Here is a 51,393-nt window from a genome sequence, read left to right as displayed (position 1 = left end):
GAAAATACCATGAACAGGTTACCACACCAACTGAATTCAGTATACAGTTGTGATTGTTACTTTAATGGTAAATTTGTATGCGGGAGTAACGAACATGCGCTATGCACGAAAAACACTGAAAGATAACGCGTAAAAATTTTTGTCGGCAACGTTCGCCGAGATCTCGGCAAAAAATTTGGATTGCCGAAATCTCGGTAAAATAATAATTTAAGTGTGTAATGCTGATGCCTATCACGCTTATCAAATATTTTTTCGAATAATGCTTTCATTTGCGAAAAAATTGAAGTTAGATGCCTTTCCCCATACAAAATAAAACGAGAAAGCTTTTGCTGATCAATTTTAGACAAGAGCAAAGCAGGTAATCCATTGCTACTTGAGCATCATATTTACTTTGCTATGCATTTACTAACATCGCCTGAGGAACGGTACGTACACGAGGTTATCATTTCCTTAGAAAAATTGCCATAAAGAAAAGATATTATGGTACAAGATAAAGATTGTCGTTGTCAGCAACATTACGGGGCGATAACTGTCAAACGGTTTGTGCTTTCACACTAAACTTGCTCCGTTCAAAAATGAGTGCCGAGAACTCATTTTATTTTGCTTCTGAACTTCATGAAACATTCTGAAAAATTCCAAAAAAAATTTCAAAGATTTTCTCATTTGAATTGCTGAAGCACTTCATCACTTGGGGAAAAAACTTGCATTTGTGAACTTTGGGCTTTTTGCCAGAAAAAAAAAAAAAAAAAAAACTTTACATCCTACCAATGGCCAACTGTTTGCTGCCGAGCGGAAGATGACTGATGACTTCCGTTTCCATCGATCCGCACACAGCCATTGGCCATTGGTAACTCACAGAATGAGTGCAACTTATACATAATATTCACCTATTCAGCCAGTTCTCCATGGACCAATGCACGAGTTCACTAATTTGACATTTGAGCGGTGCCAAATTCACTCATTGCCATGGTCACGTTAATTACCGCTCAAACGTCAAATAGTGAACTCGTGCGTCGGTCCATCGGTTGCCTCATTCTGTAAAGGTCAAATACATGCACTGCTTGGATCTTGTTAAGCGTTTCTGAAAAAGTGTAGCAAAACACGGTACAACTCCGCTATCGCCTCTAAGGTCAAAATATGTAGAGTCCAAATGTTTACACTGTCACTGCTTCGCGCCGTTTCCAAAAATACAAATCGTCACATAAAATGGCAATATAAAGAGTAAATTTGTTTCCTTCAATAAATAAAGTGTTAATCATGTAACTAAAACTAATAATAAATGGATATTTTAAATAACGATTGAGATTAAGATTGAAATTTGTGTTGTGTACAGGAACGTAAGCGAAGTTTCATAGTAATTGCTGTCGAGTCACAAAATGTTTGACCTTAAGGTGAAGATGCATCGAAGCCAAACCTCAAATTTTCAAGAGCACAAATCAGGAGAACTAAACAGCCATTCAAGCTGAAAACTTAAGCTTAATCGATTGGTCACTATCAGCGTGTAACCAATCGATTAAGGTTGAGATGCATCGAAGCCAAACTTCAAATTTTGAAGAGCACGAATCTAGAGAACCAGACAGCGGTTTAAGCTGAAAACTCAATCGATTGGTCACCACCAGAGTGTGACCAATCGATTAGGTTTTCAGCTAAATCCGCTGACTATCTAGATTCGAGCTCATGAAAATTTGAGGTTTGGCTTCGATGCATCGTCACCAAAGACAAAGACCGAGGGACGAAATGCAGTACTAGAAGTGGTACCCAATCTGAGCCCGAGTGTGACGGACCTGTCTTCACGTTAAGTTTTCAGCGCAAACCGCTACCTGGTTCTCTAGATTTGTGCTCTTGAAAATTTGGCTTCGATGCATCTTCACCTTAACACATGCCCTTTGAACTTGACAGTTATGTATCCACCAGATGCAAGGATGGTTTGGCAAGGCAAACAATGGGAACACTAGCGACAATCTCTATCTTGTACTATAATAGGCCTATTCATAAGACATTTCAAATCAGCTGATCGGGAAGTTTTTTGACAGTTTTTCTACGAAGATGCACCGGTCCTCCACTGATGTAAACAAATGCATACGCGGACCTGTTACATGAATATCTTTTCCATAAAGAGCTTCCGAATCAGCTAATTTGAAATGTCTCGTGGAAAAGCCTTTTGAAGAGAAGTTCCATTAGATGATTGGAACTTTTCAAATGTTACGCGCGAGAACAGCCCTGTCGCACGTCCGCCAACATCGCGGCAATAAAAATGTTTTTCTCTGCTCACTTTCGTTCGGGTTGACGTTGTGCGAAGAAGTGTTTCGTGTGATTCGGGAGTTTTTCTCTGTAGTGAACTTTTCTAGCCAGCAAAAGCAGATTGATTTGACTACCTATAAGTGGACGTTGGAAGAAGGCCCCCCCAATATTGTGAAATTCCTAGCGTGGGCGCCTAGGAAGAGAACATTCCCGCCGGAAGGTAATTTCGTTTTGGCTGTCCGCGTCGAATCCCGTTTGTGATGAATGTTTACGCTGGAAATGCTCTGAAGATGGAAAATGTGCTTTTGATTTTTGGCGAAGAAAATAATGATCTGGTAGAGGGATTTTGCCCCACTCTGGAAGCCAACACGTCCTGACGGGAATAAGGATCAACCGGAAGGATATTCCACAGGATTCCGTCTTTGGTAGACTGACGGGAGGAAAATATGCAGGTGCATATTGAGGATAGCGCGATACATCGATAAATTTATTGTTGCAGTCGCGAAAAGGCAGCCATTAACTGAGAAGAGGAAGAAAAAAAAATCACCAAACGAATTCAAGGTGTCAGCGAGACGTAATTCCTTTAATTTTCGTTGATTTATAGTGCTTGTAGCAAATAATATAATTTGATTTATTGGATTTCAATCTGGACGGAAAAGGCAAAAGGAGCAACAATGGAATATTCTAGCAATGACGTAAAGCAGCTGTTCAGGTGAGTCAATACTTCTATACACATTTCCTATAGGTATTGCGCACATTTAAATTTCTATAACTAAGTACGTGTTAGTTTCAAGGTCATTGTTTTTTGACAAATGGAACGATTAGACTTAGCAGTTATTGAAATATTATTGGCTGTATTGAACAATATTGGTAAATTATAAATGTTGATATCACTGAATTGTCTGACGTCATCGCACGTGAGTAACAACAGTATGATAGTCAAAGCATTGGCAGCGAGATATGACGAAATAAGCGATACGACACGATGAGAGGTAGATTTTGGTTGTGGTTTATTAAGTTTCAGTGTTGTGTTCATTAATAGCAAGAAATTAGTAAGCTAATAATCACTAAAAAAGGCCTACGTGCAAAAGTTTCAGATTTCTTCGTTTTCTTTGAGTTTCCTTTTATTTACTTTACTTACTGATAAGGCAGTGCAAAACATAAACAGTGTTGATTTCGCTTTTAAGTGGAGGTGTGGTTTCTCTCGTTGGTTACATGGCTAGTAGCGAGTCACTTTTTTAGTGTATTCGTCACTTTTTCATATCTGGTAACTGAGAGTTCACTTGCTCTTGTAATGTTTCGATTACTAATGCGAGTATACCAGCACACTGACGCTCGGGAGCGTTGGGTTTTGTTCTTGTTCCAGTTCAGAAGAAATGTTCGACACTTTCCATCACTGGTGGAAGCATGCAAATGTTGTAGCTATTTCAAATTCCAACGACAGGGTGTCGACTACCTGGAAAATCCTGGAAAGTCAGGGAATGTCAGGGAATTCGATTTTTGACCTGGAAAGTCAGGGAAAGTCAGGGAATTTCACTAAAGGTCAGGGAAAAATATGCAATACTACAACATCAAACAAGTTGATTGAAAAGATGCTTTTATGCATATGAGAGTGAACTGTACTTTACTACCTATACTTATTCTCAGAATCCAAAATTTTCTGAAATGAAAAGCATCAACAGTGCGCTCTGAGCAATTTCTTCAAAGTTGGCGTAGCTTGCTTTCAAATATTTAGTTCTAATGTTTGCTAGATCAAATAATTGTCTTCTCTTCAAAATCTTGAGGAAAAAATAGAATCCACTTTATCAAATCATGTCAATCTTTACCAAGTTTGCCCAAAATATCCCAGTTGAACTGATAAAACGAAATATAGAGAACAACCAATGAAGATTCTCGTATTTAGGTGAAGATGAAAACCGTATCTCAAAATTTCAAGAGCACAAATCTGCAAAACATAATTCCTGAACATTTTATCATGTCGTTTCTGGAAACAATAAAGATAATACCACAAAGTGCTCTAATATTGATATTTGTATATTTGTCTACCTATTTCAATTTTGATATTTCAATTCATCAGGATTTTATGAAAATATCGTGAATTCCAAGCGTTACTTCAGGATTTTATTCAGGAGCTTACTTACAGATATGTCTAGTTTGTTTTTTGTTCTGAAAGTATACAGGAAATTCTCCAAAAATTATGAAGATCATTATCTAAGATATTTTTGTGAATCCATAAAATCCATGGAAGCAGAACTTTCAGGAATTTAATTTGAAGGAATCTGCTCGATAATCCTTTGATAGTTTGTGAGATTACTTGGAAGGTTAGTCGGACATCTTCCCGTAGATGGGCTAGATCGAGCTCGAAACCGGTCGAATGAAAAGGTAAATTTAAATCCTTTTTTAATTGTTTGTAAGAACAATATGTGTTATGTCCGTTCTCGTGTCGCGTTTTGTGAGTTACCACAAACCCCCGAAAAAAATACTTGGAAGATACTCATTGAAAACTCATTCTAAGTTTAGTTAAATCGAAAATTGATGGAGGCACGACATATTAAAACGAACATCTGAAAACTTATTATTAGATTGCTTGAATTAAAAAGATCACATCGGAACTCTAAAAATTAACAAACATAAATTACCTGTAAAGAATCATGGTGAAGAATTTAAGAAAAAATGAATACATTTTGGAAAAAGTGTCTATGTGATCCCTAAACATCTTTTTGAAGTATTTCTGTAATATTCCTATGGATTCTAAATTAATTTCTAGGAAAAAAAAAAATCATGACTGAAATAAATTCTTCAATATTTTTTAGAGATTCCTGTAGGTGAATTCCGGTGAACAATTTCTTCAAAGAGAAGAAACTTTCTTCCATTATTCACCAGCAAGAAAATTTTCTTTTCTTCAAATAAAATACGCGCCGGAATTCGCCTACTGGTAGTGTAATTATAAAATTCTTTAACTAGTTAAAAATCTTTGGACTAGTTTATGGAGAAACAACGTAATAGTTCTTAAAACATAATTCTTTGTGATATTAAAGTCATTGGATAGAACATTGGAGGGCAGGATCAAACATGTCGCGCGTCGGTCGAGTAAAGTGAAAAAGTGGCGTGATCGGTTAGTTCTGTTTGATCTTCTGACCTTGACGCTTGCTCCTGCGGGGGCCGGCGATGAGGGCAGGATCAAACATGTCGCGCTTCGGTCGAGTAAAGTGAAAAAGTGTTGTGATCGGTTAGTTCTGTTTGATCTTTCGACCTTGACGCTTGCTCCTGCGGGGGCGAGTGACGAGGGCAGGATCAAACATGTCTCGCGTCGGTCGAGTAAAGTGAAAAAGTGCCGCGTTCGATTAGTTGTTTTTGATCTTTCGACGTTGACGCTTGCTCCTGGGCAGTGCGTCAAGAAAGCCCGAGCAGTCGTCAGTTGTTTTCCCTCTCGGGTCGCGCGCCTATATTCTCTGAGTGCTTTTATATAGCAGAGCAAACGAGTAAAGCTGAAAGTGGATTGTTGCTGCTCAAGGATAATGGATCAATTGGTGAGCTCGTTTCATGCTAACGGTGAGACGTAAATATTATTTTTCAACAAACTATGAAAGTTTCGTGACTGTGAGTGTCGACATAAACTCTGATTCATAAATTATTTATGTCTTATTTTTTTTTCAAGGCGCTTTTTCCTTTTACCTTTATTTTTGTAATTAAAAAAAAAACTTTGAATGGTTCGACACCACAAGTGTAGACTTGCGAAAGGTTCACTTTATTCAACAAACTTTGGAAGGTTCGTCACGTCAAGTGTCGGCATAATTTTTCTCTACATACAAATGAAAATATTATATTTACATATAAGCATATTTATATCGCACCAATAATTATTTATCATGGTCTAATCGCTTATCAAAGTGAATCCTGTGACCCAACGATCCTCCTTATTAACAAACATCCCTCCCAGTAACCTTTGTGGAGATGCAGAGGCAAACACGGTCTCCAAATAGCAAAGGTTACACACTAACATTCCTTTCCCCAATCCCACCTGACTGCAAGGACGTGGCCGGCGCCGTTATTGACCATGTATAAATAGAGGCACTGAATTATGCACACTGAAGAAGATTATGGCCAATCCCAGCCATTCTTCTAGTTGATTCTTTGTGCATTTTCACTGACTTCGATCAATCACGGAATAGCAACCATTGATATGTGTAGTCAGTCTAAGCTAAGCTAAGCTAAGCTTAAAGTCATTGGATAGAACATTTGAGGAGGTTCTGGGAGAAATATTAGAGGAGTTCCTGGAGAAAGAAATATTGGAGGAATACATTTAAGAATTTAAATTGAATTTTCTGTGAATTTTTTGTTGAATTCCTTGATGAATTTTCAAAGAAAGTTCTTTGACAATGGCTGTAATTTTACCCGAAAAAGAAGGAGGTAAGTCCCTCCAATAAAAAAAGCATAGTCATGATCTTAATAGAGTGACGTCTTATGTATGAAAAATGGAATAGTCAGCTTGCGGAAGGTGTCCAAAATTGTCCTTTATGCCAGAAACTTGTGAAATTATATCTGAGGTAGTTCAATATCCGAATGCATTGTTTTCTACAATTTTAAAAGTAACTTTTGCGCTTGAAGATTTCAATATCATCAGTAGATTGCTCAGAATTTTCTTAGCTTCTACTCAGCTTTTACCGCTTTAATAATACGAATCATCATGTTTGAAAAGTACATACCCAAGGGCTCAGTTTTATCATATAAACTTGAAGGAAATTATTGTCAAAACTATTGCTCAGTTCATTCATTAGATCTAATACATGAACTCTACCGAACAAACAAATCAACATGGTCTGGAATTTTTCTGGGAAACGATTGGAAGGTCAGGGAAAGTCAGGGAATTTTCTTTTCAAAACTGGGTCGACACCCTGAACGAAGACGTTACCCTTCTTACAAACTATCGTCCCATTAGTTTGCTGAACTGCCTGAGTAAGATCTTGAAAAGGCTAATCCTATATCGTTCGAATCGCCACCTGGAAGCAAATCCTGTAGTTCCCAACGAACAATTCGGATTCAAGAACGGTCAGAATCACGAGACTTGTTAAACAAGGATTTGCGGTTAAAAAGTCAACCGTTATGATATTGCTAGATGTAGAAAAGGCTTACGACTCCGTTTGGCAGGAAGCGATAATTTTCAAACTCCAAAAAGCAAACTGTCCGTTACAGTAGGGGACCGAAATCCGTACAGGCTCAAAATCCGTACTCTTTATACAAATAATGGGCGTTTTGTATGAAGTGGACAGATTAAGATTCATTTCTTAGGTGTACGGATTTCGATCCCGCATGGTATACCTAGTGAAGCTGATAAAGTCGTTCCTTTTTGGAGGTCTTTTGCTGATTTTTTTCTTACCAAAACGAGCACTTTACAATAAAAAATCAATATAATCGACCGTTCAATTTTGGAACGTTTCGATTTGGGCAACATGAAGTTTTTGGGAATAAGCTGGCCCACAGGAACATTGAGATGAACAGGATTGGTGACTGACACATAATCCTTTTTTTTTTTGTACATGTATTTTCATGTCGCTAAAATCGAATGGGCACTGTACTCCAAATTTAACTAGTTTCGCGAGATTTTCTAAATTTTATGTCATAGGCCAAGTTTTGCGGTTTTTGATTGTCTCTAATTATCACGTTTTTTTCCAGACGATTTAATTATCCGAAGTGAAAAAAAACGATACTACGGACAAGCATGGGAAACATTCACTCGAATGTTGTATTTCTCTCGCTCACATCCACAAGCGGTCAAGAGCGAGATTGCCGTTTCTCCGACCAAGCTGAGTGTTTCAATTTCCAAAGCGCTTTCTTCTTGTTCGCCGAGCGACAAGTTAGACAAAAACGGCAACAGAATGATTCACTACCGACTCCTTCTGCCGAAGGCATCCGATTGCTGTAGCGAATGATTCTTTACATTCCGATTCCGCACGAGTGGCATTCGTGTTTGAGAGCTGAAGAGCGTTCACTGACTGGTAATACACAAGGCGAAATGTTTCAGTGAACGCAAAATCTGTACATTTCGCAGGAAGCTTTCAGTGATCGAATGGCGAACGCGTTCTTTCGTGTCTCCAATTTAAGGGAGGATAGGTGCTCTCTCCGCTCCGTATATCTTTTCATTTTCGCTTTATCTCAATCGTTTACGATTCGTCGGGATTGCGCTCACCCTAGTAGCGTTCGGCAGTCATTGAACATTCGGTGGCAGCAGGTACTTTACAGATATTTTATCGGTTGCGTTCGGGTGAGTGAGTGAATTTTCCCATGCTTGACTACGGATAATTGAGTCCGACCTGCACCTTTTCTTTTTTCGTCATCACTAAAAGTGGCCTGTGAGTAGTACGACATTGCAAATGATAACGTAAATCTACTACACACTCTATCTGTTCGGTAAAAATAACTGGGTTTTTGAACTACCGAAAAAGTCAGTAAACTAAAAAAAAAATGTCAGAAATCGAAAAACAGAGATTTTTCCCTGAAATTTTGAAGAGAGCTTTTATTTTATATCATATATCGATAAAAAATAAAACATGGTGAAATTTGCTTTTCAATTACGCGTGGCGACAGTTTTCATTTTACAGACTTTTTCGGTAGTTCCAAAACCCAGTAAAATTTTACCGACCCCAGTAATTTAATCTAAGTGTCTAGTAATATATTTTCACCGCTAGAAAACAATACAAAACTAGTTTTTAAAATGAGTCGTATTTTTCCTACTTGTCCACCAAAGGTGACTCCCGGATCTTTTTCATACCATTTGGATTGCTCTAAAATTGGAAACCAGAAAAGACTTCAAGAAAAAATGAAAAAGCAAAGGGATGATCAGAATTAAAATTTGTAAAAATCAAAAATCTAAATTCATGAATTCGTGAACAAAAATGAATCATTGACCAAAACGTGTTTAGAACGATTCTAGATAATAAAAATTATATTTAGACAAAATAAAAACTTGGGTATTAGAGGGTTAAGAGGAAAATAATCATCATCGTTTTACAAATTCTCAAAACCAGTTGTTTTGCTCAAAATCAAAGTAATGTTCATGAAAATCTATCATTGCATTGCACTTCCTATCTGTAATGCAGTAATAGATTTTCATGATGATTCTTTCAATTTGAACGAAAAAACTGGTTTTTAGTTTTCGATGGTTGCTGATGATTGAATGATGGATTCTTGAGCCTTAAACAAAAAGTGTTCGAGCATACAAGACAACAAGACCCCATGTGCAAGGTGAAACATTTCAGAATCCATAGATGGCTGGCACTATGGCCGACGTGTGCTCCTACTCACGTTTTCAAAGGCACTAAACTAGAGAAAAAACGTTTCTGATCTTCTTATTTTAAGCTTTCTGCTAGTGCAAAAAGCCAAAATAAAAAGTACACTGTTGTTGGATGCTTTATTCTTCTTCTTTCTGGCGTTACGTTCCCACTGGGACAGAGCCTGCTTCTCAGCTTAGTGTTCTAATGAGCACTTCCACAGTTATTAACTGACAGCTCACTTTATTTATTTATTTATTTATTTATTTATAATAAATAAATAAATAAATAATGTTCTAATGAGCACTTCCACAGTTATTAACTGAGAGCTTACTATGCCAATGACCATTTTTGCATGTGTATATCGTGGCCCTGGGAAGTCGAGAAAATTTCCAACCCGAAAAGATCCTCGACCGGTGGGATTCGAACCCACGACCCTCAGCTTGGTCTTGCTGAATAGCTGCGCGTTTACCGCTACGGCTATCTGGGCCCCTGGATGCTTTATTCGCGGGATTCAAAGCTGCCTTGCGTGCCTTCAAAGTTTTAGTGCAATCTTAGAAGTTGATTCAACGCTGTTTCACCTTAAAAGTTTTTCCCAAATCTTCCAGATGAAAAGATATTTTAGTTTTACAATTTTTACAGTTAGTCTAAACTCATATTCCTATAGGATTATACTATATATAATACTATTTAAAATACTATTGTTTTTGTTGTCATTCTCACACTTTCCAGGTCCGTGTACGCCCTAGTAAAGCAACAGGACGAGCGCAAAGCAGCCCTTTCCGTCTCTGCTCTGTTGACCAACGACTTTCTCGAGGAGCACCGGCAGCTCGTAAGTCGCTGCGTTTCATTGTTGTTCGAGGACTATGAAACGGTGGGCAAGAAGGCGCGTGAAATTCTGTGGCGTAAGGGATACTACGACTTGATTGCCATCTTCAAGAAACATTACCAACAGCTGCAACAGCAGTGGAAGAATAATGGAGATGGGGCAGTACAATTGGCAGAAAGAGAGCAACAGCTGAAACAAGGAGCTGAAAGATTACTGCTGGATGGAATCAATCATCTGAAAGTAATTATTCTACGATTGGCGCAGATTTTCAATCTGGATAATATGAAGTATTTAGTAAGCTACGGACTACTGGAGAACTATGACGATGATCTGCTGGTGCGCGAATCGGGATGTTACGAAAACTTGAAGCTGGACGAAGAGAGGAGCGAGGAAGACAAGAAAGTAATCTACACTAAACAGGAAGTGTCGTTTGCTTTGGAATCGATTCATTCCCTGCTAACTGCGCTGGGCGATCTTCATCGGTACTACTGCGAGTTTGGACTTAAAGGATTGACCGCTGGAGAGAACTTAAAGGAACTTACAGCGAAGTACTACATGGAAGCGTTCAAATTGAACACGAAAATCGGCATCACTCAGAATCAACTGGGAACCTTGTTCAATGGCAAAAATTACAATTTGGACTCGGTTTACCACTATCTGTATTCGCTGTGCTGTCCGGTTCCGTTTGAAAGCAGCGAACTTAACGTAAACAGAATCTTCCAGAAGAACATCCGATATTTGGAATGCAACGGAGGAGACGCTGTTGATGAGGAAGATTTTGCAATCCGTGAGTTTGTGGCTAAGTTCTTGCTAGTGGTTGACGTGTTCTTCTACGACAAAAGTGTCACCGACTTCACTAGCCTGTGTCACTCGGTGTTGATCGATTTCAAAAATGTACTAGGAGCACGCCGCCTAGTTGACGATGAGTACTTTATAACCGATGATTTCATCTTTAAGATCGTTTCGATCCTGTTTTTCTGTATGTACAAAACGCAGGTTAACAATTCTGATAAAATCTACAGTCTGAACGCCTTCATGGTGGCATTGTGCTCCGAGCTCATGGAATACTGCACAATGGCCGTGGAGAAGTACATGGTTGAAAATGTCCGAGAGGATAAGAAGTTTCGTGAACTGTACATGTCAATGTACCAAAAGTACGACGAACAGGTTCGCAAATCTCGTCAATCATTGAAGGACAATGTGAACGCTTTCATAAAGGACCAGAAGTCCTCATCCGGCGTTGAAGAATGCAACGGAAGCGACGAACACTCAAACAAGGAAAACGAGGAAATCGATGCTAAAAGCGAAACAAGCTCGAAGCGTGTTGCTTCTCGAAAGAAAAATGCTCGCCGTCGGCGTAGAGCACTATCAAATGAATCAGAATCTGAACTTTCTGACCCAGAAGATGACAGCGATTTTCAGCTAGACTCGGATTCCGAAGATGACGCCAGTTCAATTTCAAGTTTTGACTCCTACGAAGACTTCTCCGATGAGGACGATGATGCAGAACATAATGAAAAAACGGAACTGCACGAGGTGTGTCCTAATCATTTGAACAACGAAAAACGTGACAAATACGAGCTGGAAAGCAACAACAATCAAGATGATCAACAAGCTCAGCTCAAATTCAAGAAACGCTACCACAAGTTGAACCCGAATATCATAATTGATTTCGCAGAACAAGAACGCACGATGCGTTCGCTAATGCTGCTTTTTGATTGGCTTCACATCAATATTGATATCCTGATCGGTTGTTATCAATCCAATCCGGAATTCATACATAACATTATGAAACTACTGAATCATTTTAATATCGACATTTTCTCCAATCGGTACTATTTCCCGCGTCAGTTGATCACGGTCAAGGGCATCCGGGAAGATTTCCGCTCGCTGTTCGAAATTCGTAGAACAATCCCGCTGGACGAGGACATACACATGAAACGCTTCCCATTGTTCGAAGACACCCAGGAAAGTCTCGATTGGGAGGCAAACTATCGCCTGGAAGTGACTCCTTCGGAGTTGAGCTTCCTGCGTCTTATGAAGATGGTCGACTTTGGTTTCGCACTCTGCAAGTCTAAGAAGTTCGAGTATTCATTCTGCCCGAAGTCGCGTGATTTTAGTCTTAAAAGCAAGAAGGCTCAGAAGCAACAACTCCGCAAAAAGGACGAACCGAACAAACGCATTGGAAAGGACAACAATCGTCGTGTGCGTCGTCGCGAGCAACAGCAGGAGAAGAGGCGTATGCGCAAGCAAAAGGAAGATCAGGACCAGAGGGGCGAGGTCAAGCCTCGTCGGAACCGTGAGCGCAATCGACAACATTCCGAGCGTCGTACTGCTTGCTCCGGGTCGGGTTTGGAAGGGCAACGGTCTAGCCAAGAAGCAGACGGAAAAGTGGCTCCCATTATCATCACCAAAAAGGGTTACTTGAAGAACAAAACCAATGGATGTAGTGCAATCTTACAGAAGAATCGCAGTGATGACCACCGCAGTAAGGGAGAGTCCTCCACACACTCCGACAACACGGGAGATGAGGGCCAACAGGAGAAAAATATCAACGAGCTGATGGGACAGCTGTGGTTGAGAAATGAGGTGAAAACTCTCGAGTCGAAGGTATGGAATTAGAAACGTGAATCTATGTGGGGGGCTTAATAATTAAGCTATGCTATTTTTCATTGCAGGTCAAGAAAGTGGTGAACATAACGTTGACGCCGTATCTGATGCTGGATTCGAAATGTTTGACCGAGTACACGTCGATTGTCAAAAATCTCGTGAAAACAAAAAAGTTTGTCATATTGGTTCCCACAGCAGGTACGTGATACTTCATTCAACTAGATTCGGGTAGTCTTGTGGGAATGCCGAAGTTTCGTACTAACATACAAAATGTTCATTCTCTCTGGAATCTCAAGAACTATAAATGGAAACCATAAGATTTTTAAAAGAATTCCAAAGATCTCCAGTTAGATTCCAAATTTTTAATCCAAATTTGCAAGTCTCATTCTGATTCCCAAATATTCTGATTGGAGTATCAAATAATCCCAAAAGCAGTGTTTGAAATTTGGTTTAGAATAAGCCGATCGAATCATATTCGGAGAGTGTAGCAGTTCGCAAACCATAACAGTTCGTGGCACATCGCTTTCGGAGAGCCCTATGATTGTAAACATGGTAAACATTCACTCTCTCGTTTGGTACGTGGCACGAGAGCGTTCAAGAGCAGCAACTCCCACAAATTACAACAGTATCGAGCCTGAGACGAGACTCGCGAAGACGGTCTTCTTTTTCTGTGATTGCTGAATTTTTTTCTTATTCCACTTTGTGTTTATACCAATTATGCGCATGCTGTTCAAATCCTCACATGAACCTCTCAGCAAAATATGATTGAGTTTGCAACACATCGAATCATAAATAGCCGTTTGAGTGAAATTTCATGCCAGCAAACGTAGCAGACATTTGAAATAATTAATCTTCTGCTTAGATTTATCATCAACTTTGGAAAAAACTGCTCCGCCAACTGAGGGTTTTAATAACAGTTTACTTTGAACACAATACTTTTCACTTTTTCAGCCATAAAAACGGTGGGCTGCATTTGACGTTTCGTGAGAGGGGAATCTGGGCTGCATATGACGTTGATATTTTTCCTCTTCGCGAGTCTCTCTCAGTATCGAGCCATTCGGGTGATTTATGTTTTGCATAAAATTGGTAATAACTTTCATATTTTCTAGTAATGCAACCTTAGATTCGCCTCTGTTTCTTAATTAGAATAAGAGTGGGTCAGCGAATGTTATTGCTGTGTGCGTTTAAAATGCAAATATCAAATGCGGGAACACCAAACGTGGTAAGATTTTTCACAAGGAAGGCGAAGTCAAATTTTGATTGTCTATGCTAGGTTGGCAGTGATATGGATCATGGTTGCTACTTTCTGTTTAAGTCAATTTATTATGTTAAATGCCTGCATTGAACTGATGAAGCTTTGTTTGAAGTAATTTAAGTGTGCACTTTGAATGTGGTTTCCTGCGAGGCAAACAAACAAGCAACGGTTAGCACTCGAGGAAAAGATTGTGTTCAATTTGAACGACCTAAATGTTCGAGTTCGCAATCCCTAGGTTACAAGTATTGACACACAGTGATCGGCGCCAAACAGTGTCTGTGTCTGGCTTGTTTTCGTTCATGGCTCGTAATCTTCCACGAACGATAGATGTCATGCATGTTGTATGAATGCAGGCGGATAAATGGGATAAAATTGGCTTGTGTGTCAATGATCGTTAAACTTTCCAAAGCCTGCCCAAAAGATTCAAAAAGATTTATTATCGACATTCTATAGATTCCCAGAATGGCTATCGGAGAATCACAGAACTAATATGATAATTCCAGAATGTATATCTGAATCCAAGGATTACTACAAAAATCCGAATCCCCAGAAACATCTTTTAAGATTTCCTCCATATGTCTTTCCCCTTATTTTTCCATGTTTACTGCAGAAATGTTTTTTCACTGGAAAGATTCTTAATAAACTCTCCTTGAGATTTTCGTTAGGAACATTTCTGGAAGATTCTCTGAAGGATCTCCTTCTTCAGAAGATAGCAAAACATTGATATATGAAAGCAAATATGGCAATTCCGGCAATGAATGAGTTCAGTGCTCATAAAAAAAACACTAAGCTGAGTTTCGCCGTGCGGGGTGACATTGGGCCTAGGGCGTGACTTTGGCCGCCCCTTTGGTGCATCTCATGGCTAGTACGGGAGTCAAGAAACTAATCCATGACCATCCAGTGGCGTATTCTTGAAGCTTGTCACATTATTTTTATTATTCTGACTTTAGTTTGCTGTATAAATCTGGGCCAAGTCACCCTTATGGCCCTATGTCACGTGTAGTTTGCTCGGCATCGTACACGACATGACTTCCTCATTGCTAAACATTTTATTTAGTTTCGTTATAAATTTTCAAAAATACAAAAATTTCAAAAGTCCTAATAAACTTTCCTTATATGCGTAACTTGAGCCAAGGTTTAAGCCAAAAATAAAATCATTTTTATTTCCGAACTACAAAAAATTACACAAAACTCCAAAGTGTACCCCGTCTAAAGGTGGGGTTAAGTATTAGAGGGTGAACTCACGAATCCAATAGAGAAGTTGTCGACAAGAACGTAGGGGAAGGGGTGGTAAAATGAACACCTTAAGGAAATCATCTAGTTTCTGATATAAAAACGAGGAATTTGTGTGGTTCTACCGCACAACATCAAAAATAGGGATGTAATCTATAGCAGCGACATGGATTCAGAATAAAAAAGCTAAATTTTCACATATTTTCATCGCTATCAAAAAGCGATGTAAATGTTCATTTTACCTGCACTATGTGGGTAAAATGAACAGCGGTTGGTGGTAAAATAAACACCTCGCAAAAAACGTTTGCTCACGTTTGTTTGTTTGAGCAAAACAAATATTTCTGAAAGTTTTCATTGCCCCACTGAAAATATATCCATTAATGATTGTAAACCATTCAAAAAGAATACTAAAGGTATCAGATTTGACATCACATCATAACGATATTCATTTCACTGAAAAACCTCAAGTCTTCCGAGCTAAAAGTTACGTCAGTTCTAATTTTCAAACGTGGTTTTCTAATATCTTAGTTTTCGTTGATATTTTCAATTCAATTGACCTACGTATCAACCCGAACACTCATATTTATGCTCTAAATCGTCCGTGCGTGATAAAAATTCATCGAAATTTGTTTTTTCTCGGTAAAAGGCACGGTGTTCATTTTACCACCACTTCCCCTAAGCCATTCTCGACTTACGATGAAGCCACTAAAATATACTTTTTTATATTGTACGATTATTTTAATGCATCATTCTAAAGATTTCAATTGGATAAGATAGAAAAAAAATATAAAACTTATGTGAAATCTAATAACTTTATTTGAAACTTTTTGCATCATTTCTGAACGTCTACTACTGGAGCACTGTCCAAACTACTGGGACACGTGTACCAGTAGTAACTCAAGCTGTTTCATATACGAAATATAATTTTGGTACCGGTATCCTAGCTGTTCTAAGGTGATAAGTGAATTTTTTGATTATATAAAAAATGCGGCATACTGCCATGGGCTGGTTATTTCGTATGAGTGTGGGAAGAAATAAAGCTCCATTTGAAACTGATGATCATTCATTCGTGTTCAAGATACGTTGAATTGGTCTTAAGGTGCAATTAAGAATAAAGCAAATGTCAAAAATGAAAAAGCAGTTTTCGCCCTTGAAATCAACAAAACGGAAAAAAATAAAATCACACAGCCTTTTTATTTTGGAAATAAAACAGCTGTGTGTTTTTATTTTTTTCGATTTGTCGATTTTAACGACGAAAACTGCTCTTTCACTTATGACATTTGCTCCATTTTTACTTGGGCCTTAAGGTGGTTGAAGCCCATCGAAATTAGTGTAACACTTTTATTCTCCTTTGAATTATATATACAGTATTAGACAAAACATCTGCAAAATTTCATTCAAATCGGTCCATAAATTACTCAGATCCAACCCTCTAAAGTTGACCATTTTATATGGAAAATTGAAAAAAGTTGCAAATGTTTTGTCCAATACTGTATAGGAAGAGGGCAGAACCACAAAAATCGACTTTTTTTCAAATTCAAATTCAAAGCCGATGAAAATTTTTTAATATGCCACAAGCTTTTCTCAACTACCAAGGCTAACTTTTAGTGAAAAAAGATCGGAGGTTCATGCAAGTTCGATAATATCTGTGTTCCAGCACACCGTGCGTAGTCCAATAGCAATTTTATTAGTAAATTTTACACCAACTTGGACTGCTTAATCCATAGTGGAGGTTTTGAACATTGCATCAATCATTTGATTCAATTGTTCGTGGGCTACGTGCGGTTAGTGTTGACAAGCATTTAGTACTTAAAACTTTTCGTCAGGAACGTTTTCCAATTGTGCCACTGGGTGTTGCATGCTAGTCCGTTGTCTAGTGTGGTGCTTCCTTCGAAGGGAAAATCGTCCACTGGAAGCATTAACGTGTCGGTGTCTTATTGTTAAACATTAAAATCAGAGGGAGACATTACTATTGGCATTGGATTTCCCTTGGGTACATCCATTCGAAATTAAAAGATTCGAACGGCTACTCGACGGAAGAAAATTTGCTTGTGTATGAGTATGATTATAATTTACCTGTGATTATAAAGTAAGCAAACGTTAACTGAAAATGAAAATTGTTGGAGATTCTGCCTGTGGAATTCCGGCTACGTAAAACGTTGCCGTTCATCTGTCTGCTCCGAGCCTCAACGAATCGTTTGCGAGAAGGGCAATGCCAAAAGTAAGACTTATGATTGCCTCCGCAATTTGCGCATACAAACTTTTTGGTATCCTGCTTCACAAGACAGACGTCCTTATTGTGAGAAGAACCTTCGCAAATCATGCATTTATGCGGTAATGTTCTGTACCATGACCCTACTTTTGGCAGCGACGGTACTGAGTGGGGTTCTGGAAATTTCCTCCCGGTTTCTGGAAATGTTCCCATGTCACACGGACATCGAACATAAGTCTAGCTTTTTCTAAGGCTTGAATATTATTTAGATCATTTTTTTTAAGTGAACTGAATATTATTATCGAGAAAGCCCTTTCCAACGAATGCCAAATTGGGTTCTATTTTTCATAATATTTGCTTGGACTGGGGAAAATCCAAGTAAATAATATATTGCATTTTTCATACCTTCAAGTGGCTTAAAGTCACTTGAAAGACCTTTCAAGACGACCTTGAACAAACCGAAAATTGTGCTTATCTTCAAGATGTTTGAGAAGAAGTTTGCGATCTTCAAAAGTTTCAGGCAAAACGCGAAAGTCTCCTTTCTTTGTGATTTGGAAGGAAACCTCGCCTAATGAAGTTCAAGATCTCCTGCCTATATCCCCCAAATTCGGAACAACTGACCACGATAAGCGGCACTCTTTGTTTCCTCACTAGAATCAAAGAGCCTGGGCTAGAAGCTGCTTCGATGGAAATGGTTAGTGTTAATAATTGCATCGAAATGAGCATCAGTTCGATGCTTTAGACAAATTTTCAAGCATCAAGGAAAATTTGTCTAAAGCATCGAACTGATTGCTTATTGCAATTATCGACATTAACCATTTCATCCTTGGAAGAAAGTGCAATCCTGAGAAACATCCTTTATTCCATTTTTACCAGGTTTAGTGACATTTTTTAAAAACCACTTTTTTGAAAGGAAGTTGCAACCATATTCAGTAATTCGTTTATTTAAGACGTGACCTTCTAAGAGTTTTTTTTATTTCCAAGACGGTGTCCAAGAAGGACCAATACCTAGCTTTCGCGAACGGGTTCAACGAAAAATCGAAGGCACTGGTCCAAATAAGGATCGAAAAGGGATTAATTGTAAGTAGAAAAAATAGTACCGTCAACGTACCAGTATCCGCTCATGTTCCAGTAGTCCGCTCACGAGTTAAAAAAGTATGGTAGAAAAAGATTGTCCACAGTATGATTCAATTTGTCGATTTGAATCGTCCAGTGGCTATAGTTTTCAAATTTACTTTGATTAAACTTATATTTTTTTTTAATGTGAATGGGCTACTGGAACATGAGCGGGTACTGGTGCACTGATGCTTCTTAAAACTACTGTTTTTTATCAGTGATAACTACTGTTTTATTGCTTTAGGTAGTTTTTAGCTTCCGAAAGCAGAAAGAATTGTGCTGTGCCTGCACATATAAATTATCATTATTGCCTACAGTGAAGAACCATCCTTGAATCCCACAGTCTATTCGAAAAACCACTTGAGTGGTCAAACCTTTTTTGTACTGAAATCTAATGACACTTCCAAGCCAACATGTGGCGTGAGAAGTTGACTGACCTACATCTGGTTCCCATTACATTCTGGCACAGCTAGGCTGACCATAAGCCAACCAGACAAAAACGGGACAATTTTAAAAGACATAGATTATGCGATTGTGCTATTTTTCCCCGAATTCTAGTTCCCCGAAAGGCCCGTTTCTCCGAAGCCATTTCCCCGAATAACCCGTTCCCTTGTAGAGCAATGCAGCTCAAAAAAGTGCAATAATAGCAAGGGGTGGATCACTCCTGATGCATCTGATGCAACAACAAAATTAAATGCATTTATTTGTTTATACAGTCATCTCTCCCTTACTCGATATTCTGTATCTCGATATTTCCCCTAATTCGATGGAATGCGCGATCCCTTCAATCTAGCATGCTTTGATACCTCTGTAAGTCGATACCTCTCTAACTCGATGTTCCCTAACTCGATGCTATCTGTTTCAGTTTCCCAAGTAAGTTTACCTCTCTAACTCGATATTTTCATGAAAAGTTCCAAATATCCTCCAAACGTTAAAAAAAATTCATTAATTTGATTAATTTCCCATCAAAATTATCATATTCACCAATGACTTTCGAAGCTGATTATTGCTGTTTATTTTGTAGCCAATGTCACCGTGTATTCAGTGAATTTGACGGATTTGGTTGAATCCATCGGTTTTCATATGAACCTTATCCGAAAATACTAAGCCATGCAAATGCCGCAGCTTTAGTACTGATGAATGAACCGCATCACTACGCAGTGCAGCTCATATGCTGTTAAATGCGGCTTAATCAAAATTTTAGTTGTTGTCTGTCTTTTTAAGAAATGTCTAATTCCTGAATGCAACTAACTACATGTGAAATATCTAGATGGACGCGTGGATAGAAATTCTGTTCTTAGAGGGAACTGTTGGGAATCGTTTTTAATAGGCAACAATGACAATCCCCCATGTAAAGTGCGGTTTCGAACTGAATTGATCTCGAACGTGGTTATTCCGAATAAATAGAGGTCCCTAATTCACGAGATCCAAGTATCTACGAACCATTCGTCTCCATTAGAAGTTTGAATTTTGCTGAATTTTGGTCTAACAGCTTTCTACACTTCACCATATGTTTTGCTGTAGACTGTCAACGAGTCGGATCATGCTTAAAACTGCAATGCTTACTGTGGTTGATTTCCTCTGTGCGGGGATTGCTCGCTGCGCGTTATTTCCGCGAAGCAATCCAAATTTTTAAATTTCCCCGCAATATAATGATTAAATTGATAGAAAAGTTAAAGTTTACTGCCAACTTCTGGGTGCTAAAATTTTGAATTTTTGCTAATCGGTAAAAAGGTGTCACAAAGGTAAATGTGGTCAAATTGTATTGTTTTTCCCATTAAAATCACTTTTCTGAATGTATTTTGTCAAAATAATGAAAAGTTTAAAATTTGAAAAATATGTGTTCTGTATCTCTATACCTCCCTAACTCGATGGTCCCTTCAATATCGAGTAAGGGAGAGTTAACTGTACTACATCAACAGGCAAGTAGTAGCCCCAATGATGTCTTAAAATATATGTACAGGTCGGATTCGATTATCCGGAGACTCGATTATCCGGGGACTCGATTATCCGGGATTCGATTATCCGGAATTTTAGACTCGATTATCCGGAATTTGTTTTTTGATGTTCTTGTTTTTCAATTTTGATGCATAAATCAAAAATAATTTGGTATTGCAATATACAATATGGATTGTTTTGCAGTTTAGAACGTATTTAATAAGAGCGGGGTTTGGAAAAGTGGTTTTTTGTGTATGCTGGTCAAAAATTTGTTTTTTTCTTGTAAAGACCCCTCCTGTTCATAGAAAAAAATTTCTGGCTGCGCCACCGCATCATATAAATAAAATAACGAAAAATGATAGTATTTAATTGCTTTTGTCAAAGATTTCAATTTTTTCTTAGTGATTCGATTATCCGGAGGATTCGATTATCCGGAGTGAAAAAAAAATCGGTACTCCGGATAATCGAGTCCGTCCTGTATATGCAAACATTAACAACAAAGTACAGTGACGTCAAAATCAATAAGAATGAATTTAACAACAAATATTAAATAGTCAGGCAATAAAACTTAAACTAAACACTTAGACTAATTATCTCGTTCAGCGAAAAACAATGAAAATCTTCGACGGAGCGTCTCTCGGGTAATGTTGAAATCAAACAATGAAGATACTCTGTTGAAAACTCGCTATAGTCCTCTAAGAGCACCGTGAAGTCCATAATTTGTACGAAAAATGCACATTTCGGAAAAAGCGCAATTCATGGCTTGCTTCAACTATTCTCTGTTATTGTTGTTAAAATGTCAATTTGATTTTTTTCTTAATCCCTGGGCTTGGAATTATATTTTCCAGGGAGCGATGAATTTTGATAATTGATCGCTGTTGTTAGTAGTTTTGATTAGATGTTGGGTGAATTTCAAAGCAATGGCAACCTCTTTATTACAAAATTTAGATTTTATCTTCTGACCTAAAGATTCTGGTTAAACTACTGTACTATGCAGTTGGGCTGCACTACGCTATCACTCATCAAAATTACTTTCACTTCGGGAAAATATAATTTCAAACTGGCGAGAAGATTACAGACTGAGGGTGGGTTAGGAGCACAATCAGACCCTTGAATGTGCAATGTGGGGTAGTAATTGGGAATGCCATTGACGGTTTGTAATCTTCTACGAGGTTTTCGAAAACCAACAGGGCGCGTGCACCGGGTTGCGGATAGGAGCAAAGGGAGATCAATAGCATCTACCTAAAATAATAGAGCAAAAAGCCGTTCCATGATTAGGTAATGTTTAGCGATCTTCTATGGTGTTCTAGTACTATAAAGTTCTTCACTCACTGGGAATTCTGGCCTTGATAATATCAATAGTGATAAAACATAAATTAATACCTAATACTTAATAAGTACAATGTAGCTTCAATGTAGTAATAAATGAAATAAAATCAATTTTCTATACTTGATACAGTTTTGAAGACAATCAATGAGTGAAAGAACTACCTATTAGAAAAGCCACATCAGCTAAGGCTATACATATACAAATGTTGGTCATAGGGTCATGGCGAGCATTCGGTATGTATGTCTATGACTGATTCTTATCTAATAGGGGCACTAGAAGACCACGCGGACAATTTCGAAACAAATTATTTTTATACATCGGTCTTACGATCCGAAAGGCTCAGCTATGCTGCAAAGTTTTTGTAAGCTATTCATTACTACTGTTTAATTGTTTATAATTCTAACAAAACTACATAATTAACTCATTACTAATCACTGTTCCTATATTCCCTTTTTCTCTCCTTCTTATCTGTTGCATGATTATGAGCATCACTAATATAATGCATGAGCATGCACAATAAGAATACTTTCAGGATTGAAAGCAGTACATGGATACCTGGATAGAATAGCTTCGAAAAGAGTGCTCAAAATAGAATATTTCTGGTCAGGGAAGTATAATCATCAAGGGTATGTAAAATTTTTCCATTATTAACTCATAGATCAAACAAACTAATGAACTAATAATATCAACTATTTTTATATAAATCAGCATCGTCAATCATTGCAAAAACAGATAAATTTTGTAAAGTTATCACCATCGATTGAATTGCGCTCTTTATAGTGTTCAATCAGTATCAAAATCTCCTAAAGCGAAGCATCGTGCCATCAGCAGCCCTTAGCATCATTCTCATATTGTTATTATTTTGTTGTTTATAAAATTTCTAGAAAGCGATCAGCATATTCTTTCTTACTTGTACAATGGCCGATCTATTTGGAATTTTAATAAGTCAAATCAAACTTCAAAACTCAAATTAAATTGCTTTCAGCACATTTACATTTTGCAGCATTAATCGCATTACTGTGTCAAGTCTTCTCCAATTCCCTATACCCTACCCCAACCCTTCTTATCCTTTCCGATGGTGTTCAAGTGGTCCGCATAGACTATTACGGCCATTACCTATCCCTTCCCCCGGCTTTGGACTGACTTGCGCTCTCATTGCCCCACCAAACGCTGCAAAATGAAAATGAAAAATTTGATTTTTTTCTTAACCAACTTGAGAAAACCAGTTTCCTTTTAGAAAACGTAACGAGCAACAAGTTGTAAATTTCTTCGTGAATAATAAAGCTGGCAAATTATTGGAAAGGAAGAATTACAGTAGCATGCACTGCTTCACCGTACCATTGTAATCTCATCAGTCTCAGTTCCTTAGAATATCTCAAATATAATTAGCGTTGTTTCGGATAGTCATTGTTTATATATTATAGCTTTGGAAACCGACAGACTGGATGTGCCACGGTTTGGAGCATGGATTATGTCTCATCACATAGGTGGCCTGCAGACAAGCTCAACGAAGTAAAAGTTAAAAAATGTTAAAAGTTCTAAGTTTAAAAATCAAATTATTCGTTTCCTTATCTGGCATAATCCGCATAAGTTAGCACAAAAGATATTATTAAAAATAAAGTTTTGCAGATTATCCCTACCTAGGAAGATTGATATCCAGGAACAGTTGTTTCGTTTTTCGAATCTGCTTTAAATGCTACTCAACAATGAAGGGAGTGGATTTGGTAAATGCCCTAAGAGCAGTTCATAGGCAACATGACATAGATAATTTTTACAAGATTGAAGTCTGGGATACTTTTGGAGTTTTGGAACAGCTCCGTTCCATAGTTTATAAGATTTTTCGGAATTCAGCTTGTGCTTTGAAACAATTCTTTCCGAAACAAAGCTTTGCGTAGTTAATTTTTATGAAATAAAAATCAGTAGTTGAAAAGCTACATTAGTGCAAACACAAATGTGAATCGGCAAAAGTGGAATAAGTGTGAACCTGAGGTGTGATCGATCGTGAGCGTTTGCTGGCATGACGAAAGAGGGGATGGAAGCGGAGAAGATGGAAGGCTTACATGGCGATGACACGTAGTGGCACTTAGTGAGATTGTTCTGATTTTTATTATTATTTCAAGTTTTATTTACAAATCAAAACAAATAGGGGAAAGTGGCCACTTTGAGGCCACACTCCAAAATGCCACTTTGAGGATTTGTGGCGTGTGTTCGTTGTGATTCACTTTCAATTTACTTACATTAATTGCTGTTTTACGGGAGGGGGATCAGAGTAACTTTTCTTTTCGTTTCAGAGAGCGAGTAAGGGCGCTTAAGCCCAGGCTTTAGAGCCAGGACATACGGGATGCCTGTGTCCCATCCTAGGAAAAGGCAACAAACAACAATGGAGTGCGCATTAACTTTCTTAGCAACGCCACTCCCAACGATTTTGCATATCTCCCTAAATGGAACGGTTGGTACGGTTGTCCCCGTTTCTTCACTCACAATATTTCAACATTTTCTGTTATCATGTTATTCATTCATGAATAATCTGATCGCCGGAAATTTTTGAATTACCTCCAAACCCCAAGTCTGCACAGTGGGCCTGGCCATTTTAATATTTGTATCAAATCATTGATATGCTGCAAATATTAATGCTGACAAGAAAATACTGGAAGAAATTTTAGTATTTCCAGGATGCTTTTCAATATTGGCTGTGCAAGCACTTAGAATAGAATAGAATAGAATAGCTCCGTTCCATAGTTTATAAACAGCAGTAAAGGATATCATTGGTGGTAGGCAAGGCTTCGATGAATATATCCCTTTAAAGGTGATATAGTTAGATCAACATCAATTTTCGTCTTTTTATACAAGCCCACAACCAACATTAAAGCAAATAAAACAAGTTTTAGCACATGATTGTTTTGCAGTTTTTTTATCTAAGTTCTATCCATCCGATCAAGTTAAGGTGTCGTCAGCAGAGTGGGGCTTATTCAGTCTGCCACCAATAAATACCGTTGTCTACTACCAGCTCCATTAGTGACTTCCATACGGGAATACTAAACTATTTGGTTCTATCAGGCCATCAACGCCCAGTCCGCTGCATGTACCACAAATGTATATCGTTCTTATATTTGCTAGCTGTGCAATTGAATCAAATATAATTTTTCTGGTTAATTTACAAGCTTGATAAGCTGAAAGAAATAACGGTTTTGATTAGTTAGAAAATATAGAGATGGACTAACAACAAACAATGACGCGTTGCTATAACACGATACGATTGTAGTCAGGGTTAAGTTGATGTAGAAGTCCAAAAAATGCATTTGATGCAATTCAATGTACATCTGATGTGCATTGAGAAAGTGATCCACCCCTTGAATAATAGTCTTTACCCGAGCAGGCGAAAAAAGCTAAGTAATAGCAAATTTTGAAATGGACATACAAAAAAGTGATATTAACTTGAAAGATATAAGAGATAAAAGATCCGAAAATAATATCTAAAATTTACTTCTGGAATACTATTAGCATATCATATTTAGCTTTTATAAGATCTCTAAGATCTCACCAATATCAGCGAGCTATTTCTTAGATCTTGCAACACAAAAATTTAGCTATGGCTCAGAAGTTCCAGGAATAAAATTTTGATATTATCTCCAGATCTTTTATCTCTTATTTCAATCAAATCAATATCTCGATTTAATGGTCAGAACATTGCTTCTGTTCGGGTAGTGAGATAGTGTTGAATTAGAAAGACCGATAAGCTACCAAAAAAGGAGATATTTGATCATTCTCGACTAAACACATATTGCCAAAAATACATATTGTTCACCACCTTGAAATGCAAAAGGTTATGACAATTATGAGTGTTAGAACTTTTCGGAGAACTGAGCTATTCGGGGAAACGGGGTTTTCGGGGAACTAGCATTATGAGAACTGGCGTTGGGAGAACGACATTCGGGAAACCGCCATTCGAGCGAAAGTAGCAGAACCAGATTATGCAATCCCAAGCTACATGTCTGTATGATTCAATAAAAATAATTTAAGAACCTTGAAGCTCATTTTATGATTTCCAAAAAGCAGCGTTTTTTAAGAATTTCCTAAAAAAATCGTTACACTTATCAATTTTTCAAATTCAAACGTAATTTTTTCTAATATTCCATTACTTTATTGAAATATCCACTTTTTATATAGTTAATCCAATCAATTGCGTATCAGAAGTAAACTTGGTATAAATATGAGTAAAGATACGCAAAAAGTTAAGCAGAAGCATGTACGGATCAAGTTTAACTCTGTTTGAGAAACTAATTATTGCTTGTAAAATAGAAGAGTAAGACAATAAACTCTGAAATATTTCTAAAAACTGTTTGTTTTGTTTTTATTTTTATTTTTTTACTGGTGTTGAAAATTATGTGCCAATTCTCCATTTCCTAAAATACGTGACAATTCGAGCATTTTCCATAAAACGACGGGACAGTCCATCGAGGGGATGAAAACGGTACTGTCCCGTAAAATACGGTACGTATGGTCAGCCTAGGCACAGCCGGCACAGCGCAACTCTGTCCGTCTCAATTGTATGTGCACTGTCAGCTTAATGTTCTTTCGAGAACTTCCATAGTTATTTACTGGAAGCTTTTTTTGCCAAAGTTGTCATTTCCGCAAACGAACCCGTATACATCCAGCAGGGTTGTGTTTTGTAGCTGCGGACGTCACCACTAGTCTAAGAAGGGCTCATCTTGCAAAGGACGTACTAGAATAATCTACTATCTAACTACACAAGCTCAAACAAGATGACTATTGTTTAACACCCACAAGATTCTATCGGTTCAGTTCCCACAGATTACTTTACATACAGTGCCCTATCACCTCATAAAAATTGTTTAAGTGTCATATTCTTTATCATTTTCATTATTCTCATTTCAGTTTTATCAGATCTGGATGAATTGAAAAAGCATAGCGACGGTGCACGCAACGCAATCAAATGGCTTGAATACGAATTCAGCAAGGGAAATCGTTTCCTTCGCTCCCAGAAGAGTCACGAAATGCTACCGATGCCGTTGTTTAAGATTCCCAAAAAACTAGGTAAGCCTTTCGAACTAACAATTTCAAACGTATGGAAAGCTCACTGCTCAATCTTAACAGATCGCGACGCGGCGGTGTTCTATCAGATTGTCCAGTTTTGCAACCACATTGTTTCGGACCACGCCGACAAGGAGCGCACGGATATCATCACCTATCTGTCCGGAGACTCGTTGCAAGACAAGAAACTGCACAATTCCAGCTATATTGGCATTCTCGAAGCGATTCCGGTCAAGTTTGAACAGATCGTTACCTTCTATTCCAGCTACAAAAGGAAATGAGCTCCCGATTTGGTAATTGCCCTAGAGAATTGCGCGGATCAACACAGCTAAGGAACACCGTTCCCGAATCATTCTCGTTTCCCATCACGGCAAAAGGGGTTGTCGTTGAAAGAGGACAAGGAAGAATACTGTAGGATTCGGTGATTGCTTTCTATTAAGATAGATTCAACAACAGGAGCAATGGGAGCAGCGGCAAGCAGTTTTATCGCGGAGAAAATTCTTCAACCAAACCACAAAACAACATAATCCTTCGGTTTTACTTGTTCCCGGTTTTGGCGGTAGTGGAACAAAGTTGCTCTAATGGGACCTGATTTTGGCAACATCAGTGTAAGGCAACAATCTGCTAGCGCAAACGTTTACCAAGGTGGGGAGGATTTATCATTTTGTCGGTTGATATCTCTGAAAGCAGCAAAAATAGGCCAACTTTTACATCTTTAACCGGAGCGGTCACCATTTCATCAAACGAAAATTGCAAAACTTGATTCCATTGCACTTGATGTTATGGCGAGAACAGATATGAAATTTTTCAGCTGAACTTCCATTGCATTGGCTACAAAAATATATTCTGTCTGACCTGTTCCTCTATTCTGTTAAATGCTTTTTAGTTGTTTCATCAGTGACAACGCATACAGCAGCGACATAACTCAGTAAAACATGTTATTATTTCATGCTAATTGCCCATTTCGGTACTAAAGAATCGACTAAAATCTTCTCGCTCATACATCAAGTGCATTGAATTAATTACTCCATCGGTATATGGACATGTCGATGTCATGCAAAACATTTTATTTTCATTTCGTTCCTACTATAATAAACAGCAGTTGACGGTGTATCCCATAAAGAGAAATAAATAATCTTACTTTCGTTTATGCTTTCTCAAAAAAGGTTTTGTTTATTATTATCCGAACAATCATGCATAGGAAATTCCATTCCGACATATGGGGGAAAGACTGGAGAGTAGGCCGTCCCTTATTTTACGAAAATGCGAAATGTTATAAGTTCGTCATTGTAAAGTGCTCGTTTTGGCAAGAAAAAAATCAGGTAAAAATTTGAAGTCCGTACATGGACGCTAAGTGGTCCCCCAACGGACCTGAAGGTATTAGGAGTAGATGACCCCGTGCGCAAAATCGAGCTCGCTGCTCTAGTGCACGCAGCATGAGTATGAAATGCCACCAATAACAAATCGTTCTGCGCGCGTTGATAATCAGCATAGAAGTTTGTTTTCTTTGGGATGATTCAAATATTACGTTACGCAAAATTTGCCAATTTTAGACCCTCTCCCTCTCCCACATAACAACTTTAATATGGAAAAATTAAAATTTTTGTGTGGACCGTAACACTACGGAAGACTCCCTCCCTCCCCCTGTCGCGTTACGTAATATTTGAACGATCCCTTTGAAGTTATGAATGTTATGTCAGCGTGCAATGTTATGAAGATATCCGCAGTATAAAATATTATTTAATCTCAAATTATATGCTGATTATCAATTCGTTACTAGTGGCTTTTCGTACTCATGTTGCGTACACTAGAGCAGCGAGCTCGATTTGGCGCATGGGGTCATCTACACCCAATACCTTTAGGGTCGTTGGGGGACCACTTAGCGTTCACGTACGGACTTCAAATTTTACCTGATTTTTTTCTTACCAAAACGAGCACTTTACGATGACGAACTTTTAACATTTCGCATTTTCGAAAGATAAGGGACGGCCTACTGGAGAGCCTTTTTCTCTTTTTTTCACGAGAGGGAAACCTGCAAACAGATTCCTGAGAAGGTAACTCGGGGAGTGTGGGGATGCGGCACCAACGACGATCCACTAAAACCAATCCATGCACTGTACCTAACCAATTCTTGCTGAATTGCTCAAGTGGTGTACACAGTGCATCGACATTACCCTTGGCCTCAGACCCTCATTTCCCCAGGAACCACTTTACGGTATTTCTTAGAGGAAGGGCCAGAGCATATAGCACAACACATGTAGCAGAAGTAGCCTAGGCAAACTTCTTCTCCTAGCCGACTTAAACAATATTACAAGGGACCAGCCTCGGCAGGGCTGATCTTCTGCAGCCAACTCTTCTAACATAATGTGAGTAACAGCCGTAGTTACTGCATTCCAACACTCGGCATCCGCATACATTCTCTCTATTATATTGTCGGGGGACGTGTCCCCTCCGCATGTAGCGAGCATGCGACCTCTCACAACAATGAAATGGGGGCAATCGAACACGACATGCTCCGCTGTTTCCTCCACACCAGTACAATTGTGGCACGCAGAAGATTCTGAGTGCCTGAACCTATGCAGGTACTGTCTATAGCAACCACAGGGTGTCTACTACCTGGAAAATACTGGAAAACCTGGAATTATCAGGGAGTTTTATTCAACCTGATAAAAAAAAACCTGGAATTCTCAGGGAATTGCGATCACAATCAGGGAAATTATTTTAAATTTGTAATTCATGATAAAATATGTTCACGATAAAAATGCGTCATTATCCCCTGCTTGGTGGTTAACTATTTTAGCTGTTCAGTGAGGATCTTTTCGATTATGAAATTTTATCGACTTACCAAAACATGATTGATTTATTTTATATATCTATATTTGATCAGTAGAGGATTGTCATTTCTAGGATTGGTAGCAGGTTTGTTTTTGGAAACTTGGTCTCTATATTAATGCAAGTCTCTATTTGTGATGAACGGTCTCTAAAGTCCCTTTCTTCCTTATTTTGCTTGAAGTGCAAAATTTCATCTAAAATTTCTCGAGAAAATCTTCAGGTATTATCCTAGTGATTTTTCCACAGATTTCATCTGGAATACTTTCAAGGACTAATACAGGTTTCTCTCCAGGAATTCTTCAAGAGATTCCTCTAGCAATTTTTCAAAAGATGCTTGAAGTATTTCTCCAGAATTTGCTTCAGCACTTCAACACTACTACTTCAAGTAATTTTCACTTGAGCACTTCAACGTAATTTTCTCATGGGTTTATTGAACAATTTTCCAAAGACTCGCTTAGGACTTTCTCCAGATATTATTTCACTCTCTCTAGTTTTCTCTAGTTGTTTCTCTAAGGGCCGATTTCTTCACTTTCGCTTAAGCCGTAAACCACGTTTACCCATACGATTAAACCAGGTTTAAGGCCTAAGCGGTGGTAAAGAAACCGCTTATAAGAGATTTTCTAAAGATTCCTACATAATTTCTGCCAAGAAAACCCGCCAAGGTCAACTCCAGAGTTTTTGTTAAATTCGTTTAAATATTTTTTTATTTTTCAAGAAACCCGACAAGAATTGCTACGCTATTTCATTCACGGTTACTCTAAAGAATTTCTTCAAAAAATTCCACAAGGTGTTATTCGAGTGAATCTATTAAAACCATTTAAAACAGTTCTTTAAATTTGACCTGTGATTCATTATTGAGTTTCTCTACCATTTTTCTTGCAAAACAGGATAACCGCAGTTCTTTCAAACATTGGTCAATGAATCTATGAAAAAAAAAAAATCCAATGGAATCTCCAAAGGGTGATTAAATGTACCACACCAGATAACACTACAGCAATTTTTCCAAGAAATCCATTACTAAACAATTTTTTAAGGTATTTCGCCTGATGTTTTTGAAGGAGTTCCTTTACAAAATTCTGCAATATATTATCCAGAGATTCAATTGATTTGTTATTTTTTATTATCTTAGCAAAAATCTAGAAAATCTTCTAAAATTTCATCAAGAGTGAGTTTTTTTTAGAAATCCTCACTCATCAAGGGTGACTCAAAAACTTACACAAGTTTACTATTTGCTTTAGGAATACGTCATGAGTTTTTTCAACAATATCATAGGTTTGTGGAAAAATTCATTCATATTTCCCTAGAAACACTCCTGGATGAATGCTTGAATTTTTTTTGAAGAGTTCCTTGAGAAAACTGATAGAATGTTTGGAGGAATTTCCAAAGAAATCTTATGAGCAATCTCTGAAGTAATTCCTGAAGGTGACCTTAGAAAAAAATCCTAGCTAAAATCTTAAAGAAATTCTGAAGGACAATTTTGTATAAATTCTGAGAAATTTTTATTGTCATCTGGAAAAGTTTCTGGTTGAATATTTCAACAGTTTTTAAACGGGAGTCTTGGAAAATGTTCTAGAAAAACCGATGGGAGAATCACCGGGTAAAATCTTGGGGACTAAGGGCTTATTGAAAAATATCTGAAATAATATATGAAGAAATTCCTGATAGAATCTCTTAGCCTATGAGGTAATGTTTGTGGTATTCTTTGGAAAAACCCAGATTATATTTTTAACACTTCAGTCGTCGCGCTGTTGTATTTTGTACAACAGTGGTGAAAAAACCTCGCTTATCGTACACAGCATCAGCGTGGTGGTTCTGACGGCGGAAAACCACGCGACGACTGAAAGGTTAAATATAAAAAAAATCTTGGAGGAATTCTATCCATCTATCTAACCTAAAGAAATCTTCGAAGTTATATCTGAATCTTTGGGCAAATACCTAAAATAATTTCTGATGTAATTGCTTGAGAGAAACATTGAAACTGCATACAGTAATACAAAATGTATTATTTGTCATAATGTCACGAAAAATAGGAAATAATTTTAGAAATATTTTCAGAAAAATTACTGATCTGATTCCATGTGGAATCAAACTCTTTGCTCCTGATTACTGTAACCATTTTTAAATTATTGGAAAATATTTGAAAAAATCGTAAAGCAATCTGTTATTGATCAATTATTAATGTAAAATTTCGTAACAATTATTCAATGAAAAACTCTCGAAACTTCTGCAAACTTAATTTTTATGTTAAAATATTGTCACTAATAAAAAAATATTATTTTTGCGTATTAGGTGTCCAAATAACCCATGAAAATTAATGGTGAATAATCTTTTTTTGCACGAGAACGCAGTAATAAAAAAAAATCTGATGCACTTGAAGGCTCCGTTCAGTTCACAATGATGAACAGAGAATTTACAAATGAAATAGAGAACATCATCATGATCAAATACGATTCAGTTGAATTAAGCTTAGATATATTTAGCAACTTATTATTAGAATATTGGCTATTGTAATACCTCCAGAATGCTTTAAAAAATGTAAAGAGTAGAGTAAATAACTATTAAATCATAAACACTTTAAAATTTGTCATTAGTTTGTTTGAGCCATATAAAATAAGAGTATTTCTTGAAGCTGGAATTATTTGGTAAAACCTGGAAATATCAAGGAATTTCATTGTGATAAACGAGTAGACACCCTGAACCATGTTTCTTTTATACCAATCTGACATATTTGGTATGAACCGATGGGTCCATCTACCTTTAGTGGAGTTATCCCATTCCTGCTGCCAACCTCTGAGCGTTGCCTCTTTACACGCGTTGTGGTACCTTGTTGATTCAAGTATTGAACATCTTTCTTGATGATGAGCCCGATGGGTGTCATCCCGGCTATGATGTACACGGCCTCTTTAGAAACCATGTTAAGGTGAAGATGAATCGAAGCCAAAGTTCAAATTTTCAAAAGCACGGGTCTGAAGAACCAAACATCCGTTTGAGCTGAAAACCTAATCGATTGGTCACCACCAGCTAGTAACCAATCGATTAAGTTTTCAGCTTGAACGGATGTTTGGTTCTCCAGATCCGTGCTTTTGAAAATTTGAACTTTGGCTTCGATTCATCTTCACCTTAAAATATCTTCTCTTGGATCCAACATGAGATTCATCAGATCAACAATTGGTCGGCGTTAAGTCAGAGTGGACCAAGTGACATTTTTCATATTTTGAGAAAAATGGGTTCAAAGTCTAACGCTCTATAATTTTAGAAGTCGTTTAAATTTTGGTTCAATATTTCTACAAATCCTTGTGTTACTTTCAAACAATATACACACTCAATCTGTTCGGTAAAAATAACTGGGTTTTGGAACTACCGAAAAAGTCAGTAAACTAAAGAAAAATGTCAGGAATCGAAAAACAGAGATTTTTTACTGAAATTTTGCAGAGAGCTTTCTTTTTATATCATATATCGATAAAAAAAAACATGGAGAAATTTGCTTTTCAATTACGCGTGGCGACAGTTTTCATTTTACTGACTTTTTCGGTAGTTCCAAAACCCAGTAAAATTTTACCGACCCCAGTAATTTAATCTAAGTGTGTAATGTTAAGTGATAATCATGAAAAATCATAATTTAAACCTCTGATGGAACGATTTTTTTTATGGACTATGTGTATTTGGTCCACTCTGACTGAACTAAAGACCACCGTTTAGTGAGTTGGTTCACTCTGACTGAACAATTTCTAGGAAAATATCAATCATTTAATGCTTGCATGGTTAAACTGGGTGCATATCTCTAAGATAAGCAGATTATCAAGACCCTTCGACGCCAGTATCGTGAATTATTCAATAATCCATTCGTCAAAACCGAAATCAGTGGCATTACGATAGCTTGAAAGTTAGGGTTTTACAGGGTCAGGTCATTGAAGACCAGAAATATTCAAATATGTGTTCAGTCAGAGTGGACCAAGTGAAAATCTTGAGTACCGACCAAAATACACTGGTCCAATAAGCGGGTTCTAGCACATTCCATACATACACCATAGAACTACCATAAACTTCTATAGGACACTGAAATTGACTAAAAAAATGCAATAATCAATCAGTTCATTGCTTTTCAACACTTGGTCCGCTCTGTGTGCACAGAAATTGTTGCAATTTCTGACCACCCATCTGAATATGGTAAATGGTCAAAAATCAAAATCATATGCATCGAATTAAGTAATATTCATAAATTTCTATTGATGGATAAGTAGCAAAGTCATTCGATGTCGAAAAATCTGACAAATCTCTTGAAATGTTTTTCATTTCCTCGCATTTCTCAGCGCGCTGATCATTTTCGCTATTATGGTAATAAGGACTTGGTCCACTCTGACTGCACACTTTTATCGATTTTTATTGATCTTCCAAAGTAAATTTGCTACATATCTGTCGCAGTTTACCGCATTCATCAAATCCGATCAAAGTGAAATGAAGTTAAGGTAATTTCGCATCTAATGGAAGAATAAGCTCATTTTCTCATGTTTTGCACTTGGTCCACTCTGACTTAACGCCGACCAATTGCTCCATGAACCAGGCACAAGCCATGTCTAGCGCATAATTCGTAAAGCATTCATAGAAGGTAATAGGTTGGCTATTGAACTTTACCCTTTTGTGGAATTTTAGAAACACAGAGCAGGCATTTTTTTATGTTATTCCAAAATTTCTCTGAACTTCCTATGAATTCCAGGGGTGACGGTCTTTTACATAATTTAACAAATATTTGATATCTTTTTGTCTAAACTTTTTTTAAGTGTAAACCGTTTTTCTTAATTGTATTAAAAATAATTCATAAATGAGTTAGACCAAGTCCTCCAAATTTGTCCATATCGTATGAAAGAAAAATAAAACGAAAATATCAAAAATTTGTGCAATCTGTTTTTTAATTTCTTGGACATCCGGGAATTGGAAAACTGATTTTGAATGGACACTAGAGTAATGCAAATTTTGAAATATTGGCTCCCTTATGCTTAAATGATTTTTACTGTGGTAAGTAGCAACCTCCCAAAGTTCGAAGGGATTCGCAAGAAATTTGACTGTGCACACGCCATTTGAAGTTTATATGGATATTGCTACGGAAAACGCCAACCCTTTTGTATTCAGCTCTCTATCTCTTCGTCATAATATTTTATGAAAAAGTGAACAAACTGTGAAATCTTTCCAGCTACAACTTTTCCGAAGACCACATTTTGATTGGACGTCAGCATAAATGGTTATTCATAATCATAAAGTGGGTTTGCATGTAGTATACGTTTTAAATGATACAGTATGAAAACTTACATTTTGAGAAACAATTTTGTAGGAGATCATTTTTGTCTAAAATTCCATATTCATGCTCAAAATGCCAAATACAGTGGGATTCCGTTTTTGGCATGCTCCGATTTTGGCACCCCCGTTTTTGGCAACAAAATGGATCCGTTTTTGGCAACATTTTTCAATACCATTAAAATTTATATTTTTTTGTAAATATTATCATGTCTGTTGCTTTAGTCATTTGAACAGCATGTCACCTCCACACCGATTAAATTCCAGAGCTTCATTTTCGTCGATATTTCCCCAAATTTCACCAACTACTAAGGACTCGTGTACGCGCTTATTTACTTCAGAATGGTCATTGGTCATACATTGACAACGTTTCATGAGGCCAATAATCTCCACCAGTATCTCAACTAAAGACTCTTTTCTTAGGCATTCATATTGAGTGTCCAGCCCATTTGAGTCTGCCAGTAGGTGATACAATAAAAAACACTTTTCTTCTGATTTGGAACAGCTTGTTTGAACAAAGCACCAGCACCGACATAAGAGAATAATCTATGACTCACACAGAGTTACAATCATAAATCTTGTCTCATCTTTTTGGCTCACTGTCTTTATAATTGTGGATTTACAAACATAGCGCATGTAAAAACACACCGCAATAATATATACAAATATGTATAGCAAAATGTCGTGCATCATAAATTTTAATAAATTTCATTAAATAACATGACAAATGCGAATACAGTCCAAACTACAATTTATTCTCAATAATATCATTGAAGCGCGCGATAAATACGACTGAGAGTGTTTTAACTATTTGTCTGTGGTATTGGTGTGTATATTGATCTCTCTGCGTCAACTATTTAAAGCTACGTTTCCTTTTTTCTATAGACTCTGTAAGGCGTTAGATTTGTTAAGAGACGATCCAGAATTCTGTAATCAAGCATACGTGTCTTAACATCATCAAAATGTTCCTTACGAGCTGAGTCTATGAGATTCCTAACTGTACCCTGGAAAATCCTTAAGGGATTCTTGGTTCTTGTGGGACTTTCCAGAAATTTTAACGAATTCATGAGGATATCTGCAGATTCCAAGTGGACACTGAGGGCTTCTTGAGGGATCCTTAGAGTGTATAAATGGTTATGGAGAATTATGTCCAACATCTGGTAATTCCTAATAAACACTAGGGCGTCCTGTAAATTTTAAGCGGGATAATGTGAATTTCTAGTGATATTTTTAATATTTCCGGCGAAAGCTTGGGGGTTTTGAAAAGGTTCCCAGAGGTATTTGAGGTGTGGTAGTGGTAGCCTAATAATAATAAACTTAAAATGTTTTTTTCATCGGAGACCTAAGAATTTTCAGCAACATCGCAGCGGAATTCCAAGATATTAACTCCTAGCAAAATCCTTAGCAAGATCCTGAGAACTCTATGCAAGATCCTGCGGATGCTTGGCAAGATGCTTCAGAGCTCAAGCATTTTTCTGTATATTGCTTATGAGAACCTGAAGATTCCTTTAAGGTTCTTGAGGTTTCATAACAGGATCCTGTAAATTTCAGTTGATTTCATAAGGTAGGTGTAAAACATATATCAAGCTCAATGAAAAATTATTTCAAGTAAAAATTAAATTCTCCAGAATTACAAGTCACATTTATGCATCATCTCATCTTTATGTTTGCCCTTTTGATTGCAGTCAACCGTTCATTATAAAATGCTTTACTTTATCAGAAACATAAATTGAAAGAGCAATTCTAAACTTACCGAATTTTTCAAATTTTTCGCTTAAGTCTAAAAGTTAAACTGATTTTAAATGTTCATTCAATTAAAAAAAGCTAATGCCGTTTTGCACCCAGCGCTTTTGATTCGTAAATACGTCTTTATAAGAAAACAAAAATATTTTTTTCGTGTTCTTTCATAGTTTTCATTATTCTTGAAATCTACCCTTCCTTGACTTCTGCTTTTCTAGAATTCAGCCAGGAAGTCTTTAGAGTAGGGCTGTTAAATTTCATTAATATCACGTGACTTTGATAATTGAACATTTCTAATATCATCCTTCCCCGTGGAAAAAGTAATCGGAAAATGTTTTTCTCGGTGACCTTTTCCACGTGACTATCGGCTGGTAATATTTACTGATGCTATTTTTCGCAAGAAAGGATGCTATGAGCATTTAAATTTTTCCAAAATTTTGCCATTCAACAACACTGCCTCTAGAGCTGTTAAATGTTATATTCAGTTCCGCACTAGTAATTTCGTAACCATAAGTTTTCCTGAGGTTTTACAACAAAATCCTCTAATGATTCGAAAGCAAGAGACATTTTAAAAACAAATTTCTTTCCGATTCTCGAATAAACCGAGGATTTGAAGCAAAACTTCAAAAAAAAAAGTGGAAGAATTTTCGACGCAATTTGTATTGTATTTTGGAAACATTTCTTAAGGACTTCTGTTGAACTTCGTGGAAGAATTTGTAATAACATTTTTAGGAAAACTATTTGAAAAAAATCACAGAAGAGTATCTAGTAGAACTTTCAGCGAAATATCACAGTATTAGATTTGACAGAAACAATGATTTTTTAGAGAAATCGCGAGGGAAACTGAACTTTTGAAGGATTAAGTAACATTTTTTAGGTAAATGGGAACATATGCCGGATTCAATTTGCTAATAAAAAAGAAGCCATAGGAGAAATGGATGTCCACCAGAAAAAAATCATTTTGAAAGTTTAAATGAGTCCAGCAATATAATTTGACTAATTTCGAAAAGATTTGCAAAAGTTCCATCCTTCAATATTCCATGAGAAATTTGACTATACTAGATATTCTATAAAGAATATCGAAAAGTTTTTTGAAAAATTCTGCTACAAATTTGTTGAAAATTAGGTAATCAAATAATTTATGAAATAATGAGTTTTCTTGGAAAAATATAGTTTAAGCAATAAATTAATTCAAAATATAATCATAATCAAAGAGAGAATTTATTGCTGGAATAAAACACTATGGTCGATTTTATTACATTTTTTTCACGCCAGGTTAAATTTCTGCCATTCATTGATGAAAACTTGACCATGCCGAAATTTCTTGAAAGTTACGCCTTATTTATGACAAAAAATCCTGCTATGTATTGTCTGAGAAGTTAAATGTGTCTATTTTTTCAATTATTTCTTTCGGACATTATACGAGTTGAAATTAATCACCCCTATTCTTGTTTACGGCGGATCCAATTTTCGATCGAATCCATGGCCTACTTGATTTTGCTGGCGTAAACGGGAATGCGAAGTGACTTTCGATCGAAAGTGCATTTGAACGAACAAGAATAGGGGTGAATGTATGGATTTTTTAGTGAATTCTCATAAGGGAAATCATAATCACCTTTATGTTGAAACAGCATAATTAAGATTATTAAAAAAATGAATTTTGGGAATCAAATTTCCAGGATATTGACGCTTTTTTGTACCACGCCAATACTCGGGCCATCGATCACCTCACATGTTGCACTGGAGCGGCCAGTGCCTGCCTTCGTCACAGTGTCCAGGTTTTTGTCCACACTGTTCTCACTTAAGCTGGTGTTGGTCGCCTCCTTACTTGGCGGGAACCTTAGCCGGTTACTGATGAGTCCAGAAGCCTCTCCTTCACATTCTGCTAGTTGTTTGTTTTGACGGATCATCTCTTATGGGTCTCCCTGAGAGCCACTATCCATCTCCGCTGGAATAGTCGTCTTTGTGATCCCATGGTTATCTATGCAAGCAAGGAGGCCATGCTAGGACATACCTAGTCCTGGGATTGACATAGTCCTTCATGGGGTATGGGCCGATGCACGAGTTGGTTATTTAACGTTTGAGCGGAGCCGTGTTATTTATGTAGCCATAGCAACGAGTGAATACGGCACCGCTCAAACGTCAAATTAGTGAACTTGTGCATTGGTCCATTATGTTCAGAGCCGGATCGGCGCAAGTCAGATAATGGCAACTCCCGCCCATTTGGAACAACCAGGCGACGGATTTGGAACGTGCTCTAAGGCCTGCCACGGTTTAACGGGACGGGGCAGCCTGCCATAAAAAAATAGCCTGCACGGAGAAATATTTTTACCTAATTTTTGAGTTTACTTTACCCAAAATTAAGTATATCGATTATAGTTTCAACCCAAAATCTCTCGGTTTTCTCTTTCTCCCACACGAATGTGGTCAAAAATAGAGAGAGCTGCATCTACCCAATGGGGGTACTTTGGCCCAATAAGCCAAATTTGGGTAAATGCAACTTTTCTTATGTTTGGGTCGAAAGAACTCAATTTTGCGTTAAATCAACCCAAAATTGAGTATATTTTTCTAATGGAATTAAAGCCAAACTACCTAGTGGGGACCTTGGAAATTTAGCCAAAATTGAGTTATTGGGCTCAACTACGGAATTGCGATGAAACAACCCAAAATTGAGTTGAATTCTGTCTCTGTGTGTGTTCCATTTCCGAGCAGACATTGCCAGTTGTGTTTCTGTGAATATTAAAAAAAAAATCCTGGTAGACGTCTTAAAATAAATTTCCAGAAATTGTATAAAATCTTGGAATGAATTCTCGGAAAATACTATTGGAAAATACTACAAGAATCCCTCGATAAATTCGTCGAGAGATGCATCGAGATGGTATTAGAAGGATTCCATGTGAAATTCGAGAATAACATTGGTATTATAATTGAAAAAAAGAAACGAACATACATGTAAGAACATGTAGAATTCTTCTACACAATTTTTTCTGGTAAATCATAACAATCACCGCAGGAATCTATTGATGAATATGATTAACCCTTTGCCTGTGTTTGGGGTCAATATGACCCCAGAGCACTTTTGGAATCATCATCATTGATTTCTAATCAGGGCTGTGCAGGTCATTTTTTTTTTGCGCGGGGTAAACATAATCTCAGCGAGTGCAGTGTACCGTAAATGTGTAATTAGGAAACCATAAGAAAAAATCTAATTTGGTGGTCATCGGAGAGCATTTAACATCCAGTTCATCACGAATGACAAATGGAGTTCCAACAAATTTGGTGAGATTGTTCTAATTTATACTATATTATGATTGTGCGATATTTGCCAGAAAACCATTCGCCAGAAAACTATTCGCCAGAATGACATTCGCCAGAAAGTACCATATGCCAGAAAACCATTTGCCAGAAAGTACCATTCGCCAGAATGTACCATTCCCCAGAATTGACTATCCCCTAGAATTTATTGCATTTTTTTTCAGGTAAATCAAGTTTTCAATTGTAGAGCCTTAAAAAAATGTGTGAGATTATTTTGGTTAATATACTCAAAAAAGTACAAGGTCTCTTGACTTAGTGAGCCAGCTTCAAATATCCATATTCTAATTGTTGGACTAGGTACATATTATAAACATTTCTCGAGCATTCAACGATCAACATCAATATTTGAAGTTTTATAAATATGAATTGAAAAGGCAACACTTAATACTGGGGGACTTTGGAACTAGAAAGAATATACAATAGAATAACAATTGCATTCATTAAAAGCTGCTCCACTATGAATAAAAGATACTGCTTACTAATGTAAGGTTTGGAACTAAGCATGACTGATAAGCAAAGTTAGTTTTTTTTTGTTAATATATGTTGTCCTTGTAAAATGGTATTGTAGTTCGAAAGGCTTCACAAGAGATTCACCCTTCTTTTCAGCCTAAGCTGTTCTTCAAAATTTTGTTGCTTCTTATGGACTAATTTATTTAATATTTACGAGATTTCAATATACGTTGCAACTACCGTTCTACGGATGTTATAGCATGAGCTTATGCTATTTTATATTTATTAAATTCCATCTTTTTTTATTTTACAGGGAATTATGGTTTGGAATATTTCCCAAGTGGTGCTCCCTTCTTTTCATCATAAGCTGTTCTTAAAAGTTTTGTTGCATCTTAAGAGCTAGTTCATTGGATATTTCCAAGATTTCGATATACGTTGCAACCTGAGACGAGACTCGCGAAGACAGACTTCTTTTTCTGTGATTGCTGAGGTTTTCCTTATTCCACTTTGTGTTTATACCAATCATGTGCAAGCCGTTCAAACCCTCACATGAACCTCTCAGCAAAAAATGATTGCGTTTGCATCACACCGAGTCATAAATTGCTTTATAAGAGAAATTTCATGTCAGCAAACGTTGCAGACATTAGAAATAACTAATCTTATGTTTAGATGTATCTGAAACTTTGGAAAAAACTGCTCCGCCGACTGATGTTTTTAACAACAGTTTATTGTGAATACAATACTTTTCACTTTTGCAGTCATAAAAACCGTGGGCTGCATTTGACGTTTCGTGACAGCGGAATTTGGGCTACATATGACGTTGACGATGACTATTTGTGCCGTCAGTTCGATGAAGTAATGAATGCCTCCACTCGCAAACCAAAGTTACATTTACATATCATCTCTCAGGAGGAGGACAGACAGTTATAACAGTTGTAAAATTAATAAGAACATCCTATATATGGAGAATGGAGAATTCTTATTTGCCAAAAACCATGTCAAGTAGCGGTAAGCAAAACTCTTTTTTGAAAACTTTTTCATGTACTGAAATTTAGGTGACCATTATTACTAAAAACCTTTTGGTCTATTTTTACCCGAATGTTGTTCCCTCGAATATTATTTCCTCGAACGCCAGACACCCGAATGACACTTTTTCCTGCAATCCATTCTCCCGAATGACCCCAAAAATTTGTATGGATCGTGGTATTGTGATAGAACCACCCACTTCTACCCCCTCTTGAACGACCACGTGGTTCATGGACGGCCCCAAAATAGATGCAGTTCAAAATGGATAAGAAACAATCTTCAGAGACCGAGTGGTGAACTAGAAAGAACGATAAAGAAAACAAAAAAAAGTTGATTTCGGAGAAACTTTAAAGAACCGCTGATCAAAAAAGAAGGATGCATTTCATATGAACCGTTCATCACCCTGAAATAATCAATAAGTTCTGATAATCATGAGTGCCAAAACATTTTCGAGGAAATAGTCCACTTGAGAAAACGGGGTATTCAGGGAAGTGGTTTTCAGGGAAACGACATTCGGGGTATCGATATTCGGGAGAAAGTAGCACAACTTTAATAAACTGTCCATTGAAAAGCAAAAAAATATCTGGTAGTTGTACGAGAAATTCTGTACAATACAACATTCTGATGATGAACAGCTCGCGGTGACAGGAAATGAAATTTTCTTAGAACTATGTAAAACAGCTTAGAATATTGTATCAATACCTCATAGCCAAAAATCTTGCGAGGGATGTAGAATAACAGTGTTATATTGTCTCCGCTTGTGCACTAGCAGAAAGCTGAAAATGAGAAGAACGAGATAGTTACCCTACACTGAGCCATAAATTGCATAAAATTTCATAAAAGAACGCTTGTGGATTGATTTCTTGACTGTTTTTTTCTCTTTCATAAGATTCTTATGAAACACAAAACGTTCGATATTCTCAAGAAATTCTTGTCGTTATCATTAGAGATCTTATGAATATCTTTATTTTTCTTAATTCAAAGAGCGATTCTCTTAATACATAATTATCCTAAAGAATTCCATAATTGATATCTATGATCCTTCACAAGGGTATCTTATGATATTATACCCATTTATATTATGAACGCAATGATCGATGGAAGTTCACAAGATTTTCTTATGAGTCTCATTAGATGCTTCTTATGTATTTATTCCATAAAAATTTCTTATTAAATCCTTACGTATTTTTTGATAGGAAGTCGACTGTTTTTCACAAGTGTTACTAATCATTGTCATTCGCGCGTTTATGAATCTCAATCGTAAATATTATGTTATTAGCATTGCTTCACGTAATTCATAAGATTTTCGTATGAAAATGTTAAGAAAGTCGTACTTCATTAGATTGTCTTATGAAAGTCAATGATCAATGCGTTTGATAACCAAAAAGCGTTCCTTATGAAATTATATCTGTCTATGCAATGAGTGCTATTTCATAAGTCTGTTGTAATATGTTATAAGATTCTCGAATGAAAAACAAAATACTTCTTATGTCGTTATTCCATAAGAAAATCTTGTGTACCTCATACGTTCCGTTTCCTCAGTGTACTATTTGTTCAATTTAGTGCTTTTGAACATGTGAAAAGTGGCTCAATTCGAATATTGTGACGGCCATCCTTGGATTCTGAGATATTTTATGATCAAAATCGACAACAAAAATAATTCTGGGGAATGGTACTTTCTGGCGAATGGTACATTCTGGCAAATGGTTTTCTGGTAAATGGTATATTCTGGCGAATGGTTTTCTGGCAGATGTCATTCTGGCGAATAGTTTTCTGGCGAATGGTTTTCTGGCAAACATCGCACAATCCTATATTATATTTATTTTTATTTTTATATCATAAATAAATGGGTTGGGAGGGACCACCAAGGCACCCGAATGAAGCGATTTGGACAGGGAGCCTGGGACTGCCTCCTCCCTGTTGTTAACATCTCGTGGATTGAGGGCGGGCTCTTCGATCCCATCTATGAGCCTCTGTACGTGCCATAAATTCTTTTGTTCTTTTGACTTTTACTGGTGCTGTCTCGCTCTCTATCACGGGCATCTTGAAAACAGGGCGCACAGTAAAAGTCATACGTTTTATAGCATGCATAGGCTCATTGGGAGTATTCTGTCAATCGAGGGCTTGATTGTACAGTTGTTCGTGAAAACTTTCTTCTGCCCCCGGTTTCGTGCAAGTGTCTCTGCTTGCGGGTCCGCACATCCATTTTGGCCCTTCATACAGGAGACAGCCTGCTCACAAACAACAGAACAATCTTGATCAAATCGCTTTTCAGATTATTCCAGTGCTATAGGCTGGTGCCTTTCTACAATAGATGGTAGAATACATCATCACATCATCAATATGACCCCAGAGCACTTTTGAAGGGCTGTATTTTTTGTTAGTGTTTCTGCATTTTTTTTTCATTTACGAAAGTTTTTTTTTTTTCAATTTTCTTGAAAAATAGTTTTCTAGAGTAATTTTCATGAGAATAGTACGTTGTCTGTGCCTTGGCATCATATTAACTCTCAATTTAAATCGCGATAATTTCGCCAAATTTAAAGGGATTTTTGATTTTTCTGCAATTTTGGAAAGCAAATTTAATTGAGTTTAACTAAAAAATATAAGAAAATCCTAAAGAGGCCACAGTTATTAATTGAGAACTTTCATAACATGCTAGAACTAACTCGCATTATTTTTCCAGAGCTATTTCGAGAAACTCGGAGTAGCTTCAAGACGGTGAATCGAAGTTGATTGTTGTAATCGAATGAACACCAAAAACGGACTCGCAAGCGATTGAACATCATTGAAAACCTCTATTGTGAGTGAGCTGTTATGTTAATGTTGATCTGTTTCCTCATTTGAAAGAAACGTTAATCTCTAAAAGCTTTCCATTATTTAGAAAATGCAGTTCCTGCACACAGTTCCCATAATAGTTTTACAAAGAAGGATACCATAGTTGCCCATAATTTACATTACCATCATTATGTCACACGTTACATCCAACGTGCAATTATTATTTCCTATAAAATCTCCAGTGGACACCTTGAATGCCTAACGATCGGCAAACAACGCGATATTACTTAAACCGTTGACTGGTTAATCAATTCATTACTGAGAGCGTGAGGTTCGGATGGACACTCACGACATAGTTCCATCCTGGCTGTCCACACCCCTCTTGGCGTTTAACACGACCTATAAGTTTACCTTTGAACCTGTTCCGTTCTAGCTTCCTCAGATAAGTTGCTTGATGCGATCAGGTTTCGGCTTCTCGCAGCCGGCAGTCTCACATTAATTTCAATACAGCTATCAATACTACTATACTGTCTTATTTTTAATACAAGCGTACCACTGGTTAAATATATAGGGTACAATGAGGTTTACTGACCTGGTTATTTTTAATTTAAAATTAGTTATAATTTTACGTTGGTTTTATACAGGGAAAATTACTTGAAGCAAATAAAGTTATGCAAATAAAATAATAATTATGGTATTATTGAAAATCGATCGGTATGACCCCACTAAAACTCAAATTAACAGTTCTAGAAATGATGTTGGTAAGAATGTTATTGTTTTTACTATAAACTTAGACCACCATTTAAATCAGCAACAAACAGCAAACAAGTGCAAGTATACAAGTTTTGTGTTCTAGTATTTTTTTTAAATACAGTGGTTTCTAGAGTTTATCACTGCCCGTTTTAATATCGCTTCATTACATAACTCTCGATTTTAGCACGGTTTTCTGTTCGATTTTATCACGCCACAACACGCAGAAGAATTTCTGTATGTTAAGATTACAATCCTGTCAATTACTTTTACTTACGCACAAATAGTTGTTTCGAAATAGAATCAACTTACGCCAAGACTAAATTAACGTCAAATCAAATACACACACTTCTTTGATTGAGCTATCCACTTGTACTTATAACAATTATAATTTTGATAATTATCACTATTCGGAAACATTCACCTCCCTAGACTTCAAGTCATGCTCACAAATCTACTTACTTCTAACTTGCAAAGAATAGTGTAGGTGCTAAGATGACCACCTCTCACGCATGAGACCACATATCAAGTTTGTCGACTCGCCCTTTGTTTTCATTTTTGCAATGTTTTTTTAGATCGATAAAGCAGCACCGAATCTTTTCAGATATGTTGATAAAGCAGAACAAAATGCTGAGTAAACATTGCAAAATATTGTAAACTCAATAAAATTCAAATTGAGTCAACTAAAATATAGTTAAATTTTGACGTTTGACGTCTGTAAATTCAATAAAAAATATGGTTGTCAACAACTATATGATATAGTTATGTTTAACAATATACTGTCAATTCAACTATATTTTTGGTTATCTCCAAATTAACCTTAAAATATAGTTAAATTGACCGGAAAAATGATTACGAACACTATATTTTGTTCTCCGTGATTACAATGAATGAAACTCCGTAATTACAATGAATGAAACAAAAGTATGAATTTCATGTATTTTACATTGAAAAATAACTCTACACAACCAACATATATCTTTTCGATCCACTTTTCACGTGCCTTTCATTTCATTTGCTCTATTTCTGAAACCTAAAGCTCAAATTTTGATGATAATTATATGGCAGAAAAAACATTTTCATTATATCACGCCATTTTTTTTAGATTCGTGATTTAATCGAGAAATTACTGTACATAAATACCAAACATGTTACCCTACACTGAAACAAGCATTGAAGTAATGAGAACCATGAACAAGTTTTTAAATTTACTATTCCAATCACGATTGAGCTCTCAAGAATGCTTTTTATTTGCGTTTTGTTCCCTCTCGATTCAATCGTATCGATAGCCGAGCGGTAAGCGTTCGCGCTTGACAATCGTAAGATCCTCGGTTCGATTCTGGCCTGCTGCAAGTTGACTGTCGAAATGGTGCCATGGTAAAATTGAATGCACAAAATATTTGAAATAAATGCAAATTCATTCTGCACAAATCAAGTGGCGTTTAACCCTCTAATACAGTAATTCCAATTGCAACGCTGTTCTCAGTGTAGCTCTGAATTTTTTAATGAAACTTACAAGATAAATCGAAAAAAAACTGATCAAAGTTACCCCAGATTACTGTACTCGGTAAATTTTCGGAGATACATAGTATTAAGCATTTTGCACCTTATTAGACTACTGTGTAGAAAATTTTTGTACAGTGATCATTTGCACACCTCACACATCAGTTTTGCAACATGCTTCGATACTAACATTTTTCGCCTTTGTTTCAGGAAATCTATTAACCTGCTTTGAATTATTTTGAAACGATATAAAAAGCTTTCAAACTATACGCCCGCTGTTGTTAGTGAGTGTGCAAATTGTATCCAGCACATGACAATCTAAAACTTCGTGCAATGGTCAATAACATAGATACAAGCCACAATTTCAAGAAAAGACATACCGTCGGACGGGGCTACTTTTGAATCCAGGGGCTACTTTGGACACTCCCCTTTTGTATTTATCAGCAGCGTAAATATTAATCTGAGCAATTTTGTGTCTTCAACACTTTTATTAACCAATATATGCTCTATCACTAGGCATGATTTTTTCTTGGAACAACATCAACAATAACAGGATAAACAAGAAAACATTTCAAAAAAGCCCGAATAAATATTTACAAGGTATAAAACATTGGCTATGCAAACATTGTTTGATATTTACCCATGTCGTGAAAACTTATCGGGAGCATCACAAAACTATCGATTCGTCATGTTTCATGAAAATCTTGAGATTTTTTTTTGCTTAAAATTGTTGTTTTATTAAAATAATTGATCAAAGGTCTTATTTTTGTGATCTTGGTTTTATTATAATGTTTCGGTCTGTATATTTTACAACATAAAAAATATTAAATAAATGTTTGTAAAAGTGAATAGACATAAAACACACATATTTCAATACGTACCAATGACAAGTTCACAAAATAACCCCTTAAAAAAATTCCGTCATATTTTACATGAATTTGCAGTACAAAACTATTTCATCCTTCAAATGCTTAAAATAAACTACTTTTAAGCCAGCTCTAAATGCTAAGAAGCTAAAAGCATATTACAAAAACATACTTACTTCTTCACGATCTTGCAAAGCCTTACTTTCTAGATTGCGTTTTTAATGAAAATTACTTACTGGTATTAAATTTGTTACTGGTATTGATGTGATCCTTCTACATATCGTTCATATGACAGTAAGAATAGAAAAAAAAAACACAGTTTTTGTATATAACTCATTAATCATCGCAGTACCTAGCAGTTACATCGTACGTTTATGCCAACTTAAAAATCAAGCACTTGTAACTGATAATTCCATTTAAGAGGAAGTTGAAAGTTTAAGTTTCATGCTGCAAACTGAGAATAGTGAATGGCATGTTTCTTTGAAATTTGTTATACATGTGTAATATATGTGTAATTGTTTCTAGCTTTGCCATTTTCTAAATTATGTTTATCAATGAAAAACGTTCATTAACATCACAGCGGACGATAATCTACAGAATCAGTTTGAAAATTATAAGGAAAAATCATTTCATTATCAAATTGTGAAAATGTCCAAAGTAGCCCCTTTTTTGCCTTGAAGGACACACTTTTTTCGCTATTCAAGCATTTTTTCAACTTAAATATAGGCAAGAATTATCAATATCTATTTAGAATTGTAAGAGTAACAAATCCTCAAAGTGAAAGAATGTGGAAATAATGTCTAAAGAAGCCCCGTTTGACGGTAATCATGATAAGTTGAAACCATTTTTGAATCGATTTCGACACAATATATTGAGGACCGTCCAACATGGACAACATAGATGGGGGTAGGAAAAGTCCACGCTAATCTAGGGGAGGGGGTAAATTAAATGTCTACGTGGACATCGTTCATATAGCCAAACGAAAAACTAAAAGTAAATTTCAAACACATTTTAGCATTTTTTTAGAAAACAATCAAACATGCGATCAGTTATAAAATCTGGTATCTCACGTTTGTCTGCGAAAATTTTCCAGGCATCATTGAACTATTATTTAATCTGAACATATGTTTTATGATTATCTTGATTAAAAAAAAAAATTACAAATAGTTTCCGTCTTGTTATCAGTTTTATGAACTGTAATTGAACTGGACTTTTTAGGGGCTCCCTTTAAAACTAGACCCATTCGGTCAAGAAGTTTCTCTACTTTTCTTGAGTGAAGCAGCATAGTTAGTTCTAGTATGTACAGTACTGGACAGAATAAAGTACGCATTGGTAGTTTTTCCATACAAAATGGTCAAGTTTGGAGGCTTATATCTCGGTTTCTAGATGTCCGATTGACCTGAAATTTTCACCGCAGCTTGAAAGTAACCTCGCATTTGCTAGGCTAGATATTCATAGTTTTTTTATTAACAAACTTTTAAGTCATCGCAAATCTCAAATTTTGATGAAAATGACAAAATTTTGAAATAGAAATAATTTTTAAATGGAAATAGTCAGAGCAATATGTCTTTCTGCAAATATTTGCTATTTGATAAGACACACAAGTTTGCAGAACATCATTTTTCGGTAAAACTGATTGTTTTCAAAATATTTTCAAAATAAAATTATGCAATTTTTCGCAAATTGAGAGATTTTTAATAATTGTATTTGAAACACAATCTTTTAATTGTGTTTCAAATACAATAATATTTCAATTGAGTAAAATCTATGTTATATCTAGGCTGTGGTGAAAATTTCAGATCATTCGGACCACTAGAAGCTGAGATTCAGATCTCCAAACTTGACCATTTTGTATGGAAAAACGGCCAATGCGTACTTTATTCTGTCCAGTACTGTATCTACGCCTGTATGGTTTGATCAATTGTAATATATGATTTTGCCTTTTTAAATGTTAGAATATGATTGATCCAAGCTAGACCTGTGCGCCGAAATATTTTTAATCAGCGGCGGCGTGAGGACATTTTTATACCGGCAGCGGCGTCATCGGCGTGACGCCGTTAACAAGTTTTGGCAGCGGCGACGGCGGCGTGTATCGGCGTGGAGAAAATTGTTCTTTTTCAGGCGTAACGTTCCTACTGAGACAGAGCCTACTTCTTAGCTTAGTTTTCTTCAAGTTTTTCCACAGCTGTCAACTGAGAGCTTTTTGCCTAAATTTGCGTCATCTTTGTAGTCGCGCACATTACCATTTAGCTAAGAAAGGCATCCAAGACACTCTATGTTCTGGAATGCCAAGAAAATAACTAAAAAAAAAAATCAAAATCCCTTTACAACACCCAACATCATGCTGATTTTTTTTCGCGTTGAGCGCTAAATCGAATCGAAGCTAAAGTTCAAATTTTCACCTTAAAGATAAACTACAATAATACGATGAAACAGTTTATGCACCATTACAATAATTCAAATAGTACAGCAATTCAGACTGTTGTCCCGCATTCTCTTATCTGGAATATTCTTTGATGAATCTTGCAAACCTTGAAAAATCCCTAAACAAATATTTGCAACAAACCCTGAAAAAAAAAATGGTTAAATTTATGGTGAAATCCTTACAAGAAAACTTATGGAACTATTCTTGGCAGGAAATTCATGAAGCATCCCCTGATTGTATCCTATATATATTTGAAACATTTATTATCCAAAAATATATTTGAAAATTTTATTAATTTATTTATTATTTTTAATCTCTGGCGAAAATCTAAAAATAGTTCCTAGACGAATCCTTGGGAAACATAATAAAGAACAAAAAAAAAAATACTCGAAGAATCTCGGTAAAACTTTTACCGAGAATCGTCAAATTATTACCGAGATATCAGCGGTTGGGTTCTCGGCGAATCCGTTTAAGTGCGTATAGAAGTCTTCATTATACTTCATCATCCATAAAATAAAATGTTTGAGGAGTTCTTAGATTGGCACTCGATCGAATCTCTGGTTTAGTTCTAAAAAAAAACACATTTTTTGATAAATTTCCTGTGGAAAAAAAATGAAGTATACTTGGAAAAACTTTTGGAGAAAGGCGTAGAAGAGGTTTTACTTTCTTTGAATAATTTATGTGGAGTAATTCATGAGCTAGTGCATCATGATCATTTTTGAATAAATTTGCGGTGCCATAGGGCATATTTTATTATGCATGTGAAAGGAATATGTGGATTTGCTGCGGGAATCCTGGAAACAATTCTGAAGGAGCTCTATGAGGAATATCCACAGTTTGAAACTTCTCACTCACCATTTTTTTCTATCAAACACAATACATTGTCACCGGTTAAAACTTAAGATAATAATACTATAATGAACATCAATATCAATATTGACAGTGACGCGTATGAATATGAATTATAGTATAAATACTATGGAAAATAACCGAAACTCGAGCGGGTTTGAATAACTGAACCAGTTATTGACTTGGTTACCATGTTATTTCATAAGCAAATTGTTGTTTTGATTATTTTCTGGTAATAAAATTCCTAATTCAATAAGAGAAGTCGAGTCAATAACAAGTTTCGAAATCTATCATCCTTCCACTCGGAAAGAGCGATAAACAATAATAAAGTAATTTTTGGGTATATAATATGATGAGTTTTAATTGTGAAACCTCTAAAAAATGATTAACTAATTTAGCTTGGTAAAAACAGACAAATTAAAAATTGTTACATTTTTTCAAGGATTTTCCTTTGGATGAAAAATTCACAAAAGTCGAAGAAGTCCTGGA

At 36.5% G+C, this 51,393-nt stretch overlaps 1 protein-coding gene across 1 annotated transcript; it reads left to right on the top strand.

Annotated features, from left to right (window-relative positions):
- Positions 1–2,262: 2,262 nt before the first annotated feature.
- Positions 2,263–28,079, top strand: LOC5565770 (protein SMG5). The gene is made up of 5 exons (XM_021845186.1): positions 2,263–2,953; positions 10,242–12,948; positions 13,017–13,146; positions 26,929–27,087; positions 27,148–28,079. The coding sequence occupies exons 1-5, from the start codon at positions 2,916–2,918 to the stop codon at positions 27,363–27,365; spliced, it is 3,252 nt and encodes a 1,083-aa protein (XP_021700878.1). The 5' UTR covers positions 2,263–2,915; the 3' UTR covers positions 27,366–28,079.
- Positions 28,080–51,393: the final 23,314 nt, after the last annotated feature.

This window comes from Aedes aegypti, chromosome 2 (assembly GCF_002204515.2).
Source record: "Aedes aegypti strain LVP_AGWG chromosome 2, AaegL5.0 Primary Assembly, whole genome shotgun sequence".
NCBI classification, from domain to species: Eukaryota; Metazoa; Arthropoda; class Insecta; order Diptera; family Culicidae; genus Aedes; species Aedes aegypti.
The sequence above is the reverse complement of the archived record's forward strand: the minus strand, read 5'-3'. Positions and strand labels throughout refer to the sequence as shown.

Excerpts from the sequence above, each read along its gene's own strand:
- LOC5565770 (XM_021845186.1), top strand. The coding sequence starts at position 2,916 with ATGGAATATTCTAGCAATGACGTAAAGCAGCTGTTCAG. Across the intron at positions 2,954-10,241 it reads GACGTAAAGCAGCTGTTCAG|GTCCGTGTACGCCCTAGTAA; the intron begins GTGAGTCAATAC and ends CACACTTTCCAG. Across the intron at positions 27,088-27,147 it reads TAAGATTCCCAAAAAACTAG|ATCGCGACGCGGCGGTGTTC; the intron begins GTAAGCCTTTCG and ends CAATCTTAACAG.